General features: G+C 37.3%; 6 protein-coding genes and 1 pseudogene across 11 annotated transcripts; 5 read left to right on the forward strand and 2 right to left on the reverse strand.

The window, feature by feature from the left end:
- Positions 1-17,198: 17,198 nt before the first annotated feature.
- Positions 17,199-18,705, forward strand: LOC116204824 (annotated as a pseudogene).
- A 12,274-nt stretch (positions 18,706-30,979) lies between these two features.
- LOC116204823 (trans-resveratrol di-O-methyltransferase-like) lies at positions 30,980-32,528 on the forward strand. 2 transcript variants are annotated; one of them, XM_031537140.1, is made up of 2 exons: positions 30,980-31,808; positions 31,988-32,528. In XM_031537140.1, exons 1-2 carry the CDS (start codon positions 31,002-31,004, stop codon positions 32,006-32,008), a joined length of 828 nt encoding a protein of 275 aa, XP_031393000.1. In that variant the 5' UTR covers positions 30,980-31,001; the 3' UTR covers positions 32,009-32,528. The 2 variants fall into 2 exon arrangements, with proteins under 2 accessions (XP_031393000.1, XP_031392999.1); XM_031537139.1 differs by having other exon boundaries at positions 32,094-32,528.
- A 173-nt stretch (positions 32,529-32,701) lies between these two features.
- LOC116204825 (translation initiation factor IF-2) lies at positions 32,702-35,450 on the reverse strand. Of its 2 annotated transcripts, none has more exons than XM_031537142.1 (2): positions 34,606-35,445; positions 32,702-33,157 (listed from the first exon to the last, which is right to left on the reverse strand). In XM_031537142.1, coding segments are annotated over exons 1-2 (696 nt in total). In that variant the 5' UTR covers positions 35,301-35,445; the 3' UTR covers positions 32,702-33,156. The 2 variants fall into 2 exon arrangements, with proteins under 2 accessions (XP_031393002.1, XP_031393001.1); XM_031537141.1 differs by lacking the exon at positions 32,702-33,157 and adding an exon at positions 33,358-33,761 and having other exon boundaries at positions 34,606-35,450.
- A 4,517-nt stretch (positions 35,451-39,967) lies between these two features.
- On the forward strand, positions 39,968-41,015 carry LOC116202282 (fasciclin-like arabinogalactan protein 9). Its single transcript, XM_031533784.1, has one exon. It carries the CDS (start codon positions 40,024-40,026, stop codon positions 40,762-40,764), a length of 741 nt encoding a protein of 246 aa, XP_031389644.1. The 5' UTR covers positions 39,968-40,023; the 3' UTR covers positions 40,765-41,015.
- A 4,812-nt stretch (positions 41,016-45,827) lies between these two features.
- LOC116202381 (prohibitin-1, mitochondrial-like) lies at positions 45,828-48,316 on the forward strand. Of its 4 annotated transcripts, none has more exons than XM_031533922.1 (6): positions 45,828-45,978; positions 46,700-46,877; positions 46,969-47,085; positions 47,242-47,412; positions 47,528-47,740; positions 47,840-48,316. In XM_031533922.1, the coding sequence occupies exons 2-6, from the start codon at positions 46,704-46,706 to the stop codon at positions 48,029-48,031; spliced, it is 867 nt and encodes a 288-aa protein (XP_031389782.1). In that variant the 5' UTR covers positions 45,828-45,978; positions 46,700-46,703; the 3' UTR covers positions 48,032-48,316. The 4 variants fall into 4 exon arrangements, with proteins under 4 accessions (XP_031389782.1, XP_031389783.1, XP_031389784.1 ...); XM_031533923.1 differs by having other exon boundaries at positions 45,969-46,030; XM_031533924.1 differs by lacking the exon at positions 45,828-45,978 and adding an exon at positions 46,073-46,413.
- Positions 48,317-52,400: 4,084 nt separating this feature from the next.
- Positions 52,401-53,604, forward strand: LOC116202312 (glutaredoxin-C9-like). Its single transcript, XM_031533833.1, has one exon. It carries the CDS (start codon positions 52,501-52,503, stop codon positions 52,942-52,944), a length of 444 nt encoding a protein of 147 aa, XP_031389693.1. The 5' UTR covers positions 52,401-52,500; the 3' UTR covers positions 52,945-53,604.
- A 4,717-nt stretch (positions 53,605-58,321) lies between these two features.
- On the reverse strand, positions 58,322-59,842 carry LOC116202876 (probable O-methyltransferase 3). Its single transcript, XM_031534511.1, has 2 exons — positions 59,015-59,842; positions 58,322-58,803 (listed from the first exon to the last, which is right to left on the reverse strand). The coding sequence occupies exons 1-2, from the start codon at positions 59,771-59,773 to the stop codon at positions 58,501-58,503; spliced, it is 1,062 nt and encodes a 353-aa protein (XP_031390371.1). The 5' UTR covers positions 59,774-59,842; the 3' UTR covers positions 58,322-58,500.
- Between the last annotated feature and the right edge of the window lie 1,106 nt (positions 59,843-60,948).

A 60,948-nucleotide genomic window follows, 5' to 3' on the forward strand; every position in this document is an offset into this window, starting at 1 on the left:
GAATCTTTAATTTCTCTTATATTATGATTACTCATAATAATAAATTATCATCATTTAATTTTATTATAATATATTAACATATAAATTAGTAATACATTTATTATTTTGCCCCTATTTATTAGGTTGGACTCAAATTTATATATTATATAGATTTTATCCCCTTCTAGCCCGCCTATTGAATTTGAATCTATGTTATGACCGAAAAATGAAATAGCATGTCGCTTTGTTCCAAAATGAAATAGGTTACTTGATTAAATTTACTAGCTTACCCTCGATTTTGTAGTAATTAAGTAATTAAATATATTGTTATATGGGTAAATTCAAGAGGTACCACGCAACAATATCACAAGTCAATAAGTGTTTGCTATTTTGGTTTTTAGTATGTAAACAAAAATAGAAAAAATCTATTGTTGACAAAAATAATATATTTTTTATATTGTTATATGGGTAAACTCAAGTGGTTACCATGTGACAATATCACGAGTCAATAAGGGTTTGCTATTTATGATTTTTAGTTTGTAAACAAAAATAATCTTACGTGGTACCACCGTTGCACATAAGACCTTCTCATAATAGTAGAGTGCATCTAGGAAATATTTATTCAGGAAATTATTTGAAAATTAGGAGTTCATTGATAGATTCCCTTTTTTCAACAGAGTTATAATCTTTTATACTTACAGGATCAAAGAAAAGTAATTCTTTTAGTATGATTCTTGTCTTTTCTCATTACGTTATTCCAATTAGTAGTCAATCAGAAAAGAATGGAATATGAATCATGGAATTGTAAATTTACTAATATATAATTTTTGGATAAAAATCCATACTTATTAGTTTTGATTTTTTTCTCGATAATTAGTTTCCACTGTTATTTATTACGACATAAGTATGAGATAATTGAAAATAAAAATTATGATTGAGGCTATCGTACAAATGAAAATAGAATTATAAAACTCATCGCAATTTAATTATGAACTCACTCATGAAATACATAAAAACAACAACAAAAAAAAACTTAGTTATGAAATTACTCGCAACAAAGCGCGGGTTACTTTTACTAATAATATTAGAATATTCATAATGAATGGTGAAACTCCCCCAGAAAGAGAGAAGAAAATCAGACTCTTACAAGTAGAAAAAAATAAATATAGAAGTATCTTTTTTTTTTACTTTTTTGTACTTGTAATAATTAAATTAATGATTAAATACTCCTTGCTCTTTAAAAAAAAAGCTTAATATTTATTGTGCATTCAATCTACAAAATAATGCTTTGGTGTTCGGCCATACATTCTAAAAATGAAAATAGGTTTTCAGGGTTATTGCACTAAAAATCATATAATTTACACGTTTTTTAATTTAGTATGAACTTTATTTTTTACCAAAAAAAAAGAACTATCATCAAATTCCAAATCTACCATCCATAAAAATTTTCCGTTAAATTTTGCTGTCCTGGCAAACAGTTAGGTGATATGAACACTATAAAAATTCAAAAAATAATATAAAATGCATGCTAAGTTAAAAAAAATTCAGAAAAAAATAGATAAACTCAGTAAAAAGGAAAATTTAGAAGTAAATAAAATTTTAAAATAAAATAAAATAAAAACTTCAGGAAATGATTCTACTGGTTTTGCTTGAGGGGAAAAGTAGAACTATAAATAATTAATTTGAAACCTTTTGGTGCCTATGCATGCCAGAGAATGTGATTGTGTACTACTATTTTACAGCTATTTTCTCTCCTACAGTACTCTTTTTAACAAGGGGACGCCTAATTATTATTTACTCTTATTTGCCCATATTCCTATATTTGCGTGCCCCACTCCTCAAAATGTTTGACCTGTTCTTCTCTGAGCTCATTTTTTATAAAAGAGAGGAATGCATTGGCATGTGTCATTGATCCGTAACTAAAAGGTTCTAGGTTCAATATTCAGTGAGACTATCTATAACCCTTTATTAGCTATTAGAATTTTTAATTTATTTTACTAGGTTCACGGGTCTCCCTTGTAACCGGAAAAAACTTTAATAATACCAATTTTACTCTCATCACTAAAAGCATGTAAAAAAGCATATTAATAAGAAATTAAATTTTGTCAATTATGAAATTGATATCTTTCAAGAGGAAGATACTTCTCAAGGAATACAAATTATAAGTGAAAATACAACAAGTAGCCATATTTTCTAATGAGATATTTTCTTCAAGTTTCTTTTTAATTGGAGTAGAAATATATAAAAGTACTAACACTAATTGGATTTCTTTGAAACTCAAAATCCAAAATACTTATGTTATTTCGTACTGAAAATTTATCTTGATACAATAAGTTAATTTCTTTTTCTATAATATAATATATATGTGGCATCAAAAAGAATAAGACACTTACAATTACAAATGATTTTTTTTCCCAAGTCCGTTATATTTCAGTCTATTGAATTCATTTCATTCTATTCTATATATTCTATCATAATGAACGAGTCACATATGCTTAAAAAAATAAGTCACTCTTAAAATGTTAGAGCTGTGTGCCATATGGGTAAATCACAAAACGATACATTGGACACCGATATATTTTTTGATGAATATTGGACACCGTGCAAAGATTCAAACTCTATCGTTATTTGAGTACAATTAACATATATTGCCCATATATATAATATGGAAATAGGAAAAAGTAAAACCAACAGGATATGTCAAATGTACAGTATAAAAAATATATTACAAAATTCATATTTATAATATTTTTTAAAGAGAAAAATAGTCATACAATTAAGAGATAAATGCAGTTTGCTCTCCAAACTATGTGATACTTTTAGTTTTGCCTCTTGACATTCAAAGATTTGCATGGTGCTCCTACTATAAGTGAAAAATAAGCACGTGAGACAAAAAAAGTACTGTCTGTTCTCTTGTCAGAATGGAGTCTTTTCCAACCACATAAGAGTAAAAATGTCATTTTGCCTCGACTTCTTCTTCGTACTATCTAAAACACCAACTTCATGAGCATCTTCTTCTGGCAGTAGACCTCCCAATGAGGTGTTCTTAGTATCTTAGGAAATCTTGTGCAAAATATTACAGTTTAGAATCAATTAGAAGTTCAAAAGAATAAGGATTGACATAAAAAAAAAAAGGTCGATATTCTGATTTTGTGACAAACTAAAAAATTTACTGCACAATATGTTTTATTTTTATTGCAATAGAGGTCCATGGCCTAATAATATAAAATAGAAATTCTAATAACTAATAAATGACACGGTTAGTCGTACTGGATATCGAACTTGGAACCACTTGATCAACAAGCGAGAGTGTGCTCTACTATACTCCATCATCTTTGATTACTACACAATAATTCTTAAACTACTCAACGAATCTGTAAAAACTTCCTCATAGTCTTTAGAGTCTAACTATATAGGAATTTACGGCCAAGCTTAGAGAATCACCATTATTCAATTTTGGGCTTTCTCTTTCTAAATCAATGATGATTCTCTTATATATGTTTTTCAGTATTAAATTCTAATATAGTTACTCTAGAAATTGCAAGGAAGCTATAGGTCTTTGCAGCACTTAATTTCATTGAGCAGTTTAACTATTTTATTATCTTAACTTTTATAGTTTATATAAATATAGATATAGATTAGTACAAGTGACGACTAACTTATCTCGAAGATGCAAGTTGCTTGAGCATGAAAAAAAAAAAACATCAACTGCGCCAATTTCATATACAAAGATTAATTAATTTACTGGACAAGCCGGAAGAAATGTGAATTTTAGTTTTCCATTTCTCAAGGTACGGAATGCGAGCTCACATACCCCAAAATAGTTGGAAGTGGAACTATTAAGCACATCTTTTGCTAGATAATTTGGAATGATCTATTATTAATCTATTATTATGAAATTGCAACTATGATCTCAATCACTTCGATCCGAAGGCCAATTAAACAGCCGGCATGGGTCCCTGTGAGGAAATGGCAGAAGCAGCCATCAACGAATTTTTTTTTTTTCGGCGTGAACCTTAGTATCCAGAAGCCCAATTGGGCCATGACTAATACAGTCAAGCCAGGTTAGCCCACTAAGGGGTAAAACTCTCCCAGCGTAGATTTTCTACATTCACAATGACTCGAACTCAATATTTTATTTAAGTGAAACAATGGTCCAACCGCTTGAACCAACCCATGTTTATAACAATTATAGTTTTCTACATTCACGAGATGCTTCTAATGAGTTTTGAATTTTTATTATACTATAAGTAAAAGTAAAGTTCGCGAACTTACAACACAATTTGCTAACTAAACTGCACCTAGTTGTTTCTCATTGATTCTCGTCAGTGGAGTTTCACATGCCTTTTATTAAGTTTTCCATTGTTCATGTCTCTCTCTTATAACTAATTATTTTTTTCATAAGAGAGGCTAGAAAGTAAAGTGAAATAAGGAGACACGTAAGTTCCACTAATATTTAAAACGTTCTTTTAAACTTTTACAAAAATATTTTTATCATTTCAAAAAATATATTTTATGATAAGATCTAAACAAAAAAAATATTTTTTTACTTCCCAATGAGATGTTATTAATTACATAATACGATAAAGTACAGTCTCATCCCTTGAGGTTTTGCTTAATGACATAACAAAATAAACACTCCACCCCATTGATCTTGTTGACTTGATAAGATAAATTTCTTTTGGTCCTCAATCTGTATATGCTTTTCACTTTCATACTAATTCTTTTATCTTTTGGATTATTCTCATCTTAAACATTACATGGTTTATCCGTTTTTGTCTTACGATTCAAATTTTAGATAAACCTATTAATATGTAATATTATTAAGAATAAAAGATATTTGGAAGTAAAAGAAAATGAAAAGAGAGCAACTTATCAACAATCATTAAGGCTCCCAACAAGCTAGAGTGAGGCATCTGTCGGTGAGACCTTCACTCCTCAAGTTCAATAACCAAAGCTACTATATTTCACACTGAGATATCATGCCTACTACCAAATAATGTTTTCCTAAATAAAAAAATTTTAAAACAAAATTATAAAATAGGAAAACACCATAGGGAGCTTGTCTATTGTTTATGAATATGACTGCTCTTTGAAGTCTTTAATTAGCCTGTTTGTTTTGGGAGTTAAAATCACTTTGATTTTAACTTCAACTTTAACTCAACACACTACACAACAAAAATACACATTTTCCAAATCAAAAATTTTAACTTGAACTTGAACTCAACACACTACACAACAAAAACACACGTTTCCCATGTCAAATTTATAGTCCCAACTCATTTGTCATTTTCCACAATCAAAATCAAAGATACTTTAACTCTGAATCCAAACGCACCGTAATGATCTTGGTTATGATGCGGTTACGCCTTTATCCCGCCCTAACCCCCATTTGTCCACACTCACACCTCGTATAGATCACAGTCAATTAGTAGCTCCATAAGGCACCAAGGTGGTGGTAGTATCGTCCCTCTCATACTCCTTGTTGGCATTTTCTTTTTTATTTATTAATTTTAAAAAATTGTTTTATTATTCATGAAAAATTGCATGGTAGCTCCTGTTCCACAATAATGGCCATCAACAGTCCAACAAAGTTACAGATGACCATTTTCATGGTTTATAATGTAGGATGGTGGTGTAATTGCCAACAAAAGTCTTCATCCACAATATTGAAATTTTAGATGTCGTTGTTAAGATATCGATATTATGGGTTATGTGAGGCCTCGCCATTGTCGGTATTAAATACCCATACTCTAGATAACAAAAAACTTTAATGTTCATCGACGATATCGAACAAACTACCTGCAAGCATTCTTTTTATTTCCTTTTTTTTATATTTTCTTAATTTTAGATTTTCAATCGCAAAAAATTTACATGTCAAAAAATTTGATGGTGATTTAGACAACAAGATCTAATGTGGACTAATTGTGTCACCTTAGAACCATAGTGAACGAACAGATGAATCAGGCCGAAATTGAAAATAAAGTAAAGACTAACTATCCGTTTAGAAACGAAGTTAAATTTAACTTAACTTATAGCCTGTTTGTTTTGGGAGTTAAAATCACTTTGATTTTAACTTTAACTTTAACTCAACACACTGCACAACAAAAATACACATTTTTCAAGTCAAAAATTTTAACTTGAACTTGAACTCAACACACTACACAACAAAAACACACGTTTCCCATGTCAAATTTATAATCCCAACTCATTTGTCCTTTTCCACAATCAAAATCAAAAATACTTTAACTCTGAATCCAAACGTACCGTAATGATCTTGGTTATGGTGCGGTTACGCCTTTATCCCGCCCTAACCCCCATTTGTCCACACTCACACCTCGTATAGATCACAGTCAATTAGTAGCTCCATAAGGCACCAAGGCGGTGGTAGTACCGTCCCTCTCATACTCCTTGTTGGCATTTTCTTTTTTATTTATTAATTTTAAAAAATTGTTTTATTATTCATGAAAAATTGCATGGTAGCTCCTGTTCCACAATAATGGCCATCAACAGTCCAACAAAGTTACAGATGACCATTTTCATGGTTTATAATGTAGGATGGTGGTGTAATTGCCAACAAAAGTCTTCATCCACAATATTGAAATTTTAGATGTCGTTGTTAAGATATCGATATTATGGGTTATGTGAGGCCTCGCCATTGTCGGTATTAAATACCCATACTCTAGATAACAAAAAACTTTAATGTTCATCGACGATATCGAACAAACTACCTGCAAGCATTCTTTTTATTTCCTTTTTTTATATTTTCTTAATTTTAGATTTTCAATCGCAAAAATTTACATGTCAAAAAATTTGATGGTGATTTAGACAACAAGATCTAATGTGGACTAATTGTGTCACCTTAGAACCATAGTGAACGAACAGATGAATCAGGCCGAAATTGAAAATAAAGTAAAGACTAACTATCCGTTTAGAAACGAAGTTAAATTTAACTTAACTTAATTTAACTTAACTTCATTTTACTTTTTCCTTAATTCAACAACACAATCATTCTTTTTTTACTTTTTGTTCAATTTAATAATAAATTTTTCACATACTTTTTCTTATATATTATTACAATTAATTTTTTATACTAAATTTTCCCAACTATTCATTACTTTTCCCTCAATTCAACAATACAATATTACTTTTTTATTGATTAGGTAGTTTTTATCATTGAACTAGTGTTCATTGTGCTTATACAAATTTGGCATCATCTCTAATCCAAAAGTTTGAGCTATTAGGTGGTGCAAAGATAGCCCTATGTAACACTTACCTACACATGCCATGTGAGGGGCATCTTTTCTTTTGTTTTCTCAGGTTTTATTAGACCACGGGCTAAGCTTCCTCTGCCGTGCTTGAACAAGGGGAAACTAATGCGAGGTGCACTTTGGTTGCTATTGGAAATATGGGCCTAATGTGGTGTGAGCCCACATTGCCATGCCCAGACACGTGTTAAATCTTGCTTTGATATCATATTAAATTTTGATTGAACTTCTACGAACTTCGACTCATAACCAATGCAAAAACTCAATCTACTAGATGGTGGAATCCAAGTCATGTGTTTGTAATTTTCATTTATGTGGTTGGTGTGGGATGGTTTTACTTTATGCCCCTCAACAATAAGAAATTATAAAAATGAAAAACTAAATGGGGTAAGTGAACCGTCTTGGTCATAGGGTAAGTGAATGGTTAAAGACGGGAGAAATGCTTAGAAAATGAATGGATGAGTGAGAGAGCAAGTATGGTCATTTGTATAAAGATATATTGCTCAGTTATTTAGAAAATACAATATTTTTAAAATAACGTCATATTTATTGATTAGGTAGTTTTATAATTGGGGTTTTCTATATCTGATTTAGATATTATTTTGCATATTTGATATTTATTTGTAGATCTTCTACAGCCTATAATTAGGCGATTACTATATGTTATTCGATGAGTTATTTTATTCCGTTCACATCTTCTACTCCCGTCATTCTAGACGTGCATACGAGTTATCTCTCTTCTCCTTTTCTTCAATATATTAAATTTGTCAATTGGGTGATAATTGAAATAGAATATGATAATTTTAACTTTAATCTAATAATTGCTATTAAGTTGAATTATTTCGCTAAGGCGTTTTAGGAAATAAAACAAATTTGGTGATACTGGTAGTATATAGATAATTTTAATTTTAATATAATAATTTTAGAATTTAAAATATTTTATGTTTTATATTTACCCAGCAAAAAAAAATATTTTTTACCCCAAAAAAAACATATTTGGTGATATTAGATGGGCTGGCTTTATCCATATCTTTGTAGGGGGCCGAAGGTAGAGCGCATGAAGCCCATTACTTAGGCTTTTATGGGCCTCTAGCCCATATGTGTTACTTTATGGGGCTGAGCCCATGGCTGAATTGAGCCCATCACTTTAAGGACGTTGTCCGGCTGGGTAGGCACATCGAAAATTGAATTTCACCGAAGTTAAAAGACAGCGAGCGAAAAAAACTTACAATAAAAAACACTAGTCTAAAGGCTAAAAATGTTCCAATTATGAATTTTCACTACTTACAAAACTTGAACTCTAGATCTTATTTAAGGAGAAGAGATGATGATTGACAAACCATTTGAAAAAATCAACAATGATTAAAAGTTGAAAAATCCAATCAGTGAGATTAGTGTCCCATCATATGATATTTTTTAGCGTTCTGCTATAAAAACTTCAGTTAATGAGCTATTGTAGAAAAAGTGAGATAAATTGGGCTGGTAGATAGGAAAACAAGAGATTATAAAAAATTCATTGAGTAGTAGTTGACTTGTTAATTCAAACGACAAAGAATGGGATTTATTCAATTTTTTTTTGAGTAAACACCAATATCCGGAAGTCCAATTGAACCACAGCTAATCCAGTTGATATTGGTCAGCCTATTAAGCGATAAAATTCTCACATCGTGGATTTATTGAGATTAATTTAAATGCTAATGTTTTTGGCCCGTGCATTGAACATATTCCTTTCTATATATTTTTGTATCATTTCATCTTATAATTATTTATATTTTGAAACACCAATTTCTAATTTAAAATAATAATAATAAATTTAAATTTAAACTTTTAAATATTAATTTTCAATATTTTTTTATTAGAAATTAGAGTAAATTATTTATTTTATTAATAGTTTGAAACTAATTATTTCAATTAATATCATATATTTAAGTAAATTGAAAATATAGATATACCATATATATCAAATTTAATAATTAAAATAAAAATTTGTTTCGCCCTTTTTATATAAAGAGTGCTTGTGATATTCTTATTTTTAAGTTTTATTTTGTGTTCCATTTATAAGCTTATATTCATATTATTATCATAAGTTTTTCTATAGAACATACTTTGCTATGGAAATCCTATACATAATCAATTAAATTATTTTGTAGTGTTTATATCCTCTACATCCTATATGTTCGTTTTAACACATTTAAATATTATTTTTTATTATAATTATTTGATATTTGAAAAATATATTTTCTTCTTAATACAATAAAGTGCTTTTAACTATTAATTTCGAATTTCATGAGACAATATAAATGTCAATCAATTTATTCTTTCCCTTTTTATTTTACAATATATTCATTTCTGGAATGATTGTCACAATCGTAATCTATTTTACTATACCTATATATATACTTGTTTTTTACCCGTGCATGATTAAAAAAAATTGTTTTATGGGGTCAATATTGGAAATTCATTTATATTTTTGCACTTTTCTTAAAAATACATGGAGAAATCTGATTATATGCCCTTCAAAATATATATTTAGCTAAAGAAAGTTAAAAGTCAAGTATTATATGATATTCTCTAGATTTTATTATCTGTATTATAATGTTGCTACATGATATAGATTGGAGGGATGTGTGTGTATATATATATACATAAGACTTACCTAGAATGCAATTGCATAACTATAAAATAGAAGAAAAGATAAATAAATCAAGAGTTCTCTTATTTTGTGATTTCTCTAAATATGCTTATATATATATATATATATATATATGAGTGTTCCAGGATGCAACTAATTTGATTATAAACCAATTAATTAGAAAAACCGTTACTATTGTTATCTTTTAATGAGTATAAATTAAATGCTTTAAAGATTAGACATTATGATGTATACTAAATTGTTATAAATGTTTAAAAGTCCAAAGATTTCGTATTATATCCACCGAAAAGAAGTTTACGCATTCTAGCTAGATTTTTATTTTGTTCATAGCATATTCATTTTCGTCCCTAGGAGGCACATTCAGGATAACATTGTCATTGCCCAGGAACTGATTCATACCATGAGCCGACTACGAGGGAAAAAACTCTTCATGTCGATCAAGATTGATATCGAAAAGGCCTATGATAGCCTGAGTTGGGACTTCATTCATGACATCCTAATTGCTGCAGGGATCCCTTCAAATTTGAGGCGACTAATTTTTCAGTGTATTACGACGGCCTCGATGCAAGTCTTGTGGAATGGGGAGCTTACGGAGTCATTCAACATGGGTCGTGGAATCAGGCAAGGCTGTCCTCTTTCTCCTTATATTTTTGTCCTTTGTATAGAGAGGATGTCGCATTTGATTTCCAGTGCAGTAGGGGAAGGAGTTTGGAGGCCGATTCGAGCAGGTAGACATGGGCCACCACTATCTCACCCAATGTTTGCAGATGATTTATTGCTCTTCTCGAAGGCTTCATTGGAGCAAGTGCAAGTCATCAAGAATGTATTGGATGCATTATGTGCTGCTTTGGGGCAGAAAGTCAATACGGCAAAGTCATTGTTGTTTTTCTCGCGAAACGTTTCGTCCGATTTGCGAGCACAAATCATGCAAGCCAGTGGATTTGTGGCCGCGCCTTCGCTAAGGCGGTATTTGGGAGTGCCTTTAATCGTAGGGAGAGTCACTCGGGATCACTTTCAAAGTGTGATTACGAGGGTCCGATCTAGATTGGAGGGATGGGAGAGTAGATGCTTGTCATTAGCAAGCAGGATCACTCTTGCCCGATCAGTAATCCAAATCATCCCATATTACTCAATGCAGGTTCTAAAGTTCCCGGCGTCAATCTGTGATGAATTAGAATGTATCTGTAGGAACTTTATCTGGAGACATCGGGCTGATCAGAGGAAGCTTCACTTGGTAGGCTGAAAGACCCTTACACGGACTGTGGACGAGGGTGGCTTGGGTCTACGAAGACTCAAGCAAACTAATGATGCATTTCTGGCTAAGTTGGGCTGGGGTTTATTGACTGAAAACGAGACTTTATGGGTACGGGTACTTACACAGAAGTATGTGGGGCGTGTAGATGAGGCTTTGAAGTTGCATACTTCGCCCCCGAATTCGTGGCTATGGAAAGCAATCACGAGGGCTTGGAATCAAGTTTCGAAGGGAGCTACGTGGACCGTCAGTCATGGTGATAGGGCTCGATTCTGGGAGGACAGGTGGATTCCCAATTGTCGACCTGTACTAGACTTGTCGTGATGGGGGGTGCCCCTAGATCTACGAGGTCGACCAGTGATGGACTTTGTAGATGTCAATGGAAGCTGGAATTGGAATGTATTCTCAGACTGGTTGGATCACTCTTCAATGTTGAAGGTAGCAGCGATGGTGCCCTCGATGGCTAGCATGGAGATTGACTTCTTGTGTTGGTCGAACGATGCTTTCGGCTCGTTTTCAGTTTCATCTGCGTATTTGTTGCTCTGCCCAAGATCTAGTCCACACCCAGAACCTTTGTGGAAAATTATATGGCAGTGGGAGGGACCACAAAGGATTCGCTTGTTCCTTTGGCTCGCCGGCCATGATCGTTTGCTTACAAACGAACAACGGGTGAAAAGAAATTTAGCCCTATCCTCGCTGTGTGCTAGCTGTAATATTGCTTTGGACAATACTCTCCATGTTTTATGGGATTGTTCCCTGGCTCGTGAGGTGTAGAAGCAGCTAATACCGCGCTCCATGTGGCAATCCTTCATTGCTGCGCCTTTGGATATTTGGCTGCTGCAAAATTTGAGCATTAAGGTTAAAAATCATAAGGGTATCTCATGGGCAGTGGTGTTAGGCGTGGGATGTTGGCTCTTGTGGTCTTGGAGGAATAAGTCAATTTTTTATCAAACTTTTTCTAGGCCGCAAGCTGCGCATATGTCCGTTCTTCGAGCGGCCGAATCCTTTTCTGGAGGATGGCAGGATCAGGTTATAGCAAGCAAATCTGTAAAGGAATGGCGTCTTGTGGGCTCGAAATGACCTACACCCGGGTGGATCAAGTTGAACACGGATGGAGCCTCGAAAGGGAATCCAGGACCAGCAGGAGCGGGAGGAGTCCTTCGTAAGGAGGATGGTGTATGGATAGCAGGTTTTGCGAGACATGTTGGGATTGCCACAGCAATAGTGGCGGAGTTATGGGGAGTGCTTTCAGGATTGGAGCTGGCATGGGAGCTCGACTATTGGCATGTGCTATTAGATGTTGACTCTTTATTAGTCACTCGCCTCATCGCTGGTAGTAGGCCGGGAGCACTACAACTGAGAACCATAGTTCGGGAGATTCGTTTGTGGCTTGAGCGTGACTGGCATGTCGAAGTTAGTCATCAGTATCGCGAAGGAAACTCTGTAGCGGATTGGATGGCACGATGGTCTCTTAGCCTACCCTTGGGGTTACACATTCAACACACTCCACCGCCAAAAGTTAGAGCTCTACTTTCTGGAGATATTGTTGGCGCTGCCTTACCCCGTCTTTGTTCGATTTAGTTATTTGGTATTTTGCTTTTATTTGTACTCGGGCTTCGCCCCCTCTTTCAACCGAAAAAAAGTAAAGAGATTCAAGTAAAATTTCTCATTTTGATTTTCTTAGTTTTAAACTAAATTTACTAGATTATATGTACATTATTCTTAATTTATAGAATTCTTTTTCCTATGTAAAGTATATTATACTTGTATCTAGGGGTGTGCACGGATACATGATATATTTAGAACCGATCGGAACCTACCCGTAAGGGTAGGGTCTGGGTAACTCGTATTGAAATAGGATAGGCTCTGGGTATTAAAATAAAGAATCAGTGAAAATCGGTTCCGATTGTGGTTCCTACTTACTGGGTACCCTTAACCGGAACCGGTACCATGAATTGGATGATACTTACTAATTAAAAAAAAAAAGAGAAAAGTTACTGAAGCAGAAAACAGAATGTAAAATTGTGCACAGTAGCTCCTCGACCAGACAAAGAACGACGAAAAACCCTAAAAGAGAGGAAATACAGTGCGACTTTATAAGAGACATGGGGGTTCCCTTTCCCTCTCATCGCTTCTCAGTCTTCACCATTTTAGTTTGCCACATAGAGATTAGTTCGTTGACGATCTCGATCTGATCCTACACAGACTCACCGCTCAGCTTATCGTTGGCCGTCGAAGCTGCCCATGCTTTGTTCTTCTGGTCGCCATTACAAGAGTTGAGAGAATTTTGGGGGCAACAAGTTGACAATGAGTTTTCTAGGGTTTTAAAAGATCTCTCATGCCTGAAATTTTTTTCCCTTTTTCTGTACTTGTCGATCCATTGGTGATCGACAAACTCCTCGGAGCCCTGTAGGTGGCTTCCCCTTATCGTGGAAAAAGGGTTCGGGTATCTTTTTTTTATCGAACCGACCATCCCTTGTGAGGAAGACGATGAACAATACAAGGATGGGGCATGTTTCTAAAAAAAAAATTGTGGGGCTATTACTCAATTTTAAAAAATTTACATGTTTCAATAGGGTACCTGAAACATATAGTATAATACAAGTTTCGAGTAGATTCTGGTTTCACGATTCAACAAGAAAATGTCCGGTTCCAAAATCTTGGAACATGTTCCTTACATGATAGGGTCCCAGTATCATGAAAAATACAGGGTACCCGAAACCGATCACCCTTACCTGAGAAAATTTTATATGATCCTACCTCAAATGACGTGGTGAGAAAGAACCAATAAGAATTCTTTAATGAAGAGTAATTATGGCAATTATCTGAGTGATTAGCACCAAGTCCCTAGTTTCATGCATTTTGATTGGTGCTTCCTCACACTACGTGGTGAGGTAAGATCACCCAATATCTTCTCCCCTACCTATATCTATCGAGTTGATCATATTAATATACAATGACTGTTAACAATATCCAAGAATTACATAGTATAGACTTTAATTTGGTTAATACCAAATTTACTTTCTAACTATGTTATTTTTAAACTAAATTTTACATACCATAAATTTTGATTTTGTTTGTTACATATTCCTTCTAAAAAATTCACCATAAAAACAAAGTAAATTAATTTAAGTAAATCTTCTTTTCTAATTTTGAATTTTATAGATTTAATTTTATCTAAATCAGATACAAAGGTAAATTTTGTTTAGATATTAACTTTTTAAGCCCTTTATTAGTAAATATTTACCTTTAGGTTGGAGTGAATATATATTGTCGGGTCGATTGGAGTGAATCTATATATATTTTCAATTATTTTTCTTATTTGCGAAAAATATATTAAATATAATTATAATACTTTTTTAACTCTAAAATATTATTTAAACATAAACAATTGCATGATATTTCGATAGCATAAAAAGTTGAATAGATAAAAAATTATAAAACTCTTATAAATCACATTATTATAAATAAATATGCTATAGTTCTTTTCTAACAATGGTCAATAATAACTAATAAATATTTTTTAATTGTTTCACTATTTCATGCATTTAATGCGAGAATTTTACTTACTTTTCCCATAAATGATTTTTTAATCCTAAACTTTATTTAGATATTTACATTTGTGGTCCTATATAATCTTGAAATTTAATTTTCAAATCCTATTTAATGCATGTGATACATCTTTATTTATATATAATTTTATTTAGATATTGACATTTCTAACTATAAATCAATAAACATTTACCTTTAGATTGGAGTGAATATATATATATATATTCAATTATTTTTCCTATTTGTTGCAAATATATTAAATATAGTTATAGCATTTTTTAACCCTAAATATTATTTAGACAAAAAAGAAGTGCATGATATTTCAATAGAATAAAAGGTTGAATACAAAAAATTATAAAGCTTTTATAAATCCACTATTATAAATAAATATATGATAGTTTTTAAATAACAATGACAGAAATAATGAATAAATATTTTTTAATTGTTTTACTATATGATGCATTTAATGCAAAAATTTTACTTATTTTACCTATAAATGGTATTTTAATTTTAAATCATATATAGGTATTTACATTTGTGACCCTATATAATAGTCACATTTTTTTTTCTAATCCTACTTATTGTATGGAATACAACTTTATATATATAGATTATTAGGGCGAGGGACCTTAGTCTATTAGGTATAAATACAATAATGAGTGAACTATAAAGATAAAAATATATATATATATATATATATATCAATGAGGGCCCTCAAGCAAAGATTTCACATGCCTTATGCTTGGGCAGCCAGCTTTATATGTTAATTTATTAAACATAAAACTCATGTTATATACATTTTTGTGTGCTTATTAGATATATTATATATATGCATATATATAGTGGTATTTTTTTCTAGTTATAAGGACGGTCCATGAAATAGAAATCATAAATATCTGATAAAGGGGCACATGTACTCATACTTGAATATTAAACTTGAAACCTCTTAGTTACTATGTGAGGATATACGCCGCTGCGCTATATCCTCTTTGATTATAGTGGTGAATTTAGGACGCAAGAGTTAATGGGTGACGATATGCTTTTATTATTATCTAGTCAATATTTTATTTCAACATCCTAATCATCAATATCCATAAATTCTCCGTAGATTCCACAATCCAATCTTCACAAATTAAGAACATTATTTTATTTTCTTTTTATTTTTTTTTGTTTCCGGTTATATAGAGAGGCCCATGGACCTAATGCAATGAAATAAAAATCTTAATAACTAATAAAAGGGCACGGGTAGTCCCCATCGAGTATCGAACTGGAAATCATTGGTTACCAAGTGAAGGCGTCCGTCACCGCTCTATACCTTTTTTTGATAAGAAAATTAATTATTTTCACAATTGCATATATAGTGACGGCCAAATAAAAGAAAAGCTAAAAGATATCAATCCACCTTTAAGAAACCAGAAGCTCCGAAGTCTACAAAAGATAAGTGAGACTTTGGATTTGGTAGAGGATGCAAATCTAATTAAGAAGTGAGACGATAAAACTTTTCTTGAGAGAGATAATATATTGAAGTGTGCGATTTGAGATGCGTTGCATTCTAAATCCGGAGGATTTTTTTCATTGAAGAAAAATGTGGAAGGGAAAGGAAAAAGAAATAAAATAAAGACTTAAAAAGTGTCATATTTCGTTACCACGACTCGCTTCTCTCATTTCCTCTCTCTCTTTGATGTTCTCCTATTTTTCTCCCTTATTTATTTAGTTTTTGAAATAATTATTTAATTCTTAAACTAATTAATTAATAATAAATTAATTTTTACTTGGAAAAGTAATGAGGAGTGCACTTACTTCTTTTTAGATAGTTTGGGTGATAAAATGCAAACTTTCAAAGATTAGGGAACACTAAGCCAATATATCCAAAAGTTGGGGGCAAATTGCAGTCTATTTATATTGATAACCAACATTCACGTGTTTTATGCTGTCTCACTAAAATTTGCAAAACTAAAATTATTCCCTCAAACAATAACGTGTACTCATCTTACCATATCTTATCTTATACTTATTATTATTTATAATACAATTTTATTTTATTTTTCAATCAGTAAAGGTTGAAAATTTCTATTCAAGAAGTACCAAGGAATCAAAGAGACTGTAGCGCAGCAATACATACTTTCGGCTGATAATCAAGATATTCCATATTCGACACTTGTTGTGAAAAACCCATGTTCTCTATTAGGATATAAGGATGTTTCATTGTATTAGTTCATGTGGTCATCCCTAATAACTGAAAAAGAAATACCAAGGAAAAAAAAACAGAGATGGCAGCACAAATCATTTTCCATGCCCCAATTTCAAGCTGGCATCCTATTGGTCCTCTAATATGAACTTATTATATGATTTATTTCATTTCTCAACTTAAAAAATCGTATTTAATTTATATTACAAATTAGAGAAGAAAGTTAGTTGGAGTCACTATTATTACACGTGCACGCATCAAATACCCGGCCACAGGGTTCTATATAATTCGCACGAGTGAGACGTATCATTTACAATACACATACACACCAAGTACAAGCCCAGTCCAGCGGACACATACCCTATGGAGAGTTCGGGCATGAACAAGACAATGGGGGGGAATGCAAGAGGCTCACGTATGCATGCCCAAGCCCACGTATGGAATCACATATTCAGCTTCATCAACTCCATGTCCTTGAAATGTGCCCTCCAATTGGGCATACCCGACATCATCCATGACCACGGTGGCCCCATGACCATCGGCGAGCTCGTCTCAGCACTTTCAGTCCACTCAGGCAAGGCTCATTGCATCTTCCGCCTCATGCGCATCCTTGTCCACTCGGGCTTCTTTGAACAGACAAGCCTCCGAGTAGTTGCCAATGATGACCGAGAAGAGGTAGGGTATGCCCTAAACAATGTCTCCTCCCTCCTCCTCAAGGCCCTTCACACTCACGATGCTTGACCCCGCGCTGACGGACTCATGGCACTGCCTGGGCGCCTGGTTTCTGAACGATGACCCTACTCCATTCAGCACGGAGCATGGATCGCTCTTCTGGGAGCACACGGGCTATGAGCCAGAGCTGAACTTGCTCTTCAACAATGCAATGGCAAGCGATGCCAGGTTGGTAGCGACTGAGGTGTTAGGATCGGATTGCAAGAGGGCGTTCGAGGAGCTGAGGTCACTGGTGGACGTTGGGGGTGGAACTGGGATGATGGCTAAAGCGATCGCGGCAGAGTTCCCGGATTTAGAGTGCACGGTGTTTGATCTCCCACACGTGGTGGCAGGCTTGAAAGGGACCAAGAACGTGAAGTACGTTGGAGGGAACATGTTCAAGGAAATTCCACCAGCAGACGCGTATCTGCTGAAGGCAAGTTTCCGATATAATATCACTTCTTCTCGATAGGTAATTTATGATGAAATAATCCCGTATATTGATAATCCAGTAACTTCATCGGCCAATAAAGGTTTTGAACACAAACATACATATATTGGTACGATATTATGTGGGATTGAATTCTAGGAGATCAAACCATGAATATATACATAATTGCAGATTAACGAGAAAAGTACGTTCCCTTGTAGCAGTGGATAATCCATGATTGGAGCGACGAGGAAAGCGTGAAGATACTGAAACGATGCAAAGACGGACTAAGGGAAGGCAAGGGACGCAAGTTGATTATTGTCGATATCGTGTTAGGATTCTGTAAAGAAGATGTGGAGTCGGTCGAGACGCAGCTCTTCTTCGACATGCTGATGATGGTTTTGGTTACTGGAAAAGAGCGGACAGAAAGAGAATGGGCTAAACTGTTTGTCGAAGCAGGTTTTCGTGACTATAAGATAACTCCTATGTTAGGTCTACGGTCTTTGATCGAAGTATATCCTTGAATTTGATTACTAATATGCCAATATTTATCATTTTCAGTTTATGTACTACTGCCTCCAAATAATGAACCGATGTTCCTCTGAATTATTAAGGCTGACAAGTGTACTGTAATGTGGAAGCCTCATCTTTTTCGTGATAATCCTTTACTTATGGATGTCTCTTCGACTACTCGATCAAATCATCAATGAAATTATGATCATACTTATCTAATATATTGACAGGAAAAACATTAAACTTTTTAATTCTCTGTTAAATATATTTTTGAAAAAAATAAAAATCTTCCCGATTCACGAATAAAAATTAAAAGTAATGCTAAAAAGATCTCTTAATAAATTTAAAAAAACTTTAACGATATCTATCTTAATTCGAAATTTCAAGATTTTTTGATACTGCTCTCGTGACCTGCACTAAAAGAGTGCTCTACCTCTTTTTGGGTATAATGCCTTATGCTGTGAGTATCAATCCATTTTTATCGAAATGGGACTACCCGTGTCCCTTGTAACCAAGTGGGTATAGCGCCGTGGCATATGCACTTGTCTGTTAACCAAGAGGTTCTATATTCGATGCTCATTGAGACTATTTGTGCCTCTTCATTAGCTGTTAAGATTTTTATTTCATTGTATTATGCTCACAGACTTCTTTTGTAACCGAAAAATGGGTTCCTTACAAAAAAAAAGGGGGTAAAATACACTCTTCATGCGGGTTTTGTATAATGACACACCATCCCGTTCGTAGCCAAATTGAACACTCCCCCCATTATTAAAAAAAAAATTGATACTCCACCTATTGACTATGTTGACTTAAGAAAATTCTTTTGGTCCTCAATCTTTAGTTTACTTTTCAATTTCGTTCTATAATACATGGTTAGTCCATGTGTGGTCTTGCTATTTAAATCAGTCTCAAATCTATTGACATTTAAATCCTTTCCGGATGAAAATTAATTTTAAAATTTTAGAAAATAAGGAAAGAAAAGGAATGCTTGCAGGTAATCTATTAGAGATTGTTTTAAGGTCTTCAGTTATTTAACATGGAGGTATTTGCACTTGATAAGACTCCACTCATAATGTTGGCATCTTAAATTAGGAACTCTAAAATTTCAGTATTTGCAATGTAGACCTTGTTAGCGACCATACCATCACCTAACATTATACTTCATTGGAGTGTTGGTGGCATTTAGCATGGAATACAAGTTTCATATATAAATTTGTGACCATGTAATCTTTCATGAATAAATAAAATAATTCTAAAAGATTAATAAATAAATAAATAAATATAATAAGAGACATCAATAAGGAGTAGGAGAGGGACGGTAACTACTTCGGCGATATAATAAGGAGTGGGAGAGGAATGGTAACGTTGAAGATAAGAATAATTGAAAAGAAAAAAGAATTAGGATGAAACTAAAAAGCAGTTAATAGTTGAGGATCAAAAGAAAATTTTTTTATTAAGTCAACAGGTTGGAGTGTCTTTTTTGGCTAAGAACGGAGTGAACTTCATTAAGCAAAACCTAAGGCTGCATTTGTTTTCATAGTCTGATTTTAGAATCATGATTTTGATTTTAACTCTACCCACTACACAACAAAAATATACGTTTCCCAAATCAAATTTATAATATCATCTCATTCGTCCTTTTCCACAATCAAAATCAAAATCAAAATCAAAATCAAATTAAAATCAAACTCCGAAACCAAACGGGCCCTAAGTATTTCCATATTTTGATGAAAGCTCTTTTAGTGTCCGTGTCCGTTGAAAATAGCCATTTTTTTATTTTGCTTAATGGAATCACGTGAAACTCGTGATAGTATATTATGCAATCAATTGCCGACATTTTTAATCAATCTGTGCTGCAACCTATAAATCTTATAATCATTGCATTAGAATATCATATTTCTTTGTCCGTTCAGTGAAAAAAAAAACAGTTTTTTTTCCCTTCTGCCTAAGCATTCAATCTTCACAAACAAAATTATTGGTTGAATTGTAAGAAACTCACTCTCACAAGGAGGAGAACATAAATTCGAACCCCGAGAAACGCACATATTGGGAAGGAGAATAACCTTTAATGCTCAATCTCCTGACTGAATTAGTCAGATCCTATTGGGTTTCTGAATACTATGGTACATATTGGAAAAAAAAAAGCATTCAGTGTTGAGTTTTCATTGGACCTATAAGAAATTGGATCCATCACCAACTCAAAGTGTCGAGTTAATAGGTCGTAGATTCGATTTCTTATAAACTTGTGATTTATTACTTAATTTTTTCGTGAGAGTTTTTATTTAATTACTCTCAACACCGCCCTTATGTGGCCACGCATGTGTCAACAAATACCCGATTTTAACAACTAATCACAAGCCAAGTGCCCCCACACCGGGAACAAATTGAACACAAGGTGGGCATACCCTTCCGCTCTCAATTTATTCACCACTAGAAGTTCTGCACTAAGACCTAGAAGTCGGGCGGCCCATCACAAACCCAAAAGTTCTCACTAATAGGTTGTGAAACCTAATTGCTTATAAACTTATGTTTTCTCATCTATTTTTTGCGTATGGGATTACTCTCAATGCTCTGATTATTTGATATTATTTCGTTTTGTTATAGACAACAAGTTCTTTTTTTGTACTAATATTAGAAAATATAATCAAACTATTAATGGCAAACTAGACAAAAGGCCTTGCATGTGCACGGGCTAGAATTATTAAAAAGCTAAAATGCTCGATAAAGCACATTAGGAATGAAAAATAAAATTTTAATATAGTGTGATCTCAACTCAAAAAATATTAATTCTTATTACTGGGTAGAGAGTTTTTTCTTTTCCTTCTCAAGAAGCTTGAGATTAGAGTAGAGAGTTTTCTTCATGTCTCTCTAGACTTGTACATTGATGAAATTATTTATTTAAAATTATATATAAAGAAGTATATGAATTCCACAATTAAGTTATTAAAAATACTATCTTATAATGCAATAGATTCAACAAACAAACATATCTATTACCTCCATAGTTGGTACCAACCTACGACTAAGAAATTCTCAATGATAAACATGAAGAACGCCTTGTACTCTCAAGTTAGAATTTTGGTGCGGATTTGCTGGGTTTCCAAAAAATTGGAATAACTTCTTAAATAGTCTTGGTTTCATCAAAGGCAATAGACTTGAAAGTCTGAATCATCAATAATCTCACTTTAAAAAAATTGTTGGAAATATTATGAATTTACATAGAAAATTGCGTAAATCAACTTGTAGATTTCTTATATTTACCGAAGTATAAAAAACACCTAAATATCATTTGGATTTATACGTTTGATGAGAATCACGAATCATTACATCCAATAGTAATAATCATTATATATTCACCCAAATAATATTATTATATATATCTCATTATAAATGTATATTATAACTATATAACTTACGGTATTTCATGAGTATTTATCCTTTTGGCTTGTAAAAGAGATGTGGAGGTAACATATCATGCCACATGTTATGTCATTACTAGTTATGACTTAAAAAATCACGCAATGAAAGTTTTCCTTTGTCCTATATGACATGTTCCGACATGTTGTCTTAACTTTTATAGTTTATATAGATATAGCTATAGATATAGATTAGAATAAGGGACGACTAACTTATCTCGAAGGTGCATTTTGCTTGAGCATGAAAAAAAAAATCAACTGTTCCAATTTCATATACGAAGATTAATTAATTTACTGGACAAGCCGGAAGATATGTGAATTTTAGTTTTCCATTTCTCAAGGTACGGAATGTGAGCCCACATACCATAAAATAATTGGATGTCCGTTATATATATATATATATAGCATGCTGGCGCATCATCCACGGCCGATCTACAAATTTTATATAGGATGCGCAGGCCACATCGGATTCCTCCGTTGCCTTAATTGGACCTCGACTCATTGAGAACAATTAATAGTTCTTCTTTTCTCCCTGAATGTCCCAATCAAATTGACCTTTCAAGTAATCTAAATCTATTTATATGAGAATGAGTATATTGCACAATAACACACATTATCGCCTAATAACTATAAGAGATTTTAAGTTTAATTCTCGCAAAAGGACTATTTGTGCTCCGTTATTAGCTATTATAATGTCTATTTAATTATATCAGGTTAATGATCTCCCTTATATAATTGTAAAAGAAATCCCATTTGTAAAAAAAAAAACTAATTTATGTTACTTTTATTGATTACAGTGATAATTGTTTATCTATTTTTCTTTGCAAATTGGCACATGTTTTATTTGCATTATATACCAAACCACGTGAAAACGCAGAAAGTGAACGCACTTAACCACCGACAGGGTTGGAAGGTGGAATTATTAATTTGCAATGATCTATTAATAATCTATTATGATATTGCAACTACGATCTCAATCACTTCGATCCGAAGGCCAATTAGACAGCCGGTATGGGTCCCTGTGAGGAAATGACAGAAGCAGCCATCAACAAAATTTTTTTTTTTAACCCTAGTATCCGAAAGTTTAATTAGGTCCCGACTAATACAGTCAAGTCGGGTCGGCCTAAGGGCTAAAGCTCTCATAACGTGGATTTTCTGCATTCACAAGAACTTAAATCCGAATCCTTACTTAAGTTGAACAAGCGCTGAACCGCTTGAACCAACCTATGTTGATAACCATTATGGTTTTATAATCTTAAAAACAGAAAGAAAAAAATCTGTTCACGACCAAGTAAATGGGGGAATTTTCCCCAAAAGGGAAGTTCAATACCGTTATATATGTTCTTTTGTTCTGAAATACAGACATTAATTGCACGTTAATTCGAGGTTTCTTGGTATCCTCTTCTAGCTGAGGAACGTAACTTATAACTGAAAAATGAAAAGACACGTCCCTTCTTTGCGATTTATCAATTTACAAGAAAGGAGAGTCACTACGAAATTCTTTTGAGACTTAATTGGAATCCAAAATCCTGTGTTATCGCATATATCTCAATATTTTTCAATAAAATATATGCCAATAAGTATAGGCCTTTAGAACTATTGCTCCTGCTAAGATTGAGTGTAATATTTACTTGGGTAAACTTTCAAGTTAATTCATAATTTATCTTTTTAATCATTTATTCCTATAGATCAAAGCAACTGCTCATTCGTAAGTTGGTGAGAAATGTGATAAGAGAATTGCGTTTTAAATAAATTTTTTTCGATTACAAATGAGACACAAGGCCTAATGAAAGAGAAATCCTAAATAACTAATAAAAGGGCACAGATAGTCCCACTAAGTATCGAACTTGCAACCTCTAAGTCAACAAGTGAGGGCGTGCACCATTGTACTACACCCACTTTTGATGTTTTAAATAATTTTTTCAATAAGAGTATTTTGATCCAATTGGCATAGACTAATCCCTACTCAGAAGCATATTTGACTTTGATCACGAGATGTTTTTAGTGAGTTTTGAATTTTATTATACTATAAGTAAACTTCGCTAACTTACTGCACAGTTTGCTAACTAAACTGCATCTAATTGTTCCTGATTCGATTCTCGTCAATGGATTTTCACATTCCTTCTATTAAGTTTTTCATTATTCATGTCTCTCTCTTAAAACTGATTTTTTTTCCATAAGAGATGCTCGAGATCTTATACAAGGTTAGAAACTAAAGTGAAATAAGGGGAAACGTAAGTCCGATTAGTGATCAAACTCAAGACTTCTTGATTTCGAGTCGTCATCTTACGTGAATGCACTAAGACCCTTTTCTCTATTTATGTTTTCTTTTACTTTATAGTCTTTTGTCCCTTTTTTTTTTTGTCTCTCTACGCATTCTATATAATGAAAGAACTATTTTACCTATTATAAACAAATTTTAAACTGATTATGTTTATCTTTTTATATGCTAAAGGGGTCGGGAGCAATAGTTTGCAATGGGTCTAAAGGTTTGGGCAAAAGAGTGGTCGAATCCTCACCAATGATGAGGTAGAATATATTCTGATTATATAGGCACTGTACAAGGATACATGAAAGGAAATACATAAATCTGTATCAAAAGATGCCTAAAATACAACATATATACATGGTATACTATGATTTTGTATCATCTCCTCTATTACTCCCCCACAAGTAGAACGGGGAGTTCTCCACATGAAGCTTGGACCGAATGTCAGCAAAGCGAGATGAAGATAATCCTTTGGTAAGTCCATCAGCTACCTAATCATCGGAGTTAATGAAACGAATGAAGAGTTGCTTGTGCATGAATCTCTCTCGCACAAAGTGATAATCGGTCTCAATGTGCCTCGTTCTAGCATGGAAAACAAGATTTGCCATAAGATATATTGCAGAAATGTTATCACACCAAAGAGTAGGAAGGTGACGCGGCAAGATGCCCAATTCCCAAAGAAGAGACTGTAGTCATAAAATCTTAGCGGTGGCATTTGCAAGGCTTTTGTACTCAGATTTTGTGCTAGACCGAGCAACTGTCTGCTGCTTTTTGGAGCTCCAAGAGACAGGATTGGAGCCAAGAAAAATGACAAATTCACTAATAGATCGACGATCATTAGCAGTTCCGGCCTAATCAACATCTGAAAAGGCATGAAGAGATGATGTAGAGTTGGCACCAAGATGAAGACCGTAAGTCATGGTGCCCATTAGATACCTCAGTACTCACTTCATCGCCAGCCAATGAGTGATGGTAGGACAATGCATGAACTAGCAGACTTGATTGACTACATAGGCAATATTAGGTCTAGTTAGAGATAGATACTGCAGACTACCAACAACACTCCTATAAAGAGAAGGATCCTCGAAAGAGTTCCCATCATGAAGAGAAAGCCGAGACCCCGCAACAACTGGTGAACTGATAAGCTTACACTTTAACATAGAAGTGCGAGCAAGGATGTCATGAATGTATTTGGGTTGTTGGAGATATAGTCCTCACGAGCCTCCATTCCAAGAAAGAAATGCAGAGGGCCAAAATCCTTAAAGGCAAACTCTCTCTATAAGACATCAATTATGGACCGAATCGGTGCACCTAGAGTCCCAGTCAATATGATGTCATCAAAATAGACTGGAGATAGACGAGATAGTGTGATCCACCGAAGTATGAAAAGAGATGAGTTGGCCTTGGAATCTGAGAAGCAAAGATGCTAAAGATAGTTGCTAAGTCGCTGAAACTAGGTCCTAAGGGCTTGCTTGAGCCTGTATGAAGAACGTCACAGTCTGCAGACATGATCAGGGCGAGAGGAATAAATGAAACCAGGAAGATGTGCCATATAAACTTCTTCAATGAGATGTCCATGAAGAAATGCATTCGTTACATCTAGCTGTTGAATCGGCCACTGAGAGGAGACAACAATAGATAGAACTTTCCAAATGGTGACCGGCTTGATGACTAGACTAAATATCTCTGAATAATCGACCCCTTCTTGCTGATTGAAGCCCTTTGCCACTAGATGAGCTTTATACCGATCAATGTTGCCATCAGCTTTCTACTTGATACAGTAAACCCACTTGCAGTCAACTACATTCTGAGAAGGTGAGGACCGAACAAGATCCCAAGAATTATTATGGAGCAAGGCCGTATATTCCTCCCGCATCACTACTCGCCAATGGTGGTGCTTGCGAGACTGAGCAAATGTCTGCGGTTCCTGCAAATCAACAAACACAAAGAAAGTTGTAAGGTGACAAGAAACGGTAAATCAAGGAGGAGGCAAAGTCTCATCCTTGGATCGTGTCACCATCCCATGGGTGTTCTGACCAGCATGCATAGCATCAATACTCGAACGATCCTCGACGGGACTGTAGAACCTGTGCATTGATCAGGAATCTCAGAAGCAAGGACTTTAAGGTCAGAAAGTGCAGTGGTGGAAATAATGGGCTCATATGGCTATGAAATAAAAGGTGGAACCAGAATATGAACCGAAGATAATTAGTAGTACTAGAGGAGGGATGAAGAGACATACTTGGAGCACAAGCGGAGCTAGAAGTGAACTTGTCAGCTTCCACTGATGTAGGCACACCTGACCAAAATGGAAAAGAACGTTCATAAAAAACAATTGAGTGGATATGAATATATGACCAGTAACAGAATTTAACCACCGATACCCTTGATAATGGTAGAGATACCCAAGAAAGACACAGGGTTGAGATCAAGATTCTAACTTATGATGAGTGTAAGGACATAAATATGGATAATAGAGACACCCAAACACCCATAAGTTAGTGTAATCAGGTCTCTGACCATGAAGAACCTCATGGGGAGATTTAAAACCAAGGGATTTCATAGGTAGCCTATTGACAAGATATACAGTTGTTTCAAAGGCATAGTCCCAAAATTTGGTAGGAGTGGAAGAGTGAGAAAGTAGCAATAGACCCATGTCTATGATGTGACGGTGTTTTCTCCTGGCTGAACCATTTTATTGAGGAATGTGAGGACACTGAGTCGATGAAAAATGCCACTATTATGCAGTTCAGATTGAAAATCTGCAAAAAGAAAATCCTTAGCACCATTTGACTGAAAATACTTGATTCAATGTTCATAAAAATTCTCGATTTGAAGACGAAATGCACAGAAAATATGAAGTACATCAGAACAAGACTTATAAAACTAGGAGAATTTACTATAGTCATCAAGAAAATGAATATAGTAATGATGACCAGTATAAAAAATGATCAGAGCGAGTCCCCAAATATCAGTATGAACAAGCTCAAACAAATAGGTTGTTTTATTAAGAGTAGGCAGAAAAGATGTGTTTATTATTTTCCCTTGTTGACATGCAGAACAGACATGATCAACATGATCATTATTGAGAGGACAAGAAAGACTTAATGCACGACGAACAATAGGAAAAGATGAATGACCAAGGCGTTGATGCCACAAGACACTAGAACCAGAGAAGAGATGAGCCTGAGGACTGTTGGTGCGCCTGTCCCTCGGATTAAAATAGTAGAGTCCATCTTTAACTGGGTCAAGCACAAGCTCCCAATGTGTATATCTTTCACAATGAACAATCAGGGTGAAGCTCAAAGAAACAAGTATTATCTTTGGCAAATTTAGAAATGGATGAGGTTTTTGGAAATATGAAGGACATAAAGAATATGCTTCAAGTGAAAAGGACGCTCATATAGTTCAAAAGTGGAAGAACTAGAAACAAGAATTGGGAGAGATTTACCATCACCCATAAAAACATGATCTGAATTCACAGTATCATCATGGAAACTAAGATTAGATAGGTTTGAGGTGTGTAGTACTTGAGTCCGTATATCAGTCAAGATCATAAAGTCTTGGAGAGGACCCATGGGTCAGATAATCCTGGGTAGTAGAGAATTGACTGAATTGACAAAATAGTGCAGTATGTCCAGCTTGGTTACAGTTTTGGCAAATAACAGGAGGTTTGGACCGAGTTTGAACTAGGCCGAAAGAAGCTGGACTGCGGGCAGCATGGAGTATCAAATTCAACTTAGCAGAAAAGGGCACAAAGCCACCTGGATAGAACTGCAGGTCTTGGGGCTAACCCGAATAAATTTGACCCGTGTAGACATTAAACTTGGAAGATGGATTTCCTCCTTCATCTAACCCAGCATTAGGGTTTCCGTTGTTATTCACTATTGCTCTACAATCTGAGGAGCTATCTTTCCCATTATTCTTCCCTCCTTTGTTGCTACAATTTCCCTTGCCACAATTCCCTTGACCGTTCCGTCCACCATCGTTGTGCAGCCAATCTATGTAGTGGACCTCAATTGGAGCTAAGCTATGGATTCCAGAGAGAGGAGCAGTGGCGGAATCAGAGGCTGAGGAGTTCGTCTTTAGCCCTTGCTTTGCAGCATAGAGATGACGCTCTTTGTGGCCACAAGCAGGGATTGGAGTTCTTCGGTGCTAAGGGTGAGCATACGCTATGACCGAGCGAGGACGATGGGCTCCCAATCGGGACCAAGACCCGCAAAGATACACCGATTAACTTCAGCAGGTGTCTTTGTGAGCATATCTCAAAGCATGCTCCTTAACCGAATCGATGAATTTTGCCATTGATCGCGCTCCATTTTTAAAATCGTGCCACTATTGATCGAGCAGGTCCTCTTGTGCTAGAATTGAAGTTGCAAGAGACGTCCAGGCTTCATGAGACGATGTGGCAGAGAGAATGGTCACCCAGATTTCCTCCGTGACTGCTAGCTTCACGCAAGTAAAGGTAGAATTGTCCCTTGACTGCCAATTAAGAAAATCATAATTTGGTATGGTCGTTCCATCTGCTTCTGTAACAATCTTGCTCGGTGTCATGACTCTTCCTTTGACATGGTCGAGCAATCCATAGGTGGGAAGCAGTGGAGTCATTATGCCTTTCCAATAAAGATAATTCATGCCATTTAGCTTGACAGGTAGGGATGGAATGGATGAGGGATGAACAATAGAGGTTGAGGAGGAAGAGGGAAGAACAGTGAGGGTTCTAGTGGAAGAACTGTCAGCCATAGGTGCCGAGAAAAGGAGGGGGTAGTCGGGTTAGAGAAAAGAATGGGCAAAAGCAAGCCAACCAATTGAGAGTTACCTGGTAAAGCTCTGATACTATAAAGGTTTAAATCACAAGAGTGGCTGAATCCTTACTAATGGTGAAGTAGAATGTATTATGATTATATAGGTACTGTACAAAGATACATGAAAGGAAATACATAAATGTGCATCAGAAGATGCCTAAAATACAACATATATACATGGTAGGCTATGATTTCGTATCATCTTACAACAAGACTTAGGAGTCTAGACTTGTTACCCAACGTAATATGACTTCAGGATCATGCATTGGCAAATCCATAGTCAAAGTACTATTACCACAAATGAGTTTTGACTATAAATAAAAACATTTTCCCCCTTATTTGCTGTGAAAGTCAGTCCGTTATCAACTGAATTACCACCTCATTAATTTTAATTGATTATGGTAACTAGAGAAAACATTCAATTTGATCCTCGAAAGATCAATTTGCCAACAATTTGGTCCCTTAATTAATTTTGCAATCAATTTGATCCTTGAAAGATTAGTTGGCCAAAGATTTGGTCCTCGTAAGATTAATTTTGCCAACAATTTGGTCGCTCAATGAATTTTGCCAACAATTTGATCCTTGAAAGATTAGTTGGTCAACAATTTGGTCCTCGAAAGATCAGTTGGCCAACAATTTGGTCCTCGAAAGACCATTCCGGCGGACAATTTAATCCCGACGTTAACTGACCATCGACGCTGTGATGATAAACTGACGTGGAAGTTGATATGGCACATCCTTAACTAACTGCAATTGAAAATTTATATTTTTAATTCCTAAATCCGATATGACAACGTTTTGGTCGTTCGTCTCCCCCCCAAAAAAAAATTCACACCTCACTGAAACTGAACGATGTCGTTCCATTTTCTCACCATACCAAAAGATGTTCACATTTTCACTCCATTAACTCTTTAAATCCTGCCATTCTCCTTCCCCCATTTCAACCCTAACTTCGAAAATCTCTTTGCAAATTGTGAAGACACGGTGAATGAGTGACTAAATCAACATCTCCATCACGTGTTTCATGCAAGTTGGACCACCTCGATTGATTATGGTTAGTTGGGATTCTCGTTTCTGTTATAAAAGATGGGGGTGGGACAACTGAAATGACTTCATATCCGGTTTGGGGATTAAAAAATCAAATTTTCAATTCTCGTTAGTTAAGGATATGCCATATCGACTTCCAAGTCAAATTATCATTACGGCGTGGACGGTCAGTTAACGTAGGGACTAAATTGTCTGGCAGAACGGTCTTTCGAGGACCAAATTGTTAGCCAACTAATCTTTCAATGACCAAATTGTTGGCAAAATTCATTGAGGGACCAAATTGTTGACAAGCTGATCTTTCGAGGACCAAATCTAATTATGAACTTCTACAGTAAGTTTTTTGGAGCTAAGATTTTTTAAAATAAGTTTACATATCCAGTAAGTTATTCAATACGAATTCAACCTTATATATTGAAAATTATCATGCATGTTCTTATGATAAATTAGTACCTTTTCGTACAATAATATGTGGTATCACAAAGAATAGAAACTTATATTAATAGAAAAACCATAGTCTCAAAACATTACATGGGACACTAATATCATGCGGTACCTTTTTGTACAATAATATGTGGTATTATGTACTGAGTAAGGATTCCAAAATGCTACCACTATTTGAGTATACATAATATAATGCCAACATGGCATACATATTGTATAACTGAATAGCAATATGGCAGCCACATTTTTTAACAGGATCTGTCAAATGCACAATATAAATTATATACTAGAAGAATTTTATAGTTATAATATTATTTTTCTCGACCCAAAGGACCAAAATAGTAATCTTAGCCTTAAAAATATCACTCAGCTTAAATCATACTAAATTAAAAAAAGAAAATTCACAGGAATTTGTGTTCTATTTATACCCACACGAACCAATACAGCACGTAAAACTCGACCTTCCTGTTAGTTGTCATGGAATTGACTAACGGAGAGAAGACTAGTGACTTGAGGGAATGCCAAGCACAAGTTCTTGTGTGGAACCAAATACTCAGCTACATAAACTCCATGTCCCTAAAGTGTGCCGTCGAACTCGGCATCCCGGATGTCATCCACAATCACGGGCGTCCCATGACTCTCCCCGACTTGGTCTCTGCCTTGGGTATCCCCCAGGCTAGGGCTGGGTTCCTCCACCGCCTCATGAGGATGCTCTCTCATTCCGGCTTCTTCGCTCTCCAGACTGAGCAACCATGTGTCAACAGAGACAAGGGAGAGGAAAAACCGGAAGGTTACGTTCTCACCCCTCCATCGCAGCTCCTCCTGAAGGGCGACCGCTCAAGCAAAAGCATGCACCCTCTTGTGGCCTTCGTGGTGCACCCAATTCTTATACAACCATTCAATGGCCTGAGCAAGTGGTTCCACAGTGATAGCTCCGGAACTCCCTTTGAGATGCAACATGGGAGGGCATTTTGGGAATACATCGCTCGTGACCCCGACTTCAACCTTCTCACGAATGAAGGCATGGCGAGCGACTCTTCAGTAGTAGTGAGTGAGATCATGGACAAATGCAGGAGATCTTTCGAGCAGTCCACCTCTGTGGTGGATGTCGGGGGAGGGACGGGTCTCCTAGCCAGGAAAATTGCTGACACGTTCCCTCACTTGGAGGTCACCGTGCTCGACCTTCCTCATGTGGTCTGTGGCCTGGAAGGCACCAAGACATTAAAATTTTTGGCTGGAGATATGTTCGACTCTATTCCTCCTGCTGATATCATCCTACTCAAGGTATTATATTTTTCCTTGCGTTTTTCTTCTTGTCGGACATGGAGAATAGACTTTTCGACATTGTTTCTTCTACAAACTTTGGTATTACGCAAACCGGACTGTCCGCATGGATCCGTAAGTGTAGCAGCTGTAGACCATAATGATAGCATAACCATAGCCTTGACGGTTTTTATATCCAGGGGAAGCTGAGTCCTCACTGAGTTTTGCAGCTGTGTGTTAAACTCATTGAGGTTTATAACTGCAGCATTCACCATTAGTGCAAATAAATTGATGTGGTTTCTGCAGTGGATACTGCACGACTGGAATGACGAAGAGGGCGTGAAGATATTAAAGCGATGCAAGAACGCAGTCACAAGCAATGGCAAGGATGGAGGAAAGGTGATTGTAATCGATGTAGTGTTGGATGACCAAGAGGACGAGGCGTGTAGTGAAATGGGCCTCTTATTTGACATGATGATGATGGCGACTTTAACTGGGAGAGAGAGGTGCAAAAAGGAATGGGCTAAGCTCTTTCTCGATGCCGGGTTCCGCAAGTATGGAATCACACCTCTGGTTGGTCCAAGATGTCTCATTGAGGTTTATCCATAAACATGTCTAGCTATGACATCTAGGCATATGTACCTATCTCATATGTCTGTTTTAAGCTTGTGCTGTGTTTGTTGCTATGTTTGTGGCATTTCTATTGTGTATTGAAATGAATGGGGCAATTGATTCCAAATATCCTCCTTTACTTGGCAGTTTCTTCATCATTTCATGGTCGTCGCTGTCCTTCCTTCCTTCTAGTACACTATGAGCGATGACGTCCCTGAGCTCAATGCTCTATTCAAATAGGAATTACAAAATCCGAACCTTTCATCAAGCACTACACGCAGAACATTAGGAGATTTAGCGGAGGCGACAAATTCAACCTTTCTGCATGCAATTGTGTAAGTACATACACAAATCTCTCGAGTTCTAATGAAGCGAAATACAACAACCAGAGAGGCGTCATCAGGAATTGACACAAGCATTTGTTGAAAATCGAAGAAGACGGATAACAAGTAAATTCTACATTTCAGGTGCAGCTCCCCCTGCCTCTCGTGTTGGAGGAGACAAGGATGCAGCAGTGGAGAGGGTTGAGTGCTGGAGCATTTTCTCTCTTTGAAAGAACAATCTGAGCAGTTAACAATAGGTAATCCTGTCAACAAAGGTTAAACCGAAACGCTTATTGCTTTACTCCATTCCTTGTGTGTTAAGTCTGCTGAAGTGAAACCAAAATTGCAGTTCCTGAGGGAGAAGAACGATTTTGGCAGATTTATCCATTACTTGCTCAACTAACTTTCCTCATCTGTGCACTGAAAATAAAGCATCTGCAAGAAAACATTGTACACATAAAGTGTTATTTCCAAGTTTAGTTTCCATTACAATAAATGCGCGGACAGAATAACCTCAATCTTGTTATACTACAGCAAGCATGAATCATAAGTTAATGAAACATCAGGGATAGACGCTCAAATTTCTGGGGATACGTGTCATATTGTTACCAAGTGCAGAATTGTTCGGGACAAAAGGCAAGAACTTTTCAGTCAAATTTAACACTTGTAAAAATGTTCTTGATCTGATGAACTAGAAACTGCAATACACTATCTTCATCAGAAGTCGGAATTCGTTCCATAGGTTTGGAAAGAAGAAAACGGTGAAGCTAGTAGCCCACCACTCCCACGAATCAAAAAGAAACATATATTGGGTCACGTGGTATTGAGTGAAGATGGTGATGGAATGGAAAATCAGATCTTTTCCATGTTTGTGCGTTTCCAACGAGACATTGCTCCATCAATATGTAATACTAAGCAGGAAAAGCGCCACGAGAATGGATTACTCCGCCGTTGCCTGCATTGTCTTGTGAAATTCACACTGGCTGAGCATCGATAGTATGTCCTTGACCTCAATTGTTTATCATATCCCAAGTCAGCACTGTGTTCAGATGCTTCTCCGTAAGGGCAAAAAAAAGAGGGGAAAAAAAAGGAAAAAGAAAAGAGGAGGAAAGGAATGAGACAAAAATGCTCCTTGTTCCGTCGATGATAACAGTAAACTAGTGAAAAGGAAAGGAGTATTTAGTAATCTTAGTATGCCCCTTGACTCAAGATATCACCCTGTAGTGCCTACCAGCAAAACTGTCAAAGGAGGGTGGAGAAAAATGCACATATTTCACATCCCTCTTATCCGAAGGCAGCCTAAAAGGACCTAACATTGGTCAATCAATAGAGCTTCTCTCTTAATCCAAATGAATTACCCGAACAACCTTCAAGCTCATGCTTTGCAAATCCAATCTCCTTAAAGCAGGACACAAAAGCTAAAACATAAAGGAACCAATACCGACAAGGAAGTTAAAACCAAAAAAATGGACACTGACGAGAACAAGCAAATAGGCGGATTGAGAGAAGGCCGCAGTGTTTCTTGGGAAATCAATCGCTTACGACTTAGAAACTGTGTGCATGACCTTAACGTACATCATTGCTGTAGTAGCAGTAAAGGAAGCATCTTTACATATGAACCCGACATTTCCCGAAAGCAACTATCCGCAAAGCGGATATTCTTGCAATTAAATGGACCATCACCGTTAACAACGTAATACCGATAACCCTTAATAGCCCCAAAAATCCAATTTTTATCTGCCAAATTTATATCGTAGAATCTGTAATCACTGAGAAAGCTAGGAAACTAATCCGACAATCAATAACATCGATTCGCTGATGAAATGATAACAAATGAATCGTAAGTAATAGTTTTGGCAGTTATGAGCTGCAAGGGATCATACCATCCTCTGGAACTCGGCCGGGTGCCGAACGAGCTGCCCCGACTCAGATCTGACTCGCCATCTCTCATCATCCTATCATAGCCGCCGGATTTCGGCCGACCCATCTGGTCCTCCCCATACCGCCCGGGAGATGGTGATCCGTAAGGCCCCTGCTGCTGCTGCTGCTGCCTGTGGACGGGCTCTCGCTCTCTGCCCCGGGGCGCGGCCTGCTTCGGCACCTCGGGCCTCTCCTCCCTCCCCGTGAAGCCCGGCCTCAGGTGCGGGGGGACGAACTTGTCGGGCTTCGGCGAGGTCAGGGAGGACACCACCTCTTTGTCCCTCTCCAGGACAGGGACCGGACAGGGGAGGGGAGAACCGGCACCCGTTCGACCGAGGGGCCGGAGGGAAATGGGGTCTGCGTCCGGCTCGTCGCGAGGCTGATCGGGGACGGGGAGAGGGGAGGAGGGCGGAGGGGCGACGGCGATCGGCTTGGGGGCGGGACGGCTCAGGACGAGCATGCGGCCTTGAGTGAGGTGGGACTTGTAATTGGAGGCAGCGGCATTATGGGAGGACAGACTGGCGTAAGGGGAGGAGGAGGAGGAGGAGGAAGGGGCGGTGGAAGGCCGGGAGGAGCCGGATTTGATGGCGGAGGACGAGAGCTGCTTCTCGTAGATGTCGTTGAAGTTGATGGATGTGTACTTATTCGTTCTTGCCATCCACCACCGTTACCACCGCCGTCGTCGCCGCCGCCGGGAAGAGTAGAGAGAGAGAGAGAGAGAGAAGGGGTGAGCTAAAGCTAACTCGAGATCGGGATCTTCTTCTTTGGGACGGTGGGACGGTGGGACGGTAGGACGGAAGAAGAAGCAGAAGGAACAACCTTTGTTGGGAATTATTGAGACTGATTTGATTTGATTTGATGCGACTGTCTGTGGGCTGTTTTGCACAAAGTTCGACAGTTTGGGGGGCACAAATGACAAAACAACAAATGGTTTTTCATTCAGATTTGCCTGTGGTTTTGTGCGCGCAGACTTAAGAGAGCCCCCGACAGGATGCTGACCTGGTGAGCTCTGATTGGCTGCTCCTAATTGCTTCTCTCTTCCGCTTCCGTTAAAAATTTACCTATATATATATATATATATAATCATGAGACATGATCCATCTCTCGCTCCATAAATTTCATCTGCAATACCGGAGTTCGATATTTAAGTACTTATTTCATTATCAAGGCAAATCTACGAAGAATGGAGGATTAATCTCAATTTTGAGGACACCTCGCGATCATGTGAAAAGATATACGTAATCCAATGACAAAAGCAAATGAAGATTGGAGAGGCTAATGGGCTGTTTGCAGTTGGGTTGTTAGACAAGCTAATGGACTAAGCAGATCTGTTGTTTCGGTTCAGTATGAAATTCGATCCGTAACATGCAGGCCCAACTTGGGCTTTTGATGCCCATAACGCTTCGAGTGTACGAGCACACGGATACCCCTTTCACGACGCTGTCTTGATCGAATCCATCGGGCTCGTTCAATGAGCACCATGGTCGCGCTTGATAGAACTTAATCGATAAAGTGTTTGAAATCTAGTGATTATTTCCATCATAAGGAAAAAAAAAATGGATTGGATCGATTGCACCAATATATATAGACTTATGATGGACTGGTAACTGACTTTACAGCATTTGGCCACACTAGGTCCGATCAACCGGCCGGCTGGGCACTAAGTTATTCTCTAAGTTCAATTTTAAGTTCGATTGATAAAAATAAAAAGTTATGATGATAATTTGATCGTGCTAAGTTATTTCTGTTTCCAATTCCAGCAAGCTCTAGTCTGTTTGGAATATCGCATACTTTATTTTCCAAAAACAAAAAAACAAAAAATTGTCACTACAATGGGTAATTAATTGTTAAACAAAATGTGTTTATACATATTATATGTCTATGTACATGTATATATGTCCGACCAACAAAGAGAGGTGGGTAAGGTAAAATAATTTTTAATTCATCCAAAAGGATAATCTGATGAAAGTTCATGGTTGTTGATTGGTCTCTCTCATGAATGATTTGGATGTTAATAACCTTTGAATACAAGGTTAGCTGCTAAGGCTTATATATATCTATAGTTCATCATTTTAAAAAAAATGTACGTTACATGGAATTAGCAATCGGAATTGGAGTTCTTCGGAGTCTCGTACAGAACTTTTCAACATCGGTATATTCTTAAGTTCTCTCGTGATGATCTCCTCGTGAAACTTTACTTCCAAGACATTAATGACATCCTTCTTCGTAATTGACCATTTATGGTGGTGCAGGCTGTGTGCATTTTTTACTATGCCCCAAGCTAGCATATATGGTCTGAGTTTTCTCCGCATGTACCATATACGCTAGGGGCACGCGGGTCCCGATACCCCTTTTTTTTTATAGTATTCGAACCGTACTCTGTAAGAGACAAGTTTCAAAATTTTGAAACATGACCTTACCCTGTTCAAACTTGGAACCAGAGCCTATCTGAAATTTGAATTATACTACAGGTTACGGGTATTCTGTTGGAACCTGTAACTTTTTATTTTATTTTTTCTCTTTAAACACAATAAATAAAATTGAAAAGATCTCATTCACAATCATGCAAAATAGATAAATGTCGACATAGATTAATCGGATCCCGGCCATCCATCTGTCCATAAAACTAAATGATTAAGTAGCTATCCTTATGATTATGCAGTAAACAAAGTAAATAAGCAACTAAAAGAAATATAGCTATTTAGTAAAAAAAAATGATGAGGTAGCTTTCCTTAGTAGACAGAGCAAATAAACTCTCCTTATTATTATGTAGCTAATAACATCGCACATAGAGGATTATATAAATGTAAAATAATTTAAATATATATATATATAGGTCCTAGGTACCGGTTCCGTGAGTACTTTGTATGTTGGAACCAAAATCGAAACTTATTTTCATCGATTTCTTAAATTACTATCCTGATTGTTTCATATTTTCAATTGGAGTTACTTGAACTCTACCTTAATTATTAGGTTCCAACTAGTTCTGTATATGCCCAGTAGCCCCCAATATACGTAGTTTTTGCATTATTTTGTGGTTCTCATTGAGCAAGAGAAAGGGATAGTAGGGAAGGGGAGGGAAACAAAACGATACATCACTAAAATCGCGAAAATAATCTTTCTTATAATTTTGTCACTGAAAAAAATTTGTAAAATTAACAGTATATCCAAAATTAGTAGACTTTTTATTGAAAGAGAAGTAATTATAAGATAATGTTTAAGTTCAAGTTGTATGAACTCATATACACTAACAAAACAAAAAAATCTTAAGTAGGAAAGAGAAACCTTTTTAATTTTTTTCCCCTAAAAAAATAATTTACCTCATTTCTGGAATGAGTGGCTCAATTATGTATACTCCCATTCGTCTCCATTTGTTATTTAAAGTAAATTGGATCAAATCTGAATTTTGTCTAAAGAAATACTGAAAAAGTTTATATAGGACCTCCCTCTATATTCTCAAATGAACTCTACGTTTAATCAATATTTTGGAAACATACTAGTTATAGCATGTGTGCGTGGATATATGCACACATTCCCATAAATTTTTACATTGATTTTAAAAACTCACAATTGCAGTAACTCTGAGCTATTGGGAAGAGCTAGCTAGCTTCCATTTTTCTTTTTTCTATTTTGTCAATTTTCCCGATATTAGTTATCTCTATTATACATATATATTCTATATTTTATGTAGAAATTGGCATCCCAACTACAGAATAACAGACAGGGATTGGTAGAGAGAGAGAGAGAGAGAGAAAGAGAGAGAGATAATGATGTCAACTTGGCACCCTGTCTGTATATTATATCTATGTCACATGGAGAATGCTATCGAAAGCCCATAGCAGTGAGAACATTACACCCTGCCACATCTCCTTCATCATTCAACAAAACTCTTAGCTCAAAAAGTACTTGCCCTTGCTCCCATCCTATTCGAAATATTACTAATTTATCGATATAAACAAATCAAAAGAACTATTGCAAGTTAAAATCTTGCTTGAGAATTCATTTATCCAAAAATCTTTCTCCGATATTAATACTTAAGGAAAAGGTCAAATTTGGTCCTCAACCTTTAGCTAGTTTTCTATCATAGTCCTAAACCTTTTCTTTGGCTGAATTTCATCATCAATCTTTTCCGCACGGTATGAGTTCAGTCCTTCGGTCCAAAATTCCTTCAATTTTCCCTGACATGTATATTCGTCAAATGAGAGTGTGCCATGTGCGCGATAGATCACTGCTACTCTAAACCTGTTATAGAGTAAATCCGATTCTTTTTTTAATCGGATCCGTAAACCGAACTAAGATATTTTCCGTTCTTTTAGAATTCCAACCATTTGTTGGTGCGTGAGACGATGAAAAAGAAGCCATGACTGAAATCCTAAAAGAACCGGAAATATCTTAGTCCGATTTACAGATCTGATTAAAAAAAGAATCATATTTACTCTATAACAACCAGTTTAGAGTAGCAGTGATCTGTCATACACGTGGCGCACTCTCATTTGACAAATATACATGTCAGGGAAAATGGACGAAATTTTGGATGGAAGGACTAAACTCATACATCGCGAAAAAGATTGAGGACGAAATCCAGCCAAAGAAAAGGTTTAGGACTAAGATAAAAAATAGCTAAAGGTTGAGGACCAAATTTGACATTTTCCCTAATACTTACCACCACAAGAAAAACGGGCTTCAGGGATGGAAATTTCCATCACTGATGCTCAAATTTCCATCACTGAAGGCTCAATGACGGATTTTTTCTGCGTCGGACATTTCGATCACAGATCCATCACTGTCCGTGAGGTTTTTTTTCCGTAACTAATCTGTCACAGATCCGTCACAGTTATGTGACTAGTCCGTCGCAAATCAATTGTGTGACGGATCTCGTCCGTCACAAACTTTCGTCACTGAACCCCGTTTTTCTTATAGTATACGAGATGAAATATTAAAAATGACAATGAAGTTTCATAATGTAAAAACCGTAACATACTTTATTCCGTTTCGAATGAAATCATCAGGTACCTTCGGCTTATTAACTGTGACAAATCCTTACCAAAATACTGCCTTATTCATGATTACGAAATACTTTCTATAATACTGAACTCTTGTATTGAAGGTAAAGTCTTCCCGATACAGAGGGTGTTATTTATTTATTTCCTTTAGTGGGCTTCTACTAATTTGTTTGGTGGGATTGTCTTGATCCGAGCATGTAGATAGCCAGCTCATGCCAACAAAACTTTGTTTTTCTTTTCTTTTTATATTTTTGCTAAGAAATTATGCCACTAAAGTCGTTACCCACAGTACCCTTCTTATCCCATAAATTCCCCATCACATTCCTTCCAATTCTTCTAAGCCAAAACACTCTTTCCTCTATTGCACCATCTCACAAAATGGCTTCTTCCCAATTCATTCTCCTTGCCCTCATTTGCTCCATCCTCCTCCTCCTCGCTCCCTCCCAAACCCTAGCTCAGTCTCCTTCGGCCCCAGCCCCGGCTCCATCAGGTCCCGTGAACTTCACCGGGATCCTAGACAAGGGGGGCCAGTTCAAGACACTCATCCACCTGATGACAGTCGAGACACAGGTCGCGAAGCAGATCGAGAACCAGCTCAACACCTCCAGTGAGGGGCTCACCGTGTTCGCCCCCACGGACAATGCTTTCAACAACCTCAAGTCCGGCACCCTCAATGACCTCTCCACGGAGAAGCAGGTCCAGCTCCTCCTTTACCACGTGCTCCCGAAGTACTACACCCTCCAGTCCCTCGTCACGGTGAGCAACCCCGTGCGGACGCAGGCCAACTATGGGCTCAACTTCACGGGCCAGGCCAACACCAACCAGGTCAATGTCTCATCCGGCCTCGTCAATACACAGGTCAACAACGCCTTGTACCAACAGATGCCCTTAGCTGTCTACCAAGTGGACAAGGTCTTGCTGCCGGCAGAGCTGTTCGAGGCCTCGGCTCCCTCGAATTCTCCTCCAGCACCAGCAACGAAGTCCAACGACTCAAACTCTACGACCTCAGCCAAGGGGCCGACTTCCTCAGACAACAGCGACTCCGGAGCGAGCCAGATGAACCTGTGGTCCGGTATGGTTGTTGGCATCGTGGCTATCTGCATGGGGACTCTCTTGTAATGAGAGAACTGATCATCAGATAGTGAGTGAGTGGTTTTCATTGATTGCTTGACGATGTGATGAGGAAAGCTGTTTGATGAGAAGAGTACGTGCATTCATGTCATTTTCTTCATTTGTATCTTTCGTTTTTCTTTTTGGCCCAATCGAATTCAATTTGTTACATTTATGCAATTGTGCAACATGCTGCTTAAATAATTTTATTTCTTTTAAAAATTAGCAACCTAATAAGATCCAGCACATGTATTTCATCATTTATGACTGTTCTGTGATAACTATCAATCAACTGCGTATTTATATTACGATTAGTCTATATAGATTTAATTAGTATAAGCTTTGTCCGTAAATTCTTGCATATATAATTGCAAGGTAGATTAACATATTCCACGAGCAGTCAATTGTGGATCTTGTGAACATATATACCAATTATTAGTTCTACATGAGAATCGACTTTCTGCTTTAGTTATTCTCGTAGCTCGGTCTTATTCTTCAAGGGCTAATTACAGATTTTCATGGTAATTTTGACCCAAGATTAAGTTCAATCTATTACCGACTGAAATTTTCAACGTCCAGTGGAATTTGAACGATGGTTAGACTTAACGCCAAATGCTCATCGATCACTTCATAATTAATTTTTTAAACATTGAGATTGCACGTAGTCAAATGCTCATCGATCACTTCATAATTAATTTTTTTAACATTGAGATTGCCCGTAGTCAATTTGACTGCGGACAGAAAATGCCATCTCAGATCCAAGGCAGATCACATGGTTACTGGAAGAGTTGGTGATGATGAAATATATAAATGACAATATAAAATAAAATATTAGTCGAATTGTTTTATATGTTGTTTAATATATAGAAGTTATTATTAATATTTATACGCATCCACTTTACCAGCCGATTAGATGAAGTCAAAAGAAATAACTTTATAATTTTTTTGTGCCAACGTCCACTTGCAAACTTGGGCATTGCAATTAATTTGTCTTTTATATTAGTATATTTTATTTTTTGAGAGATCTATAGCTAATACAAAAATTTACAATATACGCATGCATACATTGACGTGTGTTCATAGTAATTTGCTTGTGGTAAACCCTAAAATAAGATTATATATCTGCCTAATGGAAGAAAGAAGTTCAAAAATATACGTCCTAACCAACATGGATTTGTTCGAACAGTTCGACACTTATTTCTTTTAAATAAGATTTGAGGTTCGGGACTTGTGAATTGAAAAAATTCATGAGATTTACCCCTTGAATAGGTCGATCTCGCTCGAACTGGATTAGCCAAAACTTATTGGGCTTCCGGATATCAAAGTACACCGGCGGAAATTATATGTCACAGCTAGTAGCTACTTAATCATTTGACTTTACAAATATTAGTGCATATTGTATCTATGGTTAGAATATGTTATTGGGGAACAATATTTGTAACTTCCTTTTATATTTGTACCATTCAATATTGTATAATGAAGTCACCCACTCATTGTGGGTAGGTTGCCTTTCTCTTCCACCTTCAGCCGTCCTCAGAAATCTGCAGAAGTCTCACGCCTGCCTCTCTCCTCCACCACTGCAGAAAATTTCCCCATGGCTTCACAACAAAATTCAAGCATCTCAAGGGAGAATAACACTCCCAACCCAACTCCCGTTACCTTCTCTGATTCGGCTGCCCTTCCTATTTCTCCTCCAGCCCTCACGAATTCCATTACTACCCTAAATAATAAACCACCTCATACCGGGGCAACTCAACCAGAACAACTACACCGTGTGGAGATCTTTGTTCTCCACATTCCTCCGATCGCATGACCTTCTCGGCTACGTCGAGGGTCATGTCACTCAACCTGCAGAAGGGGATCCAGCCCTTGCTCGATGGCTTCGCACCGACGATCACATCAAGTCATGGCTCTTGGCCACTCTCTCCGAGTCACTCCTTGAGGAGGTCCATGATTTGCAGACCTCCAAGGCTGTGTGGGATGCTCTCCACAACAGATATATTGATAGTTCCAGGACTCGCACCATGGACATGCGCATGTCCCTTCTTAATAATAAACTCACTGATCACGCCACTGTTGATGATTATCTCAGGGCAATCAAAGTGTTTTCTGATCAATTGCGAGCTGCAGGTTCTCCTCTAAACACCGAGGACATGATTGCATATGCCCTTCTCGGGTTTCCACCGGAGGATATGTCCCTCACCACCACATTCTCCAATGGGCGAGAACCTCTTACATTCGAGCAGCTGTGCACCAAGCTGATGCACCATGAATCTCGCCTCCAGCAGCTAAAAACGCTGACTCCAAACGCCCGTGCCAACACTGCCTTCCATGTACAGACTCAGCCAGGAGGCCATTCAGGAGGAAATTGCGGAGGCAACCATGGCTACAACAACGGAGGCTACCAGCAGAACCGAGGAGGAGGCCATGCAGGCCGAGGTGGCGGAGGCAACCTGCAAAATGCATGGGGACGGGTTAAAATTGGAAACCAGAGTACTCATGGTAATCCTGGTCATGGTCGTGGTGGACACGCCCAAAAACAAAACCATATAACTAATGCTCCTGGCTTGGTAAGGTCTGTTAATCATGCATCTTCATATTTCAGTGATGTAGCCACGGGTTCAGGATCTGGTAATAGTCTGTCCATTGTGCAATTCCCCGGGACACTCAGGTATTCAGTGTACGCAGCTTTACAAATTTTCCTAGTATTCTGCGCATTTAAAAATCATGTTGAAAACACACTTCGAAAGAATATCCGATATTTTCAATGTGATGGAGGTAAAGAGTTTCATAATTCAAAATTTTTAAAATTGTTTCAAGACTCCGGAATCTCATTATGAATGTCTTGCCCGCATACCTCATAACAAAATGGGGTCGCAGAAAGAAAACATCAACATATCATTGAATCGGTTGAACCCTTATTACAAAGTGAATTGCCACATAAACTTTGGGTTGATGCCGCACCCGCATCAGTTTATCTCATTAACCGTCTACCGTCCTCGGTTTTACAAGGACCAAGTCCTTTTGAAAAACTACACGGAAAATCTCCGGATTACTCAATGCTTCGTGTATTTGGTTCTGCTTGCTTCCCTAATCTTACACCTTATACCTCACATAAATTAGAAGCACGTTCCAAGAACTGTGTGTTACTTAGGTATGCACCTAATTATAAGGGGTACAGATGTCTTGAGCTGAAAATTGGTAGGGTTTACATATCCCGTCATGTTCGTTTTGATGAATATTCTTTCCCCTCTCAGACACTAATTAGGAGATCATATGCATTGAATCCATCAAACTCCCGATCTATTATTTTGCCATCTAATCTGGAAATCTCACCGGCTGTTTCCGTGCAATCCGAAGCTGTTCTGAATAATGGGGCTCCGCATGACTCAGCCAAAAATACTGGACAGGCAGACAGTGGGCGGTCCAACACGCTGGAATAATCTGATGGGCCTTCTGAGCCTCCGACTGCTCAGCCCAATTCAGTCACTGAGCCCATCCCCTCACGGGCTGCTTTGAATCGCAGCCCACAAACACTACCCCCGAATTGCAACCAGCAAACGCGGCACCTGAAGGCCCATCCGATGCTCCAGATTCTGCACCTTCCTCTCAAATTAATAATGCATCAAATCCTCGTGCATCCATGACTAGGACAGCCGCATTGCATCCCGTGACCACAAGATCAAAATCAGGAATCACAAAGAAAACCAATAAACTTAGTTTGCATGCATCCACATAATCATCAGTTGCCGAACCCACCTGTTATTCCCAGGCAAATAAGGACCAATGGCACCAAGCAATGGCCCGAGGATGCTCTCCTGCAGAGCCACACTAGGACATTGGTACCATCCAATCCACGTATGATCACTGTGGAGAGCACCTGGAAGTATCGCATCAAGTATCGATCTAACGAAACCATCGAGCGATACAAGGCTCGATTAGTTGCACAAGGCTTTCGGCAGCAACGGGGGATCGATTACAATGAGACCTTCAGCCTAGTAGTAAGACCCTTCACTATTCGACTCGTTCTTTCCATTGGTTTATCCATGGGTTGGGACATTCATCAATTAGACATGAAAAATGCATTCTTTCTTACATGGTTATCAATCTGAAGAGGTATACATGCGTCAACCCCCTTCTTTTGTCCATCCACGTTTTCCTAATCATGTCTATCTATTACATAAGTCCCTTGATGGTCTGAAACAAGCTCCGTATGCCTGGTTCTCTCCATTTAGCTAATTTCTCTCCTCTAACAGATTTTACTCCAGTCAGATTGGTACTTCCTTATTCATATATCGTGACAGTCCACACATTATTTTGCTCCTCTTATATGTTGATGACATTATTATTACTAGGAGCTCACCTTCACTTTTATCCCATTTCACCATTGTCTTTTCAAGGGAGTTCGCAGTGAAAGATCTCGGCCCATTACACTTTTTTTTTTTTTCCTGGGGGTTCAGGCAACTTGAACCTCTACTTCCCTATTCCTATCCCAACAAAAGTACATTGATGATGTCCTCACAGGATTTGGTCTTCATAATTCCTCTCTTGTCAAAACTCCATTCAATGTTATATAATGAAGTTACCCGCACATTGTGGGTAGGTTGCCTTTCCTAAAGTTTGTAGAACAAACATAAGGTCGACTCACATGAATTCTCTCCTCTTTGTAAATAGAACTTGTCTTGCCATAATTGTCTGCAAGAAAATACATAGAAGAGCGCGACCTTCTCTCTGATTGTGTATATATTTCGTTATCTGCAATAGAAGTTTTATAGTGATTCGTATATTCGAATCTAATCTGGGTATTAGCCCCATGAGGAATTTGGCCAACACGACACATGGACATCAAAGTCGATGTCGTCATGTGTCGGACTTGTGATTAGGAGAAGTTGACACACGAGTAAAAATTAATCTCGGATCAATAGGTCGAGATGAAAACACTTCTTGATTTCACTGAAAAAAAAAAATGGTCACAGCTCACAACTCACAGAAGTCGATACATCAAGATTATTGTTATCATAATGGGCCGAGCCCATTGTAAAGTCTAATATGGGCCGCCAAACCCGAGGGAACCTCCAAGCTGGCTTTTCTCTCAAGAAAATCATTTTTATTCTTTAAAACCCAAAAAAACCTCAGCGTCTGTCACTCTCACTCTCTCTCTCTCGTTTGCTTGTGGCCTAAGCAGTAATAGCTTTCTCTGGTTCGATTTCTTTGATTGATCGGGTAAGTCCAAGAGCTCTCGTCATGCTCATGCTGATCTTTAAGTTCTAGTTGGGTATGATGTTATCTTATCGATTCTTGTGTCATACCATGATTTGTAATTCGGCAATGGATAATGCTGGACTGTCATCCGCTTTTTCGCTTTTATACTAGCATTCTTGATTTCCCGTATAATCTTGTAAATCATGTAGACGAAGAGCCGACATGTCTGGGAACATCGTTATGGTATATGCTTTTAGTGTTTTGGAGTATATTTCGGAATGTTTGGTGATATTGCAAATCCATAAGCCCAGAGGATTTTGCACAAGCTGCAACTTTAGTGTTTCGAGGCTCACTGGTAACTAGTTTGTGCGTGAAATAAGACGTCCGTGCTTGCTAAAAATTTCGCTTGTGATTACTGAATTAGCATTGCGATGGAGACTTTCTAGCACTAATCAGGTAATCGTGCTACTTTCATAGTGGCTTTCGGTTTACTTTTCGACCGTTTTCCGCTTGAGTTATAATTAAATTTGGCTGGGTGATTTGTTGCAGAGCGTTTCTATTTCAGTTTGTCTATAACTACCGCCGATGACTGGGGACTAGACCTGCTCCATCAGGCTCAAATACTGTCTTTTCTCTGTTTTCCTTGCTTGTAGCCTGACTGCAGTCATTCCGGAAATTATTGTTTAGTGCTAAGTTTTTCAGAATGTTTAAAGATGGTCATCAGATTCTTCTCTGTTTATAGGGCTATGAATTTCAAGAACGCCAAAGTTCCTAATGTACCGGGTGGGGCTTCTTCAGCTTTGCTCACATTGGGAGTCGTAGGCGGTCTCAGCTTGTATGCAGTTGGAAACAGTCTGTACAATGTTGAGGGAGGGCATCGAGCCATTGTGTTCAATCGTATCACTGGCATTAAAGACAAGGTCATCTATCTTCTACTGTCGGTTCAGAATTTGGATATGGCCATCCATCTGTTATCAGCCGTTTTTATTTATTGTTAAACTATAATTGCAGGTTTATCCTGAAGGGACACACCTAATGATCCCCTGGTTTGAGAGGCCGGTCATCTACGATGTCCGTGCTCGACCTGAAGAGATCGAGAGTACTTCGGGGAGTCATGACCTTCAGATGGTAACTTATTCTTTTCAATGGCATCCTCAGAGAAGTGCTTAAAGATCTTTTGGTTTAATTTTTCGCCGTCAAATAGGTCTTTATACATGTCTGTGCATATGTGTATATATATATGAGTTGATGTAGATTGTTCTATTTTTTTGTTCCATTTTGTAGGTTAGAATTGGACTTCGTGTTTTGACACGTCCTGTGCCCGACCAGCTCCCTACCATTTACCGGACTCTGGGTAAAGATTACGAGGAAAGGGTGCTGCCATCAATTATTCACGAAACCTTGAAAGCCGTGGTTGCGCAATATAATGCGAGTCAGCTGCTGACACAGAGAGAGGCATGCCCTCTGTCTATGTTCCATCAATAGTTTCATGCTTCAGTCATTGTTTATAGCAACTTCAGATGAATCTCCCGCTTTGCTGCTAAGCCGGTCTTTCCTTCGCCCATTACAGAATGTCAGTCGAGAAATAAGGAAGGTATTGACAGAGAGAGCAGCTACCTTCAATATTGCTGTGGACGACGTGTCGATCAAGAGCCTAACCTTTGGGAGGGAGTTCACTGCTGCAATCGAGGCCAAGCAAGTCGCTGCACAAGAAGCTGAGAGGGCCAAGTTTGTCGTGGAGAAGGCTGAGCAAGACAAGAAGAGCGCAATCATCAGAGCTCAGGTCTGGAAGATAACCAACTATTCATTACTTGCCATTAGATTTACTTATGTTTTTGGGAAATCCGTTGTTCGACGGATTGATCTTCTCGTGTTTATATAGGGAGAGGCAACGAGTGCCCAGCTGATTGGCCAAGCTATTGCCAAGAACCCTGCATTCATCACCTTGAGGAAGATCGAAGCCTCGAGAGAGATAGCAAACACCATCTCGAATTCGAACAACAGTGTCTTCTTAAGCTCCGAGGATCTGCTACTGAACCTCCAGGGGTTGGAACTGGGAACCGCGAAGAAATGAATACCAAGGTCAAGAACGTGCACGCGGTTTGCTTTTATCCTTCTATGTCCTTTTTTCGGGTCACTTGAATTCTTCAACTCAGGAAAGTATGTATATAGCTTCTGTAGTTGAGCGAATACTGTCGACGGAGAATTGCATAGGCAGTCGACTAGCAAGAATAAATTCTTACTTCAACAAGCAGCAAAATAGCATTGCTCATTTGCTGGTAAGGAAGCCCTGTGAATTGCTACATTGGTCGATCTTATGTCGATAGGAAGGTCGAATGAAGTTCAAGATTTACCAATACTTGTCGATCATGTCTTTATCGAGTCTTTTCCAGCCTTATCGATCTATATCTGTTCTCTGTAGAGGAAATCAAACAAAACAAGTGGAAACGAACAAGCCGAGGAATCCGGATCTAGAATTACATGCGAACAATGAAAACATGACATATTCACACATTGATGGGTCGGCACACCGTCCGGCCGAACGAAATTAGAGTCTAGGCTTCAGCCCCGTTTCTCACCAAAAAAAAAAAAGAATTGCACGCTACGACCAATTCAATTATTTGTAATATTTACTTATCACCGAAAAAGAAAATTTATTTGTAATATATATTGATTCCACTTTCGGAAAGATGGAATCATTTTGCAGGATTTGACCAGGCCAATTGTTTTGTTTTGTCGCACGATTATTCCGTTGAATATAAACGTCGTTATTATGTAAGAGATGTTGTCAGCAATTTTAGATTGTTCTTCGTACGGGAAGAGGATTTCTTTATCCTGTCGGTGAGGAAAACTGCAACTGACTCCCGACCATATGATTATTCTAATTCCCAGCTCTTCTCATCTCGTTTTTTGGGTAAACATCCACACGAGTAGATATTTTCGAAAAATTTTCGAGGTCTATTACGTAATTTAAAAGTTTTACAATTTTCTTTTCATTCCAAGTCTATCATCGCCATCATTTCACATTAATTTTTGATGTGAAACATTGAACATGTAAGTCTGCGTACCTGACTTCGTAAATAACAAGCCGATCTCCTTATTTCCCTTAGCAAAGCATAGAACCGATCAAATGAGTCCCGTGCAGGTTCGTTCCTTAATTTCACCCTATTCATAAAATCTAATCACTCAACGAATCCACGTCATATTTCAAGATAAGAAAAGAAGTTTAATTAGGGCGGGTACATGCACTTACATGCATATCTTATAGTTGTATACATACATACATACATATATATATATATATATGATTTATGATTGAGCTTTATTAGTAGTGCTTGTGGCCTTAGAAAATTGGGCTCTTCCCCACTTCATTCAATGCTATTGGCCCTCCGTCCACGGTTTTTTGGTTCATGAAATCAATACATATATAAACACATATTTTTCATAAAAAAAACCCATCATATCGAATTGAAGACGAGAAGTAATAATTGCCCTCTTCTACATGTATTTGTGCGGCCCATAGCAAGGCCAACACTTCCAACTTTTAAAATTCGTAAAGGCACCAGAATCGCTCGCATTTATCATAAACATTTCTATCTAGAAACATTCAATAAAAATTTATGATCTCATAATTGACAAGGAGAAGTTCATTACGTGTAAATATCATTAGTTAGCAAATCAAATCCGCCTCACCTTATTGAAGCAAATAAGCCGTAAATAAAAAGCACAACGATGGACGTACAATCTTGAAAATTAATAATATTAATCGGGTAAAAATGATGCAAAAACTTGACGTAAGCTGGCTGATATTTTACTGGTCTCACGCGTCACCCAAATATAACGAATATTATATGACACAATATGGGTCAAATGCTCAACTAATATTTGCCTTGCATGCCTCACGCTTTGACGTGTAATTGAGTTGCTTTCCAAAAGGTTTTCGTGTTCACATCATTGTTCCACCTCCTAATAAACCTGATCATCAAACATATAGAAGATCAAACAAGGCCCGGATAACCATTTTCACTGATTCATTATCGAACTTGAACCGGTGCCGCGCGAGTAATAATAATATCCGAAACAAATTAAACAACACATAAATGTTCAATAGCATAGACGAGTCTTATGCACTTTTTTGGAAAACGAGCACATTCTATGAGGTTTCATAGTCTTTACAAGATTAGTCAGTATTCTAAATCATGAGAGAAATTTAAATATTAGACACTAACTTAAATTTATCTGTTCTAATAGTGTTTAATAACACTTGGAAAAACGTGGTTGGGGGGTTGAGTACTTAATACTCACCTGGGTGTGCTACGTCACGGTCACGTCACCACGCGGACAGCCACGTGGAGGGCAAGTACGGGATAACTGGCCCGATTTGGTAGAGACAGGCTGGTGACATCCTCCAGTGGTATCTGCGACACGTGGAGGGCCCGCATTTGATGTTATGGGCGGAGATTGTGACGCCACGGCCAGCTTAAGAGTGTCCGCGGTCGCTCCTCATCTTGACGTCAGCCCCTCCGCACCATCCGCGCGCGGCTCCTTTGGCTTTAGGTGCCCCATAAACGTCATCGCTTTAGGTGTTTTTTTTTCCCCCCCGGTATCATTTGCTATTTTTTCCCCGAAAATAGATTAAAAAATCACAAGATTTAGGGGAAATGTGACCTCACCAACTCCAAGCAAAATTGATAACGAAAACCAAATTGGATAGGGGAAGGGCACATCAACATATTCATCGCATATTTCCTTTATCAGGAGAAAACTGGAAATTGATTAGCTATACGAAATACATTGTTTACTAGAATATGTCACATACTACAAAGTTTTGGTTAGAACTTATTAAAACACGATACTCTTTTATTTTGAAACAAGCAGTTGGATTAGATTCGTTGTAATATGTACATTTTCTTTTCGATGATGATCACTTATTACGAAATTTTAAAGTCGAGATGATAAAAAATTCATTATTTTTAAGGATATATAATATCTCTCTCCTAGTCATGAGTCGTCCATATCCTAATGTGGAGTGACTTATGGGTAATTTCATATAGTATAGTAAGGCATGGGATGACGCCAGCACACTGGGAATGTGTATCTACGCATTTGTATCTTATCTATAAGAATAACCCATGGCAATAAAATTTTTTATGTGCATTCATGATATCAGATTGTTCCGGGTAATCATAGTTGATGTCGGATCTATCCATTAAATAGTAAAATTATTTTAATTTTGAATTTTAAATTTGAACACAAAATCTTATTTGAAGAGAAAAAATTAACAAATTATTTAAATTAATTGACGCTGATATTTATGATAATAATTAATGAATGACGAAACGGGGCCATGTGGGGAGCATCGAGAGGAGAATTCCGCGTTCTTGGCTACGCAATCATACGTTAACGCATCCACCCAAAATCACCAACAAAATCAATAAAAATCAGCAATCATCGTCATCTCCAATTGGCCCCCCTTTGTAGAAATGGACGTTAACTTCGGGAATTATGATAAAACCTCCCTTGGACACCACAAAAGGTCAGCTTCCTTTGGGACGTAGCAACCAGAAGTTTACCCCCATCTAGATGATGCAACGAAATATTCATCTATACACACATATGTCCCATGAGGTTGAATACTATAACCCGAGTCCAATTGCAGTGGCCAAAGCGGCTCGAACCTATATCTCACTCAAGAGAAAGCCTCAACTTCAAGCCTTGATCTATACTCAGCGCCGACATATATATCGGAGGACATGGGAGATCAGCCAATGTGCTTTAGAAAGATTCGAGTCCTTTTTTTTTTTGGGACAAGCAAGAGAAGGCGTAGACTAATACCTTCTGGATAGATATAAGAAATTATTTGGTGATCAAATCTTGTGCATGTACAGTCTAAGTATCAATGGAATTGCAATTTATAGATATACAAATATTATTATAATTATTATTATTATTAGCTCATGAGTAGTGGCCTGTGAATTTGAATAGTGGACAGTGTTATTAGTCTTTCATTCCTCAACAATATTGTTGCATAAAATGAGCATTTTCAGATTTCCTGTCTAACGCACCCATCCAAGCTTACTGCATTCTGGTCATTCTCCACTCCTCACATAAATTACGAGCACGAGACTGTAATAAGGAAACATTCTACGTACCTTAGATTTAGAACGGCAGACGTTGGAAAATCAAAAGTATCTCGAATTATCAAGAGCACGTGAAAGATACAAGCATATATCTAATTTTTGGGTGCACAAGTGTAGATAATATCAACACGGATTTTTCTGAATGTTGAAAAAGATAAATTAAATACGCAAGTATGTCGGCCAAAAATAAAAAATTAAAAAAGACAGAAAAAAGAAAGAAGACAAGGATGACATACAAACAACGTCATCCATAACTCTAGCAACCGTTGACGTACGACTTTCATCCCTCTCCCACTCCCCACCATCAGCACCACCTTCTCTGTCCTCCATTTATATTCTCCTCTTCCCACCCATTGATTCTCCGCCAAATCCTTCCATCATTTGTTTAAGTCGTCACACAGCTATGCAGCAGGCAATCTCTTACAAGTCATGGCTACCGATCCACACGGCCGACACCATAAACCGATCGGCGATCTCCCGGACGTCCTCGGGCCAGAGCAACGCAGGGGATGAGCCTGTGAAGGGGTCGGCGGAGGACGTGCGGGAGGTGGTCAGAGAGAATGCGGTGATAGTGTTCGGGAGGCGCGGGTGCTGCATGACCCACGTGGTCAAGCGGCTGCTGCTGGGGCTCGGGGTCAACCCTCCGGTGCATGAGGTCGATGAGAAGGACGAGGTGAGGACGGTCGAGGAACTTCAGGGTATCGGCGGCGGGGGTGATGGGCGGGTCCAGTTCCCCGCGGTGTTCATCGGGGGGAGGTTGTTCGGGGGATTGGATCGGGTCATGGCGACACATATTACTGGCGAATTGGTCCCTATACTGAAGGAAGCTGGGGCGTTGTGGCTCTGATCCATTATTAGAAATTAGTCCTTTTTCTTTTTCCTCCTCCCATTTTCATTTTTCATCATTGAACCAGAGAGAGGTTTACTTGTTCTCTTTTTTTTTTTAATAATTTGTACTTAGGATTTGAATGGAGTAAGTATATATATATATATATATATATATATATATTTGGTATTTCATCCAAAAAAAGTTACCCTCGACAGCTGTCTTGGCTGTCTCTCTCTTTTTTTCTTTTTTTTCCCTCCATTTCTTCTTTTCGTGGCAACACGAGATATATTCAATTTATTGATCGAAAATTATATTAAAAATCCAGCACTGCTCGTAAAATTTGAATACTGACTGTACAATTTGCGGGTCGTTATCTGTGTCTTTCTCTCGCATTCCCACAGCTTCTACAAGCATTGCACAGGAACTTACCTAAAGATGAATCACATGGCACCAACTACCTTACCTACCTTTTACCAGCTTTCATTTGATGACTTACTTATCCAGTTTCTGCTTAGTCAATCCCTTCTTCTACCTTGGATCAGATCTCACATGTTCGTGTAATTAGGTTACTATTATGTAACCAGATCATCGGCTTCGGGGAGAATGTGCTACCCAGAATGCAATGGTATAGGATGTACTAATCGACGTTTCTTATATACACCGGATACGTTCTATTTCCATTTGATTCCTCCTCATTGAAACGGGTCTCGGAGGATTCAATTCTTGCCCTGTAATGAGCAGGTCTGTAAAGATATAACATTCTAATCGAAAGATGGTACTCTTTGTTATAATAAAGCTTGCGCTGCTTCACATCTCTCCGTCAACATTCACGGTTACTCGATTTCCAACTCCTGTTAATTAACAGTGACTCCTACAGCAAAAGAATCCACAAGGACAATTGCAAGGTTACACAGGTGGAACTAGTATGAAAAAGAAAAAGGACAGGCCAAATTCTTGACTCTTGAGGTACGGGGAGAAGAGTCGAGACGAGACAAGACGAGACGTGAGCCATCAATGGATCATGAACATCTGCACCGTTCTATCCATTGCTCACTAGCTTCGTTAATGTGATGCGACAGGAAACAATAAACCAGTATTGCTCATGCTCGTCTCAACACTAGATTAGCACATCGATGATTAAACAAATAGGGTGTGATGTGATTGCTGCTGTCGCTACGGCAGTTGAAGTGTTCCTAACTAGTTTAGAATTTCGGCTTTCTAAAAAAACTCTGCATTGGCCACGACCGAAGCATGAAGAGAGTACTGCTATGAGCAACGGCTCATGAACCGACAATTTGGTCATGAACAATAGTCATGAAAGGCAATAAGAGTTGGGGTGCTCACTCTGAGAGTGGTTAGTTTACCGGACTGGAGTACCAACGCGCTCGAGGAATTTTGGCTCAGAGGTGATTTCGTCCTTCTTCTTAATTCATCTGCAGCTACTCCGAAGCCCCGAACAAGGCCTTGTGATGAGATGATTTCTGGCGCTAAGTTGATGTGTTGGGGGAACAGAGCAGAGCTGAGCAGCTTTCCCTTCTGACGTGATAATGGGCCACTCCGTGGCCCACATTTCCGGCCCATTCGGTGTCCAGAAGATTTCACCACCGTTTCGTTTTGGGCTTTGGCTGCCCACGGCTTCTAAAGCCGGTAAAATATTATTTTAATGGCGAAATCAACCAAAGTGATTTTTTTTTCATGTGTACTACGATATTCGAAAATTTATTCAGTTTGAGTCAGGTCAGCCTACTAAAGCATAAATCTCTTTCAATTATGAATTTTTTATATTAACAGTACTCTAATTCGATACTTTATTTAAGGGGAACAAACAAGCATCAAGCCTTTTAAACTTGTCCATATGGAGTCAATCAAAGTGATTGCCCCATGCAAAGGGGTAGCAATATGTTTCTACATGTCTGACTGATTAATTATGAGACCCCTTATAATAGCATTTTCTTTTGATTCAATAAGTTACATTACAATTTTAGAAATATGAGTGACATACAACACCGCCACGATCTTCAATCTATATCTATACTATATACATAAAAAAAATTGTGAAATTTTTTAATGTTTCTCGATATTTACTTTTCAAAAATGCCCTTTAAACTTTAACAAATAATGTATCTATATCTATTCTATTGTCTTATAATTCTTTAAAATATAACTCAATATACCTTTTTCATGTGAATTATACTATTCGTGACTTTCTAAATACATCTTTTCATTGATAAAAACCTGTAATATAATATAACAATAAAAATAAAGCATGTATACTGATTATATTCTACACAAATTAATGCAATTCTATACCATAATATAAACTTATAAAACTCTCATTTTGTTTTTCCAGATACCCATATATTTACCATGAAACTAAGATGTGTCTAAAGAAAAGCTCATGTGCTTCTCTCTCGCTCTCTCTGTTTTCTTTTTTAATCTCCAATTGAGAAGGAAAATATTTTATTAGCAAGGAATAAACAAGTGAAATATATTTTGTTTACTGCTAGTCTGCTAGAAAGAACGTAGCTAGTTAATCCTCTATTTTAGAAGACAGAATGAATTTTGTAAATTAAAGTTTGGAATAAGAAGGATCATTCTTACGTTTTGCCCACACAAAACAAACTTTACTTAAGATAATTTAATTTAATTTTTTCCTCAATTCAACAACACCAATATTTTTTTCTTTAAATTCTCTCTCAAACTTTTTCTTATGTATTATTACAATTAATTTTTTAATATTAAATTTTCTAAACTATTTAATACTTTCCCTCAATGTTAACACTTTTTTATCAATTCAACAATACAAATATTAATTTTTTTAATCTTTTTTTCAAATTTTCTAACATACTTTTTCTAACTACTTTTATCTTTTATCTTTTCAAATCAAATTAAATCAAACTTAATTTCGTTACAAAATATTATGATATATTATTTTTCCTTGAAAATAGTGGACAAAAAGTGTCTTGGATTGTAGTAAGAGATTTCATGAGAATTTTTTTCCTCCTTTTTTTGCTCCTCTCCACCACTTTTTCTACCCCTTCCTCTTTCTCCCACATCTGTGTCACACTTACACACCCGCACAAACAAATTAAAAAATTATGTAATAAAACTCGTCTTTTTGGACATATTTTGATTTCGATTAGTGGGGTTTAATGTCATAAACAGTAAAAATAATCGCAATGAAAGATTTGTTATTTGATATATTTCAGTGAAATTATGTAAAACAATCAATTGAATCTGTGTCACGCCGCCGATGCATGCTCTTGCAATTCCTAACTCACAAACCAGCCGAAATCATGTTACAAATTAGTGTATTTTAAAATAATTTGGGCCTACAAGTAGTTCGATGCGAAATTAGACGAGATGCATAGTCAGCAAGAGCATAGCTGCATAGAGAGTAGTTAAGCATCAGCACGAAATGAGACGCATAATCAGCATATTGACAATGGCCTGAGATATCAATCATAGCTCCTAACTCACATATCAATTTAAATTTTCACTGGACTTATTAATGGTTGGGTTTGCGTCCAATTTGAAAGTTTAAACCGACATGTTATTAAATAAACAATGGATTTATAAACCCCAAATATTCAGACTGGTTTTCCATAATGAGAGAATCTTAACAATGTACAAGATTGAGAAAGACGTTCCAATGGAATGACCCCTCTTTCTTTAGACAATCCAAAACATGTGAGTTTGAGTCTTATAATTAAGATTCGGACTAAATGTACCAAAAAAAAAATTACAAACTTTACTTTCTTTTTTTTTTTTTTACATTTTATCACAAACTCTATTTTTTTGCTAAGAAATACACGAACTTTACTTTTTTTTTATGTCGTATCACAAATTATGTTTTTCGGTTAAGAAAAATACGAATTTTCATTTTTTTAATCCCATTTAGCATCCTTTCAAATTTCCGTCAGTTTTGCTAACGTGGTCGTTAACAAATAATACGTGACAAATGGTCACTAACGGTGATTGATGTGATGGGCCATGTTATCAAAAAAATTAAAAATTTGAAGTTTGGGCAGCCGGAGGTAATAAGGAAGGCGCATAGCAGCGCCCATGAAGTTTCTTCGGAGAACCCATCGACCCCTCAGTGTGTCCATGAAGGTTCATCGGAGAAGTCATTAAACCCTTGATCAAGCCCACTGTGGCTTCGATCGAGCCTTGTGTGGTTTTGATCGAATTCTAGATGACTTGATTGAGAAGTTTTATCGAAACATTTGTGTTTTGATCGAAGCACACAGAGGGTTCGATGACTTTTCCAATGAAACTTCATGGGCGGCAGGTATGAAGGCCGCCACATTCCTCCCATCTTTCGGTTGCCCAAGTTTCAAATTTTTTAAATATTTTTTTGATAACGTGGCTCGCAACATCAATTACCGTTACTGATAATTTGTCACATATCATCTGTTAACGACCACGTCAGTAAAACTGATTGAAATTCGAAAAGATGCTAAATCGGACGAAAAAATAAAAGTTCATTTATTTCTTAGCAAAAAAATATAATTTGGGATATAAACGTAAAAAAAATGTAAAGTTCGTATGTTTTTTAGCAAAAAAAAAAGTTCGTGATAAAATATAAAAAATATGAAGTTTATGATTATTTTTTTTGGACAGTTACCTTCAAGATTTCTCTTATCCTACTATTATTCTAATGCCCTTTGAGACCCATAATAATAAGGAAAAAAGGGATAAAGAAAAGTAGTGTATGAGGTTGGTTGTAGTAGTACTTCGGAAAATGTGCAGCAATAGAGCTTTTCGTGCGAAATTATTTATGCGGAGGCGTTACATGTATATATGTGTATATATATATATATATATGTATTTGTGTTTTTTCTTTGATATATCATGGACATCCGGCTTTGCCCGACCAATAATCTCGATCCATGTGAATGTCCAATAAGCCCACTGGACAAGTACACCAATCATAGATTGTGCGAGTCATCTCAAGGGGATTTGAATTTGGGTAGGGATTGTGGAAAAACACTCACTCTATTACTAAGCCAAACCCCTTATATTTTTGCATTTATTAATTGTATCTATTACTTGAGGAGACGTTGGCACCCCTCAATGCATATCAATGTGGTTAACTTGACCCCTAATTGGAAAATATTTGAAGTTTCAATATAAAGATAAGAAATAAACAAATATCCTTTAATTTACCTAAATTTACAAATGATAATTTTTTTTGCGTGAACTTGGTATTAAAAAAAACGATTTGAGTCCCGACTAATCTAGTCGAATATGAACGATCTACTAAGGGATAAAATTTTCTCAATGTGAAAATTCACAAATTGGATAATTGCCCTCTTGACTAAATTTCCTGACTCTGTCACTGTATATCCAACGTTAGAAAAGTATAGATAGTATTTTGAAAAACATCACAAGGAGGAAATAACAACGCCCATCTAATCTCGTCTCCGGCCACAGAATAAAGTTACAATATCCTTAAGGCAACTTTGGCTTATTATCCCATACCGGGATAAAAAAGAAAACTTTGGCTTATTATCAAGTTCTTCTCGCAAGACTAATTACCAAATCCACATTTCATAGTAAATAAGAGGGGAATCATGGATAAACTTCAATGACAGATCGTAAACCCAATATAGGACTTATCTTGTAACCGCTAAAACCGGCATCAGTGAAGAGCTTGGCCCATTCCTCTCTGTTTCTTTCTAATCCCATGATGTTCATCATGGCTACGTCGGCCAAGAGCTGTGTTTCCTTAATCTTCTCATCTTCTTCTGTTGGGTTATCGATCACCATCTCTATGATGATCAACTTCCCTCCCTCCTCTTTTCTTGGTATGGCTTCCTTGCACTTCTTCAGTATTTTTACGCTCTCCTCGTCCGTCCAATCATGCAATATCCACTGTATAAATTATTCGATTTAGTAGGATGTTCTCAAACAAGGACTATCCAGAGCTAATTAGGCAAATCTATACTTGCTTTCTACCTCTGGTTCTAGCCTCAAACTATATACTGATCGTAATTTATGTATGTTTTCATCGGATTGATATTGATATGTTCTTGTAGTTCATCCCACAATAATGAAAAGTATATGTACGCAATGCGCATTGTACCTTCAAGAGAATTGCATCTGCGGGTGGGATTTTCTCATTAAACATGTCCCCTCCGACATACTTCAAGTTCCCAGTCCCTTGCAGACCGGCCACCACATGCGGGAGATCAAGCACAGTGTACTCCATATGTGGGAGCGCATCTGCGATGGCCTTGCCCATCTCCCCAGTCCCGCCCCCTACATCCACAAGCGACTTCAACCCTTCAAACACCCACTTGCAGCGGTCCATCAACACCCTCGCAACCAACCGAGAATCGCTTGCCATGGCACCATTGAATAGGCACCCAAACATGGGGTTTCTGGCCACAAGATCCCAGGGATTCATTCCATGGGCCGTCCCTACGGTGCAAAGATCATCATTTTGGAACCAGGCGCTCAAACAATCCATTGACTTCATCGGAATGGGATTGAGCATAACCCGAAGGTACGGCTCCACACTGAGGGGATTGTCTCTGATGAGGAGTTTGGAGATATTGTTAAGCGAATAAGCTGCCTCCTCCTCATGAGCTCCTCCTCTTTTATTGATCTGCAGCTCGAAGAAGCCTGAGTAGACGAGGACACGCATAACTCGGTATAGGCAATGGGCCTTCCCCAGGCGGACTGGGATCGCTTCCACAAGCTGGTTAAGGGTCATGGGTCCACCGTGGCTATGGATTGTGTCAGGTATGCCAAGTTCTATGGCGCATTTCAAGCACATCGAACTTATATAGCTGTAGCAATGGTTCCATATGTGGGCCTGAGCATGAAGAATTTGCTCCATAGCTTGCTCCGCTCCACCATCAGATGAAGATGAATCCAATGATGACCTTACCAATTGACTAGCAGAGGGTAGTTGAATGCTAATGTGTATTATATGATATAATATAGACGATGATTGTTATCATAGCTGGAGATTCGCAACTTATCACAATAAGAAAAAGGTATATATTATATGTAATTCCTAATATATAATTTAGGTAGCACCGAAATATGAAAGTCCAACCAATTTGCAAGGAAAATAATAGCTTAGTATTCTAGTCTCTATCATCTTCAGGGTTTATTTAAGTAGCTTATTGTTTTATATTGATCCTAAACAGTGCATCAGGTCCTGTATAAAGTCAAATGAGGGTCTCATATACAGTCGAAATTGTTCGGTTCGACCCCAACAGCTATTTTATAGAGATTGGGAGGCCATGTTGCGTGTTGCCTATGATGATCCTGCACATTAGGCCATGTAGTCCCTGCAGACCGGACGGGCACATTAGGTCATGTGGTCCCTCCGCATTTTCCGTTATTTCTTAATGGAAGATAGACGGAAGGGCTTTTTAGGTGTGCTTTTTAACTGTTAAGATTTCATGTGATGTTAAAAATAATTCAAGAGTAGGCTTGACGTAAAATCCATCTTCCACAATATATTTGACAGTTTTCTCGAATTGTTGCTGTAGATCAAGATGATCTATATCATATAAATGTAGCACGTACGATGCAATCCCAAGTAGAAGTGGGTACGATCAGTATCATCATCATTCGGAAACATGTCAAAGAAGAACCATGTCTCGAGATTCCTACAATGGACCCCAGTTAATCCAGGTTTGAGATGAGTCAACTCACTAAGGGGAAAAAGACGAACCACCTGAATAAACCAACATTTGGTGACCTATATTATCTTATACGCTGGGAATTCTTCTCACTAGTTTTCTGATGGGAGATCCTTAACTTTGCACAAGATTGATTATCAGCAATCCTCTTGCACTACTAATAAACCGGTAGGTAAATTCCTACAATGTAGCCACAACAAAGTCAGCTATATGTCTTGAAATCTGTAACCTGAAAAAAAGGGTGATATGATCGAGATGTAGGCAGACAACCTTCTTAATTGGTCACTTTATGATGCTTAATTATAACCAATTCGTTATCTTTAATGTTGACTTGCAGGTTGAGTTCTTCCCAGTTGTT

Source organism: Punica granatum, chromosome 4 (genome assembly GCF_007655135.1).
Source record: "Punica granatum isolate Tunisia-2019 chromosome 4, ASM765513v2, whole genome shotgun sequence".
Taxonomy (NCBI): Eukaryota; Viridiplantae; Streptophyta; class Magnoliopsida; order Myrtales; family Lythraceae; genus Punica; species Punica granatum.

Coding starts and splice junctions, on each gene's coding strand:
- LOC116204823 (XM_031537139.1), top strand. CDS start 31,002: ATGGAATTGACTAACGGAGAGAAGACTAGTGACTTGAGGGAATGCCAA. Junction 31,809..32,093: donor CTGATATCATCCTACTCAAG/GTATTATATTTT, acceptor TGGTTTCTGCAG/TGGATACTGCACGACTGGAA.
- LOC116204825 (XM_031537141.1), bottom strand. CDS start 35,300: ATGGCAAGAACGAATAAGTACACATCCATCAACTTCAACGACATCTAC. Junction 33,762..34,605: donor CGGCCGAGTTCCAGAGGATG/GTATGATCCCTT, acceptor ATCTGAACACAG/TGCTGACTTGGGATATGATA.
- LOC116202282 (XM_031533784.1), top strand. CDS start 40,024: ATGGCTTCTTCCCAATTCATTCTCCTTGCCCTCATTTGCTCCATCCTC.
- LOC116202381 (XM_031533921.1), top strand. CDS start 46,671: ATGGTCATCAGATTCTTCTCTGTTTATAGGGCTATGAATTTCAAGAAC. Junction 46,878..46,968: donor TCACTGGCATTAAAGACAAG/GTCATCTATCTT, acceptor CTATAATTGCAG/GTTTATCCTGAAGGGACACA. Junction 47,086..47,241: donor GGAGTCATGACCTTCAGATG/GTAACTTATTCT, acceptor TCCATTTTGTAG/GTTAGAATTGGACTTCGTGT.
- LOC116202312 (XM_031533833.1), top strand. CDS start 52,501: ATGCAGCAGGCAATCTCTTACAAGTCATGGCTACCGATCCACACGGCC.
- LOC116202876 (XM_031534511.1), bottom strand. CDS start 59,773: ATGGAGCAAATTCTTCATGCTCAGGCCCACATATGGAACCATTGCTAC. Junction 58,804..59,014: donor CAGATGCAATTCTCTTGAAG/GTACAATGCGCA, acceptor TAATTTATACAG/TGGATATTGCATGATTGGAC.